The sequence below is a fragment of the Rutidosis leptorrhynchoides genome, chromosome 5 (assembly GCF_046630445.1).
Source record: "Rutidosis leptorrhynchoides isolate AG116_Rl617_1_P2 chromosome 5, CSIRO_AGI_Rlap_v1, whole genome shotgun sequence".
Lineage (NCBI taxonomy): Eukaryota > Viridiplantae > Streptophyta > Magnoliopsida > Asterales > Asteraceae > Rutidosis > Rutidosis leptorrhynchoides.
The window spans coordinates 155,620,471-155,692,559 of NC_092337.1; the positions used below are offsets into that span (position 1 = coordinate 155,620,471).

Genomic DNA, 72,089 nt, shown 5'->3' on the forward strand with positions numbered 1-72,089 from the left:
CTGAAGAAAAGAGCATCAATGATGTTCCCATTGCAAAAGAATTTCCTGATGTATTTTCGAAAGAATTACCGGGATTACCCCCACGTCGATTCGTTGAATTTCAAATAGATCTTGTACCAGGAGCTGCACCAATAGCTCGTGCTCCTTACAGACTCGCACCCAGCGAGATGAAAGAACTGCAAAGCCAATTACAAGAACTTTTAGAGCGTGGTTTCATTCGACCAAGCACATCACCATGAGGAGCTCCTGTTTTGTTTGTCAAGAAGAAAGATGGTACATTCAGGTTGTGTATCGACTACCGAGAGTTGAACAAACTTACCATCAACAACCGTTACCCACTACCGAGAATCGACGACTTATTTGATCAACTACAAGGCTCGTCTGTTTATTCAAAGATTGACTTACGTTCCGGGTATCATCAAATGCGGGTGAAAGAAGATGATATTCCAAAGACTGCTTTCAGAACACGTTACCGTCATTACGAGTTTATGGTCATGCTGTTTGGTTTAACTAATGTACCAGCTGTGTTCATGGACCTTATGAACCGAGTGTGTGGACTATACCTTGACAAGTTTGTCATTGTTTTCATTGATGACATACTTATTTACTCAAAGAATGACCAAGAACACGGTGAACATTTGAGAAAGGTGTTAGAAGTATTGAGGAAGGAAGAATTGTATGCTAAGTTTTCAAAGTGTGCATTTTGGTTGGAAGAAGTTCAATTCCTCGGTCACATAGTGAACAAAGAAGGTATTAAGGTGGATACGGCAAAGATAGAAACTGTTGAAAAGTGGGAAACCCCGAAAACTCCGAAACACATACGCCAGTTTTTAGGACTAGCTGGTTACTACAGAAGGTTCATCCAAGAGTTTTCCAGAATAGCAAAACCCTTGACTGCATTAACGCATAAAGGGAAGAAATTTGAATGGAATGATGAACAAGAGAAAGCGTTTCAGTTATTGAAGAAAAAGCTAACTACGGCACCTATATTGTCATTGCCTGAAGGGAATGATGATTTTGTGATTTATTGTGACGCATCAAAGCAAGGTCTCGGTTGTGTATCAATGCAACAAACGAAGGTGATTGCTTATGCGTCTAGACAATTGAAGATTCACGAACAAAATTATACGACGCATGATTTGGAATTAGGCGCGGTTGTTTTTGCATTAAAGACTTGGAGGCACTACTTATCTGGGGTCAAAATTATTATATATACCGACCACAAAAGTCTTCAACACATATTTAATCAGAAACAACTGAATATGAGGCAGCGTAGGTGGATTGAATTATTGAATGATTACGACTTTGAGATTCGTTACCACCCGGGGAAGGCAAATGTGGTAGCCGATGCCTTGAGCAGGAAGGACAGAGAACCCATTCGAGTAAAATCTATGAATATAATGATTCATAATAACCTTACTACTCAAATAAAGGAGGCGCAATAAGGAGTTTTAAAAGAGGGAAATTTAAAGGATGAAATACCCAAAGGATCGAAGAAGCATCTTAATATTCGGGAAGACGGAATCCGGTATAGGGCTGAAAGGATTTGGGTACCAAAATTTGGAGATATAAGAGAAATGGTACTTAGAGAAGCTCATAAAACCAGATACTCAATACATCCTGGAACGGGGAAGATGTACAAGGATCTCAAGAAATATTTTTGGTGGCCGGGTATGAAAGCCGATGTTGCTAAATACGTAGGAGAATGTTTGACGTGTTCTAAGGTCAAAGCTGAGCATCAGAAACCATCAGGTCTACTTCAACAACCCGAAATCCCGGAATGGAAATGGGAAAACATTACCATGGATTTCATCACTAAATTGCCAAGGACTGCAAGTGGTTTTGATACTATTTGGGTAATAGTTGATCGTCTTACCAAATCAGCACACTTCTTGCCAATAAGAGAAGATGACAAGATGGAGAAGTTAGCACGACTGTATTTGAAGGAAGTTGTCTCCAGACATGGAATACAAATCTCTATTATCTCTGATAGGGATGGCAGATTTATTTCAAGATTCTGGCAGACATTACAGCAAGCATTAGGAACTCGTCTAGACATGAGTACTTCCTATCATCCATAAACTGATGGGCAGAGCGAAAGGATGATACAAACGCTTGAAGACATGCTACGAGCATGTGTTATTGATTTCGGAAATAGTTGGGATCGACATCTACCGTTAGCAGAATTTTCCTACAACAACAACTACCATTCAAGCATTGAGATGGTGCCGTTTGAAGCACTTTATGGTAGAAAGTGCAGGTCTCCGATTTGTTGGAGTGAAGTGGGGGAGAGACAGATTACGGGTCCGGAGATTATACAAGAAACTACCGAGAAGATCATCCAAATTCAACAACGATTGAAAACCGCCCAAAGTCGACAAAAGAGCTACGCTGACATTAAAAGAAAAGATATAGAATTTGAAATTGGAGAGAAGGTCATGCTTAAAGTTGCACCTTGGAAAGGCGTTGTTCGATTTGGTAAACGAGGGAAATTAAATCCAAGGTATATTGGACCATTCAAGATTATTGATCGTGTTGGACCAGTAGCTTACCGACTTGAGTTACCTCAACAACTCGCGGCTGTACATAACACTTTCCACGTCTCGAATTTGAAGAAATGTTTTGCTAAAGAAGATCTCACTATTCCGTTAGATGAAATCCAAATCAACGAAAAACTTCAATTCATCGAAGAACCCGTCGAAATAATGGATCGTGAGGTTAAAAGACTTAAGCAAAACAAGATACCAATTGTTAAGGTTCGATGGAATGCTCATAGAGGACCCGAGTTCACCTGGGAGCGTGAAGATCAGATGAAGAAGAAATACCCGCATCTATTTCCAAAAGATTCATCAACACCTTCAACAGCTTAAAATTTCGGGACGAAATTTATTTAACGGGTAGGTACTGTAGTGACCCGAACTTTTCCATGTTTATATATATTAATTGAGATTGATATTTACATGATTAAATGTTTCCAACATGTTAAGCAATCAAACTTGTTAAGACTTGATTAATTAAAATATGTTTCATATAGACAATTGACCACCCAAGTTGACCGGTGATTCACGAACATTAAAACTTGTAAAAACTATATGATGACATATATATGGATATACATATATATATATATATATATATATATATATATATATAGTTAACATGATACTATGATAAGTAAACATATCATTAAGTATATTAACAATGAACTACATATGTAAAAACAAGACTACTAACTTAATGATTTTTAAACGAGACATATATGTAACGATTATCGTTTTAAAGACATTTAATGTATATATATCATATTAAGAGATATTCATACATGATAATATCATGATAATATAATAATTTAAAATCTCATTTGATATTATAAACATTGGGTTAACAACATATAACAAGATCGTTAACCTAAAGGTTTCAAAACAACACTTACATGTAACGACTAACGATGACTTAACGACTCAGTTAAAATGTATATACATGTAGTGTTTTAATATGTATTTATACAATTTTGAAAGACTTCAATACACTTATCAAAATACTTCTACTTAACAAAAATGCTTACAATTACATCCTCGTTCAATTTCATCAACAATTCTACTCGTATGCACCCGTATTCGTACTCGTACAATACACAGCTTTTAGATGTATGTACTATTGGTATATACACTCCAATGATCAGCTCTTAGCAGCCCATGTGAGTCACCTAACACATGTGGAAACCATTATTTGGCAACTAGCATGAAATATCTCATAAAATTACAAAAATATGAGTAATCATTCATGACTTATTTACATGAAAACAAAATTACATATCCTTTATATCTAATCCATACACCAACGACAAAAAAAACCTACAAACACTTTAATTCTTCAATTTTATTCATCTAATTGATCTCTCTCAAGTTCTATCTTCAAGTTCTAAGTGTTCTTCATATATTCTACAAATTCTAGTTACATAAAATCAAGAATACTTTCAAGTTTGCTAGCTCACTTCTAATCTTGTAAGGTGATCATCCAACCTCAAGAAATCTTTGTTTCTTACAGTAGGTTATCATTCTAATACAAGGTAATAATCATATTCAAACTTTGGTTCAATTTCTATAACTATAACAATCTTATTTCAAGTGATGATCTTACTTGAACTTGTTTTCGTGTCATGATTCTGCTTCAAGAACTTCGAGCCATCCAAGGATCCGTTGAAGCTAGATCCATTTTTCTCTTTTCCAGTAGGTTTATCCAAGGAACTTAAGGTAGTAATGATGTTCATAACATCATTCGATTCATACATATAAAGCTATCTTATTCGAAGGTTTAAACTTGTAATCACTAGAACATAGTTTAGTTAATTCTAAACTTGTTCGCAAACAAAAGTTAATCCTTCTAACTTGACTTTTAAAATTAACTAAACACATGTTCTATATCTATATGATATGCTAACTTAATGATTTAAAACCTGGAAACATGAAAAACACCGTAAAACCGGATTTACGCCGTCGTAGTAACACCGCGGGCTGTTTTGGGTTAGTCAATTAAAAACTATGATAAAATTTGATTTAAAAGTTGTTATTCTGAGAAAATGATTTTTATTATGAACATGAAACTATATCTAAAAATTATGGTTAAACTCAAAGTGGAAGTATGCTTTCTAAAATGGTCATCTAGACGTCGTTCTTTCGACTGAAATGACTACCTTTACAAAAATGACTTGTAACTTATTTTTCTGACTATAAACCTATCCTTTTTCTGTTTAGATTCATAAAATAGAGTTCAATATGAAACCATAGCAATTTGATTCACTCAAAACGGATTTAAAATGAAGAAGTTATGGGTAAAACAAGATTGGATAATTTTTCTCATTTTAGCTACGTGAAAATTGGTAACAAATCTATTCCAACCATAACTTAATCAACTTGTATTGTATATTATGTAATCTTGAGATACCATAGACACGTATACAATGTTTCGACCTATCATGTCGACACATCTATATATATTTCAGAACAACCATAGACACTCTATATGTGAATGTTGGAGTTAGCTATACAGGGTTGAGGTTGATTCCAAAATATATATAGTTTGAGTTGTGATCAATACTGAGATACGTATACACTGGGTCGTGGATTGATTCAAGATAATATTTATCGATTTATTTCTGTACATCTAACTGTGGACAACTAGTTGTAGGTTACTAACGAGGACAGCTGACTTAATAAACTTAAAACATCAAAATATATTAAAAGTGTTGTAAATATATTTTGAACATACTTTGATATATATGTATATATTGTTATAGGTTCGTGAATCAACCAGTGGCCAAGTCTTACTTCCCGACGAAGTAAAAATCTGTGAAAGTGAGTTATAGTCCCACTTTTAAAATCTAATATTTTTGGGATGAGAATACATGCAGGTTTTATAAATGATTTACAAAATAGACACAAGTACGTGAAACTACATTCTATGGTTGAATTATCGAAATCGAATATGCCCCTTTTTATTAAGTCTGGTAATCTAAGAATTAGGGAACAGACTCCCTAATAGACGCGAATCCTAAAGATAGATCTATTGGGCCTAACAAACCCCATCCAAAGTCCCGGATGCTTTAGTACTTCGAAATTTATATCATATCCGAAGGGTGTCCCGGAATGATGGGGATATTCTTATATATGCATCTTGTTAATGTCGGTTACCAGGTGTTCACCATATGAATGATTTTTATCTCTATGTATGGGATGTGTATTGAAATATGAAATCTTGTGGTCTATTATTATGATTTGATATATATAGGTTAAACCTATAACTCACCAACATTTTTGTTGACGTTTTAAGCATGTTTATTCTCAGGTGATTATTAAGAGCTTCCGCTGTCGCATACTTAAATAAGGACGAGATTTGGAGTCCATGCTTGTATGATATTGTGTAAAAACTGCATTCAAGAAACTTATTTTGTTGTAACATATTTGTATTGTAAACCATTATGTAATGGTCATGTGTAAACAGGATATTTTAGATTATCATTATTTGATAATCTACGTAAAGCTTTTTAAACCTTTATTGATGAAATAAAGGTTATGGTTTGTTTTAAAATGAATGCAGTCTTTGAAAAACGTCTCATATAGAGGTCAAAACCTCGCAACGAAATCAATTAATATGGAACGTTTTTAATCAATAAGAACGGGACATTTCATAGATGAGGTCGTTCCAGATTTTAGCTCCTGGCATGGATGGATCGAGTGGCTAGAAGAGTGGGATAAACCAGTTGTTGCAAAGGAAAAGATATACGTGATCATGGCTGCGTTTCTTTGGATTATGTGGAGATACAGGAATAGTGTTACATTCGATTCCTGTCCTATGAAGAAATGTAATCTTTTTAATTCTATATGTAATTTTTCTTTTATGTGGATTAGATATAGAGGTAAATGTAATATGTCGTGGAACTCGTGGCTCTTGAAACCATTGTAATTTGGTTCTCGTTTTGGTCTCCTCTAGTTGCTTGCTAGAGTGATTGTTAGTTATAAAATTTTGCCGTTCAAAAAAAAATGCTACTCCAATGTTAACTCTTTCTTATATGAACAATTTCTTTGAAGCCTCGCAAATATATCAAGAATATTAGACTTTTACCCTAATCAAAATGAAAAAAAAAAAAAATCTAGCAAACTTTACTTGTAGAAGAGGCACAACACTATTCTTTATTCTTGTAAACGGTGGCGGATCTAGGATTCGTAATCAGTGGTGTCATTAGTTAAAAGCTCAAAAAAATTTACACTATCCAGTGGTGTCACACAAAGAAATTTACATTATCCAGTGATATCACTAATTAAAAGTCCAAAAAAATTTCTACTACATCGCATATTTCAGTGGTAGCCCGTGCCACCACTAGAATTAATATAGGTCCGCCCTTGCTCGTAAACAGGTAAGCCCGACGTTTTGTGACATTATTGATTGAAATCCTGGCTTCTCACAGGGCGTGTTATTTTACAGCGCTCGAGAAATGCATAAGTATATTTCATGTAATTAGTTGTTTTTCTAAATTATTCAATTTTATACTGTTTATATGGGTACGTAGTATGGTTGTTATCAGTGGCGAGTTTATGTATTAGCCCGTGGGGTCACGGGACACCGCTAGCTTAAAAATTTTACATTGAAAGTACTCATTAAATTGTATAGGACACCACTAAATAAAAATACATGACCCCATATATTTATCGAATTTATAATTTTTCCTTTGAATTGTATAGAATATCACTAAATTTAACTGCCCGGATCACATATATTTATCGATTTTAAAGTTTTATAAAGGTAAACAACCACTAAAATATATTCAAATATAATTAGTACTGAAAAAAAATTTCAAAACCCCATTAAATTTTAATCTCGAAATCGCCAGTGGTTGTTATGCTAACACTAACTTGAGTTTTGGTTCATCAGGTTCTATTAATTGGACGCTCATTGTTAATAGGATTAAGTAATGGGCTGGGTTACTCACATGTAACAGATATTGAGGCCTGTTACAAATTAAAACACAGAAAGAAAAAGAATTGAATTACTTGATTACTCAATGAGAACTACATATACATGTGAAATAATTAAACCCTAAATCAGACAACATTTATACCCCAAAGTTACAAACGGCTAGAATAAAAAAATAACAAAATGTAACCAGACGTTACAGTTTCACCTCCTGACATTGACGGACTTTAAACAATAGCCCCTATACTTTATCTAACTTTACACGATATTTACATTTTGATTATTAATCTATAGGAGTTCATCAATGTGCCATTGGTAATAATATTGACAATCTTTTGATGTTTACGATACAATAATATATGGATGTTAACATGAAATGAATGTGTTGCTAATTTTGCCATATATACCTAAATTGCTATATTTCCCTATTTACATGCTTAAACGTTGCTTTAGTAATAAGTCAGGACCACCAACAGGTTGTATTTCCGATGATCATCTTTACCAGCTTATAAAATCCAGCTTGTAACTTTAGTTGTGGACAGTATGTTCACGTACATGAAGTCATCTTTTTGAAAATCAACATGATCAGTTTGTTAATTAATGGTGGTACCATTGTATTTCACTACTGGAAAAATGATTTTTCCGGATGATAAATCCGGACGACAAGTCGTCCCAGAAAGCCTTCCCGGACGGCACGTCGTCCGGGATGAGTCGTCTAGAAAGGTTCGCCCCGGAAAGTTTTTCGGGACGGCATGTTTTTTTCCCAGACGGAGGGTGGGGCCCACATTGACTCAACGCTAGCCTTCGTGGACGATATTTCCGGACGACTAGTGGAGACGATATGTCGTCCCGAAAGAGTTCGGATTAAAATAATATTACATTTTTATTAATAATTATTAATTGATAACAGAAAAATAAAATAATCCTGGACGACTCTTCCTGGACAACAAGTCGTCCGGAAAGGAATTTGCTATTCCCGGACGCATTCGTTTATGTTGTTTCCAGCCGTATTCGATACGGCACATTTTTAAATATCAAAACCTGCTACATAAATAAGATTATAGTTTCACAAAATACCATAATAACATTAAAAAATAAAGTATCCAAACGCAACAATAATTATCCAAACATTTTAAAATTCGGAAACACTACCAAATCAACTAATATCGTTTACAAAACATAAACTTAACATTAAACACACCCAACAAAAGCATAATTGTCTTCAAACACACCAAACAAATTATAAATCGTCAAATCCATCATCATACAAATCTTCATCATTGTTACGGCTCGGGCGCGAAGTATTGGAATTGGAAGTACCGGTAGTATACCCAAAATTTGGTTGAATATTGGGAGGGACTACAAGATTATTAAAAGCAAAGATTTGTTCAATTTGACTTGCGGTGTAGTATGGTTCCATTGGTGGTTGTCTACTCCGACCGGTAGAAGATGAAGATGCGGAATTACTTGCCGACTTTGGTAACTTCGGTCTCGTCTCTTCTCGGTTGTTCTTTTAGCAATTCCTTCATTCTTGTCTACAAGGTTACACAAAATCTATATATATATACCATTTGACTTATACTTATATTTATATTTATAAGTAGTACACCAAAATCTATGAAAATTTATTACTTACGTAGTGTTGTTTTGGTTTGAAATCCTTAGTCCACCCGGTTCCGTCCTTGGGTTTGTGCAAGAGCTTGTAATTTTTGATAGGACCGATTTTCGGACCGTGCCTTATCTTATTCTCGTTCTACAAACACACACAAAATAACTTAAATGTATATAAATCAAATAACATATTTTCTAACATTTTATCATTTATGTAAAACATTAAAAACAAGGAGGTTTACGTAATTTACCAAATGTTTAACTATCGATTTGCTTCCATGCAAACTGTGGTATTGGACTTTAGACCGGTTTTTTGCATTTTGCTCACAACGCTTTTGGTATTCTTCGTTAAGCATCAAGTCAACAAAAGGATTCCAGAGTTCGGCTTCAACGTCCGGTGGTAGGTGGGAACGAACAAAATCAATATCATTAGGATATTGGCTTCGGATGTTTTTGAAATAACCTTGTTGTTCACTTTTTATGTGTTTCCATCTATCCCCCGCTATCTTGTTAACAGCAGCTCGGACTAGATGTTCTTTATCCGATTCTAGCCAAGGTTCAATTTTAAAGAAATTCTACGATATAAAGTAATAGATATATTAGAAGATTGTATATAAGAAACGCATATATATATATATATATATATATATATATATATATATATATATATATATATATATATATATATATATATATATATATATATATATATATATATATATATATATATATATAGCGGGGGATAGATGGAAAAAATATGTATATGTATGTATATGTATATGTATAAGTACTAATTAATTAAACTTACGCGGATATCAATCCAAACTAATTCTTTTGAAGACCTTGGCACATCCGCCCAACACTCGTAATGTTTCGGGAACTTCGGGGACCTAACAACACTAGATATCAAACTAACAAACATTGAACTATTGGGGCCTATCGGATTAACGGTATTCCACGTAAAATCAAAGTCAATATCGAGTCGTCCTTGAGCATCGTACATTTTTCGTAAACCTATGTTTTTTGATTTTCCCCGTTTACCCCGTGTATTAGATTGGGGTTCGTTATCTTGGCCACCGGCCCCCGCACCGATTATTAGGAAAATGAGAGCAAAGAAATTTATGTGCATAAATACAAATAAAGTGAATAGAACAATGATATATAGATATACATTTATACATATACATATATATATACATATAATTATATATATATACATATATATATATATACATACATATATATATATATATATATATATATATATATATATATATATGTGTGTGTGTGTGTGTGTGTGTGTGTGTGTGTGTGTATGTGTACATATACATATATTTCATGCGGAAAATTTAAAAAGACATTCATAGAAATAACATTCACAAAAATATTAAACATTTGATTACAACAACAAGCGTTTTTTGATAAATGACAAGAATTACACATCAATAATCATCATCATCACTAGAGTAAGCTTCATTTTGAGGAATTTTGGGATTTAGCTCATCGTCAGCCACCACATCATCATCATCATCACATATGTCATGAGGAAGGGAAAAAGGTTCTAAATCACAAATGTCTTCATCATCATCATCATCATTAACTTCATGTGTTGGTGGATTAACTTCATGTGTTGGTGGATTAAACTGAATTGGTATTGATTCTTCGGGTACACTCATACTTGTATAAGTCATATTATCTAAATCATCATTAAGGCTAAGATTGGATGAATTAGTTTCGTGTACAACATCCCGTATGGTGTCTTCGATAATGTCTCTATCCCAGAGTTTTCGATGATGTACCTCATGAACGACCTTCCAGCTGCTAGAGGTTTTGGAAGGATCGTCGATGTAAAAGACTTTTTTAGCTTGTATTGCAAAAATGTGTTGATCATCTTGGTACCACTCATCTTTCGTGTCAATACTAGTTATGTTATTCACTTTAACTTTACGTTTACGGTTCCGGGCGTTCTTAGTATTGAACCACCGGCATCTGAATAACACAACACTAAATGCACCACCATAATGCAACTCAACAATATCTTTCAACCGACCATAATACTTAGAGACAGGAGCATTGGCATCTGCGAGTGTTGCAATTCCATTATTTTGTGTTATGCGTCGATCATCGTGATTGCTAACCACAAACCTGACACCATTCAGATTGCAGGCAATGTAATGGTTTGAGGTACCCACCGGTCCTTCAGCTAGATAGATTAATTCATCTCTATAATTCAATCCATCAACTGACCGTAGTTCACGTATCTATTAAAAAATAAAAATATATATATAAAGTTTGAATAAAAACAGTTATCTAATGTAAATTATATATATATATATATATATATATATATATATATATATATATATATATATATATATATATATATATATTGTTGGTTGAATGTTGGTTAATGAACTAAACGACAAACTTAAGTATAATGATTAACCAAAGAATATGTTTTGATGATGACACACACATATGCATAAGTGATGACTGACATCTTAACATAAAACACGCAAGGTCACTAATCCATACTTTATCTTGCAAATGACCAAGTCAAACATAGGCTAAATAATGAAATTAAAAGTTGAGCTAAACACACGGTCGAGGTATGGTCGACCGCATAGTCAACCGTGAAACTCCAAAGTAAATTGCAACGCAGTTTTATGAAAACAAGTTGCACGATCGCCACCACGGTCAACCGCAGTGCGACCGCAGTTTTCTCTGTTACCATTTTCGACCAAATAGATTTTGACTAGTTCCCGACATCTATAATTCATGAAACCTTTCTTAACATGCTTAGAATAGATGTCTTCTCCATACTCAATTGAGTTTTGGTCATAAAAATGTGACGACCCGGAAATTTTCGACCAAATTTAAACTTTATTCTTATATGATTTCGACACGATAAGCAAAGTCTGTAAAGTTGAGTCTCAAAATTTTTGAACTGTTTCTATATATTCATTGGACCTCCGACTGTTCCTGACGATCCATGAACAACTATTTTTAAATAGATATGTATATATATATATATATATATATATATATATATATATATATATATATATATAATAAATGTTATTAATCATTTGTATGAAATTATTGTTATAAATAAATACATAGAATAGTTAAGTTGTTATTAGAATAAATATATATATATGTATGACTTTTATAATATATGTATATTGTATTATAAATATTAAATATTCAAAAATATTATTATATAACATAAATATTACATAATTAATAATCTGTAAGGTTAATATATGAAATCTTATTACAAGTTAAAATATAGTTGTTATAATAATATTATTATTACTTTCATTATTATAATTAATACTAATATTAATATCAATATCAGTATTAGTTATATTATTATTTTCAATAGATAATATATAGACATGAAATTTAGTACATTTAACTTATTATTTTTACTAATCTTATTATTATTACTTTCATTATTATTATTAAAATAAATATTAAATATTAATGTTAGTATTATATATAATACACAAATATGAAATTTGATATATGTAATTACTAATATTATGGTTATCATTATTAGTAGTAATACATATATATAAATACAGATATATATATATATATATACACACACACACATATATATACAGATATATTATAGGAATCAGTATTATTGTATTAATAATATAATTATCAATTTAGATTAATTAAATAAGGATTACAATATCAACTTCAATTACAAAATCAAAATCTGTTTCATCAAACTGTATAGAATCCTTGTTCCTGTCTGCAATTGATACCAGGCGAATTCACAATACAACAAAATCAGTTGAGTGTCCAATCTACTTTTATTTTCTTCCTCTTCTTCCTGATTGAAGAATCTGTTGCTTTCATTTTCTTTTCTTTTACCTCTGTCTTCTACTTCCTGATTGAGAATCCTGTCTGATTGTTGCAAAACGTCGAATTCAATCATAGATACAAAACAAAATCAATTTGAAATAAATATCAAATAAGTGTACGAATTTGTTACAGGTCATAATCTGACTTATTCCTTTTCTTGTTTTCTTCTTCTTGTTTGAAGAACCCTTCAAATCTTGTACTGCATAATCCTGTCTGAATCTTGTTACATGTCTAAATCCATTTTAACTACAAACCAAATCGATCATACATTGGAATACTATTATAATCATTCACATATAGCTATAAAATCACTACTTCTATTAGAGAGTTAAAGGGAGAGGGGGAGAGAAACAAAACCACTTATTTTCTGTCTTGCTGTTAGAGAAAGATCACCAACAAACAACCACTTCAAACTATTGAAAAACGCTGCCATTTTCTTTCTTGTGTTTGCAACCCACCATCCCATTCATCGTTAGACAAACCACTCTAGGCTACCAGCTGTTGCTAATCGTCTGTTTCCACTTCTATCTTCGATCAAACATTAGAACTATACACCTTAACCATCGATTATCATCAACCACTTTCTTTTCTTTCTTTTTGTATTTCATGATTACAAATATAATGGTTGTGCTACTACTGCTTCTTATATTCCGTTTCAAACCCAAACTCGTCAACCAGACCCATAAACAACCACGACATCTTTTGAGCCACCTCTTTAAACTGTTCGAAACCCACCCATAATATCACCTAAATATATAATAACTGCAGCTGTGGTTGTTTTCCTATTTAAATAACCACAAAACCACTTCTGATTGCTCGATATTAAACTATTCAGCCCATCACCTGCAAACGTACGACCACTCTCCTCTTCCATTTTTTGTTTCAACTTTCGACCCATTTAATCACCACCACTCGCCACATATGCATACTACAACATTATTTATATCAATTTTTTTTTATCATTGTTGCATGCGTACTTCCCTTTAATTGGAAACTAAACGCGAGAAAGAAAAGATAATTTTTGTGAGTCGATATGATCACAATTATAGCTTTGTCAATATGATTATTAATACACCAAATCCCTTGAGACAAATTGCATTTGTGGGACTAAGTATAATCAAGTGGCCGACATTTTACTAGCCCTACTCCTCCACTTGTGATTTGATAAAGATATAATAAAAAGGTAAAGTTGAGTGAATAATGATCAACCTCTTTTTTCTTTCGATATTTTCTTTTTTCATCGACCAGAATACGCAAACCAATCAAAAATAAAACGTGATATTATACTAGTTTGGTGGGCTTATAAATTGCTATATGGGGCTGCTATTCGATCAAAACACAACTGGAAGGAGTCATGATTTATTTTTATAGCTCAATTCCACTGTCCCCTTTCAATCATTAAATCGAGTTATTATTTTTTGTTAATGGGTTTATAGATCAATTTCAGTTGGGCCGTATACTTCTTTGGTGCCATTGGGCCGTGACCCAGTTTGTAGTGGGCTGTATATTGATAATAATGTACGTTTATGATAATGACATGATGACAATCATGTTATGATTATGGTGATGATATTACATGAACGATGATGATAGTGATGAATGAAGGTGCTAACGAATAGCGTAGATGATGAGTAACGATGATGCCAGACGAGTCTCATGGTCGAGTAGATGCTATTAGGATGCATTAAGATCCATACGCATGTATTTGTTTTGAGAAAGATTGAACTGAGTTTCGCATGAATTAAACCGGTCGGGTTTCGTATAGTTTTTTTTAGTTTGCATTGCAAAAGCTTAATGGCGGATAAAGAGAAGGAAGATGATTATTACTTGATTGAAGATAAGGATGATCTATTGATTTTGGAACTCGGCTAGACCATCACACAAACCGTCACCCATGTTTCTATTCCATCGTTTTTTTTTAATAAATAGAAGAAGAAACAAATCCCTTCGTAATGTTAATGGACCACTGGTGGATTTAATTAACCACATAATTGGACTTGTAAATATTTGGGTTATGAAAGTTCTGTTGGGCCAAAGATAAGCTGGGCCAAAGAGATTAAGAATAAGGAAATGGAAACGAAATATAACGGGTTACATAAAATTAAGTATGGTTATAATCAAAAATAGTTGTTGCAGAGTAGCGGTTAAGGGAGTGGTCTTTGAACGAGAGGTCTTGGGTTCGATCCCGGGCGGAGGCAGTTTATTCTCTTTTTGGAGCTTTTTCTTCAAAGGTATTATTATTATTATTATTATTATTATTATTATTATTATTATTATTATTATTATTATTATTATTATTATTATTATTATTATTATTATTATTATTATTATTATTATTATTATTATCATTAGTATTTTTTTCATAACAACTAAATATTTTGTATATAAAAGTATACTTATATTAATACTATATATAATTATATATTGAACATATTTGTATAACAAATTGTTGATTTTTGATAAAATATTAATTATATATAAATATAAATATATAATCATATGTATAAATATTATTTACTTTAAATATATATACAAAATAAATATAGATAACATATAATCTAAGATATAAAGTATACATAAAATATTGGTATTAATTAGGATTTATAATAAATTTCATATAACTACAACACTTAATATATAAATATTATAAGATTAATAAATGAAACTATTTGATTACTATTATATGTGTTAATATACATAATTGATATAGGTTCGTGAATCTGAGGTCAATCGTGCATTGTTCAGTATCGTCGTATGCATATTTTTACTACAAAATATCGTATGGTGAGTTCATTTGATTCCCTTTTACTCTTTACATTTTTAGGACTGAGAATACATGCGCTATTTTTACAACTGCTTTATTAAATGCTTTTGAAATATGTTTTGAACTGCGAATACATGAAATGTTTTTATAAATGTTTGACGAGATAGACACAAGCAAAACATTCCTCGAATGAATTATTATGTAGACAGAAGTTCTGCGGATTATTATTGAATTATGTGGACATGATAATTGCCACTGTTGAATTATGTGGACTTGATAATTGCCACCGTTGAATTATGTGGACATGATAATTGCCATCGTTGAATTATGTGGACATGATAATTGCCACCGTTGAATTATGTGGACATGATAATTGCCACCGTTGAATTATGTGGACATGATAATTGCCACCGTTGAATTATGTGGACATGATAATTGCCACCAATTGATATGAATGTTATGTATCGAGAGAATGATTTTTATACACAGGTTATGTGTATTAGTTTTTGTGCACGAGATATGTGTACGATTACTAAGATTTATGAAAAATGGTTTTGTACACGAGATAGGTGTACTGTATTTAAATCTTGTGGTCTATCAAAATGATGAATTTTATTATTTATGATAAACCTATGAACTCACCAACCTTTTGGTTGACACTTTAAAGCATGTTTATTCTCAGGTATGAAAGAAACATTTCGCTGTGCATTTGCTCAATTTAAAGACACTACTTGGAGTCATTCATGGCATATAGAGGTCAGAACCTCGCAATGGGATCATCTGATGAAGACTTCATCCAAGTGGATTACGACGGGTCTCTACAGGTGGTATCAGAACTGGTATAACCGCGTCCATGTGTGGCGGGTTAGTCGTAAAGGAGGTTCTCACAGTGTGACCTGTGACGAAGCATTGGCTCTTACTCCTTGCGATCCCTTACGTAGGTTGGCAGTAGCCGAGAGGCAGGCCCTAAAATCAGTATCTGAGGTACACTCAGTGGTCGCCGGATAGTTAAGGCACTGGGTGGGATGGTGGTTGTCCCCAACTGTATTTCAGGTGGTATCAGAGCGGTGGTCTTAGCGAACCAGGTCTTGCATTAGTGTGTCTAATTGATAGTTGTTTAGATGCATTAGTGAGTCTGGACTTCGACCGTGTCTGCATGTCAAAAGTTTTGCTTATCATTTCGTGTCGAAAATTACCTGATTATCATTCTTAGGGAATCACTTGCTTATCATTCTTAGTCTAGACACATCTTACTGCATTGATTGCATGAAAAGTGTATAGACAAAATTCATATCTTAGCGTATATGCTAATTCATATCTTAGCGTATCTGTTACTGTAAACTTTGCCTGACATATTCCGTAAATTCCTCCGTAATCTACGAAATCTTTTGTTCTATATATATATATATAGATATTCTATATAATTAGGATACCACCCGATAGCCGGAAATCATTTCATATTAAAAAAAAAACCTTTTACTCAATCGTACAAAATGGAACTCGCCACTAGTTCAAGTTCTTCGGAATCCGACAGCTATTTTGACATGGTTGTTCACCTAAGCTCCAAAGCAGCGTCACCGGAATGAATCAACCAATCAGTCATCATCTATTCTGGATGAATTGGGGATGGGTTCGTAATCGACTTAATCAATGAAGAATAGACGAAGGCGATCCTTTCCACCAACTGAATTCACCTCTTGGTGAAGAACCTGAAGCACATGCAGGCGAACCTGTTCGAGACAACATTTTCAGCCTCATTTACAGGGTAGCTCGTCACAATTATATTCTATCTACAATTCTAAACCTTATTCACCCGCTAGTTCTGACCGACAATCATCCCGGAATAATGAAAAAAGTCAACGAGCTTCGCGCTTGAATAATCAATTTGGAGAATATGGAGCAAAATTTACCAGCTTCAGCAATATCACCAGCACCAACAACCTAAGTTTCAACATCACATGTCTCAATATCTCATTCTGTACCTCGAGCATAATCATCGTTCTACGTATCGTTCTATCTATTTTATCTTCGTTCTACATGGCGATTATGTAATCTCTAATGTTTTAGAGATTATATATTCTAGTTCTAATGGTAAATCAAATGAGTGTAATATTATATTGAGTCATTAAATCCATGATTACATCTGGAAAATATATATATATATATATATATATATATATATATATATATATATATATATATATATATATATACATATATATATATATATATATATATATATATATATATATATATACACATATATATATATCTATATACATATATATATGTATATACATATATATATGTATATACATATATATATATACATATATATATATATATATATATATATATATATATATATATATATATATATATATATCCGAGGAATATTTAGTTTTCACATTAAAAATTACACTGTACATTCTTCCATTCAGATTCAGCTGTCAATAGTAATATTGCCCAAATCTGCACATATACGTATCCGTTCACCAAAGAACAACTATTTCCATTCAAATTTAATTTCATATTCGGATTTTGACCGATCAAAATCCAAGTCAAGATTTAACAGAAGACATCACTTTTAGATTCCTACTTCTTTCAAAGCCATACTTTGAATTCAAAACTGTGACAGATCCATTGGCGTGTTATTACCGAAAATAACTTTACAATACCTTTCCAAAATTATTCAATTTTGTCACAGCTCCAGCAAATCAACTTCGACTTTCATTCTGATTAGCCTTATTATAACTTTGATATATAAGTTTGCCACTTGATTTCATCCTAAACAATCATTCGTATCTTGACGATTATCATCAGCGTTTAATCATCTAAAAATACAAATTCTTGAAACACCTCGGATTGATAGCCAATGATTTAGTTATGATAATTTTGGATGCTGATGAAGCAGTAAAACTATAGATGGTTTTAATGGCTAAAAGTTTGACGATAAAGAATGGAGTGTTAGAAACACTCAATAGAAGGAGGCTGTGGACAAATCACCAGGACTAAACCTGAACTAACTGAATTCAGATGATCCAGTATCTGCTGACATCTTTAGCAAATACCCTGTTTCTTACTCATGTTACATTCTTGCGAAAGAAAATTTCTTCATTATTCTTCGATCTTAGAAATCCCAAGATATTATCGTATCTTTCATTATAAACATCCTCAATATTTCTGAAGATACCTTCATAAATATTATCGTCCAAAATTATTTATCTCTTCGTACAATCCGTATTACATCATAAAGGAAACTATTTTAGTTTCTAAATTTCTTTAAAATTCGAGTTTAAATTATGAATGGGTTCTGGAGAAATGTTGGGAATTGAAGCATGTGTTAGTATAATATAATGAAGCCCGGCCAACGTTATTATATTACAGTAAGTCATGCTGAGTTTCTAATGGAATGTGATGATGGTTCACAGATCCTACCCTCATCATGTGCCATGTTACATAACTCCTTCATTCTACTTAATCTCTAAGCATATCACGGAAATATTTTCCTTGATATTTCTGTTCTTCCGTAATTCCGACAGTTTGCTAATAAATCTTGCGATTACATTTTCTTTCCGATTAGAAGATTTCTTTAAAGTCCTTAAATTCCAAAAATCAATCGTGACTACGTCAAAAGCTAACATGAATCTTTATTTTCTTATTTCACTATTTTGTGACAGCTTCACTCGTACGCTTCACATAATCGAATCGTTTTATATATATTATTTAATAATGATAAAACTCTAGTTATCAACTCATATTCGTCAGGAAAACATTATTATTGTTAGCCATGACGACCTCACTCAAATTTCGGGACGAAATTTCTTTAACGGGTAGGTACTGTGACGACCCGAAAATTTTCGACCAAATTTAAACTTTTTTCTTATATGATTTCGACACGATAAGCAAAGTCTATAAAGTTGAGTCTCAAAATTTTTGAACTATTTCTATACATTCATTGGACCTCCGTCTGTTCCCGACGATCCACGAACAACTATTTTTAAATAGATATGTATATATATATATATAAAAATATTTATATAATAAATGTTATTAATCATTTGTATGAAATTATTGTTATAAATAAATACATAGAATAGTTAAGTTGTTATTAGAATAAATATATATATGTATGACTTCTATAATATATGTATATTGTATTATAAATATTAAATATTCAAAAATATTATTATATAACATAAATATTACATAATTAATAATATGTAAGGTTAATATATGAAATCTTATTACAAGTTAAAATATAGTTGTTATAATAATATTATTATTACCTTCATTATTATAATTAATACTAATATTAATATCAATATCAGTATTAGTTATATTATTATTTTCAATAGATAATATATAGACATGAAATTTAGTACATTTAACTTATTATTTTTACTAATCTTATTATTATTACTTTCATTCTTATTATTAAAATAAATATTAAATATTAATATTAGTATTATATATAATACACAAATATAAAATTTGTTATATGTCATTACTAATATTATGGTTATCATTATTATTAGTAATACATATATATAAATACAGATATATACATAGATATATAAAAATAGATATATATATATATATATATATATATATATATATATATATATATATATATATATATATATATATATATATATATATATATATACATATGTATACACATATATATACAGATATATTATAGGAATCAATATTATTGATGTTCTGCGAGGTGTATATGAAATAGCTTTATATTTTACTAGGAAAAACTATTAAATATGATACAATTTTATACAAGATATTTATTTATTTATAGAATGGATATACCTAAACCTTGCTACAACACTTATAGGCAGTGTACCTAATCGTACAGTAGTGTAGTTTTTAGTAAGTCCGGTTCGTCCACAGGGAATCTTTTAAACAAAGCTTAACGCTATATTAGTTTTAATTTATAAAAATACAAATATATATATAAGTAATATTATTATTATAAAGGGGGGTTTTTACCGTTTAATGACCGGTTTGTCTATTTTTAAAACTTTAGTCGCAGTTAAAACCTAATATAAAATATTAAATAAATAAAAGACTTAATTTAAAGCGTAAAGTAAATAACGATAATGAAATTGCGATAAATAAAAGTGCGATAAAATAAAATTGCGATAATTAAAAATACGATAATTAAAAGTGCAATTAAATACAATGACAATAAATAAAAGTGCGATAATTAGAAGTGCAATTAAATATAAAATAAAGGAAATTAAATATGAAATAAAAGAATTATGCTTATTTAAACTTCCTTAATCATGATGTTTGACGTGTTGATTTTAGTTTTATGCCCATGGGTTAATTGTCCTTTGTCCTGGATTATTTAATATGTCCGTCTGGTTTTTGTCCATAACAGTCCATCAATCATAAATATAAAGTGCGAGTGTCCTCGTCAAATAATCCTTATACCCGAAGTCAAATATTCCAACTAATTGGGGACTTAAACTGTAACAAAGTTTTAATACTTTGTTTAATAATTACACCAGGTTATCGACTGCGTGTAACCCAAGGTTTTAATATTTTGTTATCAATTATGCCAAGTGTCCTTGTACATAATTTCACCCCTGTTTTAATAATTCCATAGACTATTAATCCATTCCCGTGTCCGGTTAAATGGACGATTATTCGTACATATAAATACCCCGCCCATCGTGTCCGATCGAGTGTATATGGTTATTTATAGGGACGTCCAATTGTAAATCTTTATATTAAATTTAACAAACTATCATTTAGTTAAACAAATATTAAGCCCATTAATAGCCCATAGTCTAATTTCCACAAGTGTCGTTCTTTTGTCCAAACTCCAATTATGGTACAAAGCCCAATTACCCAATTTTAGTAATTAGCCCAACATCATGATTACTTCGTTTTAAATAAGCATAATAATAACTTAGCTACGAGACATTAAATTAAAAAGGTTGAACATAACTTACAATGATTAAAAATAGCGTAGCGTTACACGGACAGAATTTCGACTTACACCCTTACAACATTCACTAACATACCCTTATTATTAGAAATTAAAATTAAAATATAAATATATATATATATATATATATATATATATATATATATATATATATATATACGTTGATAGAGAGATAGATAAAAGGATCGTTCAGAATGCGCGAGCTTTTATAGGCATTTTTGTCCAGGACAGCTCCGCGAGTTGCGGCATTTTTGCACTACAAACTCCGCGAGTCGCGGAGTTCGTAAATCCAGCTCACACAAGTTTGGATCCTAGTCTGCCGACGGTTTTAATATATAAATATAATATATATAATTTATATAATTAATTATATATTATATTATATTTATATACATAGTTAACTTGTAATTTTTAGTCCATTGCGTCGAGCGTTGAGAGTTGACTCTGGTCCCGGTTCCGGATTTTCGAACGTCCTTGCGTACAATTTAATATCTTGTACTTTGCATTTTGAATCTTGTACTCTTGTAATTCTAAGACGTTTCTTATCAATAATTGGAACCTCTTTGATTGTATTTTGTACTTTTGAGCTTTTTGGTCATTTGCGTCTTCAATTCGTCGAATCTGTCTTTTGTCTTCACCTTTTATTATTTAAACGAATATCACTTGTAAATAGAACAATTGCAACTAAAATCTTGTCTTTCTTGAGGAATAATGCTATGAAATATATGTTCGTTTTTAGCATTATCAATTATTGTATTAATAATATAATTATCAATTTAGATTAATTAAATAAGGATTACAAAATCAACTTCAATTACAAAATCAAAATCTATTTCATCAAACTGTATAGAATCATTGTTCCTGTCTGCAATTGATACTAGGCGAATTCACAATACAACAAAATCAGTTGAGTGTCCAATCTACTTTTATTTTCTTCCTCTTCTTCCTGATTGAAGAATCTGTTGCTTTCAATTTCTTTTCTTTTACCTCTGTCTTCTTCTTCTTGATTGAGAATCCTGTCTGATTCTTGCAAAACGTCGAATTCATCATAGATACAAAACAAAATCAATTTGAAATAAATATCAAATAAGTGTATGAATTAGTTACAGGTCATAATCTGACTTATTCTTTTTCTTGTTTTCTTCTTCTTGTTTGAAGAACCATGTCTGTGTTCTGTTACATGTCGACTTCACAATTGCCCTTCAAATCTTGTACTGCATAATCCTGTCTGAATCTTGTTACACGTCCAAATCCATTTTCACTACAAACCAAATCGATCGTACATTGGAATACTATTATAATCATTCACATACAGCTATAAAATCACTACTTCTATTAGAGAGTTAAAGGGAGAGGGGGAGAGAAACAAAACCACTTGTTTTCTATCTTAGTGTTAGAGAAAGATCACCAACAAACAACCACTTCAAACTATTGAAAAACGCTGCCATTTTCTTTCTTGTGTTTGCAACCCACCATCCCATTCATCGGTAGACAAACCACTATAGGCTACCAGCTGTTGCTAATCATCTGTTTCCACATCTATCTTCGATCAAACATTAGAACCATACACCTTAACCATCGATTATCATCAACCACTTTCTTTTCTTTCTTTTTGTAATTCACGATTACAAATATAATGGTTGTGCTGCTACTGCTTCTTATATTCCGTTTCAAACCCAAACTCGTCAACCAGACCCATAAACAACCACGACATCTTTTGAGCTACCTCTTTAAACTGTTCGAAACCCACCCATAATATCACCTAAATATATAATAACTGCAGCTGTGGTTGTTTTCCTATTTAAATAACCACAAAACCACTTCTGATTGCTCGATATTAAACTATTCAGCCCATCACCTGTAAACGTACGACCACTCTCATCTTCCATTTTCTGTTTCAACTTTTGACCCATTTAATCACCACCACTCGCCACATATGCATGCTACAACATTCTTTCTATCATTTTTTTTTATCATTGTTGCATGCGTACTTCCCTTTAATTGGAAACTAAATGCGAGAAATAAAAGATAATTTTTGTGAGTCGATATGATCACAATTATAGCTTTGTCAATATGATTATTAATACACCAAATCCCTTGAGACTAATTGCATTTGTGGGACTAAGTATAATCAAGTGGCCGACATTTTACTAGCCCTACTCCTCTACTTGTGATTTGATAAAGATATAATAAAAAGGTAAAGTTGAGTGAATAATGATCAACCTCTTCTTTCTTTCGTTATTTTCTTTTTTCATCGACTAGAATACGCAAACCAATCAAAAATAAAACGTGATATTATACTAGTTTGGTGGACTTATAAATTGCTATATGGGGCTGCTATTCGATCAAAACACAACTGGAAGGAGTCATGATTTCTTTTTACAGCTTAATTCCACTGTCCCCTTTCAATCATTAAACCGAGTTATTATTTTTTGTTAATGGGTTTATAGATCAATTTCAGTTGGGCCGTAGGCCGTGACCCAGTTTGTAAATCTTTATATTAAATTTAACAAACTATCATTTAGTTAAACAAATATTAAGCCCATTAATAGCCCATAGTCTAATTTCCACAAGTGTCGTTCTTTTGTCCAAACCCCAATTATGGTACAAAGCCCAATTACCCAATTTTAGTAATTAGCCCAACATCATGATTACTTCGTTTTAAATAAGCATAATAATAACTTAGCTACGAGACATTAAATTAAAAAGGTTGAACATAACTTACAATGATTAAAAATAGCGTAGCGTTACACGGACAGAATTCGACTTACACCCTTACAACATTCGCTAACATACCCTTATTATTAGAAATTAAAATTAAAATTAATATATATATATATATATATATATATATATATATATATATATATATATATATATATATACGTTGATAGAGAGATTGATAAAAGGATCGTTCAGAATGCGCGAGCTTTTATAGGCATTTTTGTCCTGGACAGCTCCGCGAGTCGCGGAGTTCGTAAATCCAGCTCACACAAGTTTGGATCCTAGTCTGCCGATGGTTTTAATATATAAATATAATATATATATTTTATATAATTAATTATATATTATATTATATTTATATACATAGTTAACTTGTAATTTTTAGTCCATTGCGTCGAGCGTTGAGCGTTGACTCTGGTCCCGGTTCCGGATTTTTGAACGTCCTTGCGTACAATTTAATATCTTGTACTTTGCGTTTTGAATCTTGTACTCTTGTAATTCTGAGACGTTTCTTATCAATAATTGGAACCTCTTTGATTGTATTTTGTACTTTTGAGCTTTTTGGTCGTTTGCGTCTTCAATTCGTCGAATCTGTCATTTTGTCTTCACCTTTTATTATTTAAACGAATATCACTTGTAAATAGAACAATTGCAACTAAAATCTTGTCTTTCTTGAGGAATAATGCTATGAAATATATATTCGTTTTTAGCATTATCAAATATTCCCACACTTGAGCATTACTTGTCCTCAAGCAATATAGTCTTGAAATACTAGAATCACTTCTTTATTCTTCACACTTTGTACATCAGTGATTTCTATACGGCGGTATAAATAATGGTAGTAACGATGTGGTTTACAGTCCCACATGACTATAAAAATTTAGATCCATTAAGGAAATTGGATCTTTATGAAAACATTTGATCTTTTGAAAATTAAATCTAGCTTTTACCCTAGATAAGTTTTCCGGAATAACCCTTCACCGGTATTTGCAAATTGTTTTTGTGGGTTTGGTGGGTTTCAGATTTGAAAATTTTAGCTCAAAACTTGTGGTTTTGTGTCACCCACTTGCTAACCTTGTATTAGGAAAGCAACACGTCCAGTATACTTGCTCCGTATATTACCTTTCGATAAACTACCGTCTGGTTGTAAAGGGAAGCGTTGAACAAGCAACTGTTAAGGCAATATCCCTTGACATGCTTTTAATTATGGTCTATAACGTGTCGGACACAATTGCTATCCTTTGTAGGAGCAATAGTAAAGCTCACCCTTATAATTTTTTGGTCTGGCACAAGGTCCTGTCTTTGACCATACTATGCAACCACCGTTCTTACGGTTGACACCCGATTTGGTTCAGGTGACCTAATGAATTCCAGGTGAATTCCTAGGATTTTACGTTCAATGGTAATGAACGCATTGAACATGGGTTTTTAGAAAACAAATCGGTTTGTAATTTTGATCAAAATATTTTCTCGTTCAAGCTCGAGTTTAGATATCATTGAATTCCATGAGTTTGGAATTCTCAATCTTTAAGGTCAATCTCTAGGATTGAGTAATATCAGTCTTAAAAGCTGATTTTTGATCTTTAAGGAGATTATCCTTTCTGGGGATCTGATTCATTAGTCTTATCCAGCTAATTTGCACGGCGTCCTCCCCATTTTACGAGACAGATCCTCTCATGGTTAGGATAAGTCTGACCACTTGGCGACCCTGTTTTATGCTGAGGTCCGTGGATTTCCTGCTGATTTTAGAGATGACTTTTCTAGATTTTTCGTCAACCTACAGCTGGTCTGGACGACAACTTCATGACCTAAATCAAGAAGCGCGTGTCTTTTTCGGAAGACTTTACTTCCTTTTAATGATGAAATTGATTCATCGTGTAGATCCATCTTCTTTCAAATATATTACATTAAATCGGGTAAAACTGATTATTTTCGTTCAAAACAAAAGTATCTTCAATTATTTGTATAAAAATATGTGATATATAATTTGAATAACTTGGTAAATTTTTCCCACACTTGGCTTTTATTTTCCTTTCTTTGCCTTTTTATTCTCCTCTATTCCATTCTTAAATGAATTCTAGCGTTTTGGGTTGTTTCTCAATTTATGTCCTTTCCTAGGTAACAATAATTTTGGTGTTAACACCTAGTTTTATCGTTCATAAATATGTATAAACATGATTTTGAATTCATTTAGTTGAAATTTTTTTTTAAATTTTTTTTACTAGAAGTGGGTAGTCAGTATATAAGACTAGGGCTGTTCTTTATTATCAGAGAGTACTAGATTCTAATACAACTACTGCGTTACTAGTATTTTTAATGGTAACCAAGTGTTTATATTAAAAAAATTTAAAATTCAGAAAGAATTTAACCCCTTCCCACACTTAAGATCTTGCAATGCCCTCATTTGCAAGAAATCAGTAACAATTTAAATTATTGAGGGTGATTAGCGTAGAAAAATGATTAAATTTTACCAAAGTTTCCAAACATATTGGATTTTTTTTTTTAGAAATCTTTAACTTATAAAACAAATTAATAAATTAATTTTAAAATTTCGTTTCCCTTGTTATTTAGGACGAGGTCGTTTCGGAACGTTGTCCTAGTCCGTCCCTCGACAAAATTTTAAAATTTGTCTTTTTGAAGCGTTGTTTTAAAAGCAAAGATTTTTGGGTTTTTTAATTTTTTTGGCATACTTTAAGTCAATAAGATTAAAAATAATGATAATAAAATTTCTCGTCCCTCCCTTGGGTAAAGCAATTTCGGTTCAACGACCTAGTCTTCAACTTACGACAAATTTTTAAAAATCATATTTTTAACTTAGCAAAATAAAGTAAATTTTTGTTTTTAAATTCACACCAAACTTAAATTTAAAATGCATAAAATTAAAAATTCATATTATTAAAATTAAAAATTCACACCAAACTTATATTATATATTTTTTACATACAAACTTAAAAATATCAATTTTTCAAATATTTACAATTTTAAATATATTAATTTAAAAAGTTTACAATATTATTTTAATATTAATTTATTAATTTTTTTAAAAATAAAATTAAAAATCTTTTTGGCATTTATCCCACTTTAATCAATCAAATATTATCAAAAATATACGCCCCTTTTTTCGGTAAAGTAATTTCGGTTCCATAACCTAATTTAACTCATGACGAATTTTTGAAATATTTTGAGTTGATTGATTAAAGATATTTATACCTTAAGAATAAACGGTAAATTTCGCAGTGATGTAATAAATTTTTGTATGATATCAATAATTTCGGTCGCAAGACCTAATTTTATTGAATACCAATTTAATACTCTATAGCGAATAAATTAGCATTTATTATCAAAAGGTTAAAAATAAAAATAAAAATAAAACTGTACAGACTTACCTGTGAGATAGTATTCTTAGTGATATGCTCTAGCCCACTCATAAGATAGTCGAACTAATTGGTTTTCCATGGCTACATAGGCGTAACCTCGAGCATTTAACATTTTTTCTTCTAAACATATGAACGGTCCATCTCTGCATAAAGTAACAAATTCGGTGTTTGAATAGGTTTGATTATTTGAACATTTACCTTCGTGTGACCATTTTCCGCATTTGTGACATCTTTCAAGGTGTCGTGCTCTTCTTTTTGCTGCGGATTTTGATTTTCCTTTACCAAATTGTAACTTATTATCTTCGCATCTGGATTCTTTTCTTACTCGGTCCAATTTTTCTCTGATTACTGATACTAGTTCACTCGAAAGTGTGTCATTATTACGTTTAGTGATCAAAGTGTGTAGCATTAGACCATGGTTTAGTTCACAGGAAGTCTTCATTTCGTAAAACCTAAAAAAATAAAAATTCAGAATGGGGGAAGAAGACTAGTTCTTTAGGGTCTGCTAGGGAAAGACCATTCGGGTTCCATTTTCGAGAATTACACGAAAACAGAAAATCTAACTCTAACAGAAATACATATTATCCTTTAAAAGACTTGATTTTCCCCACACTTAGTTAGCTGTGGTGTTGAAATTGTGATTAACATCATTGTCGACTTCCATCAGACTATCTATGTAGTGTTTAACTCTGTGACCATTAACTTTAAATTCAATCCCATTTGAATTTATTAATTCTATCGTTTCATATGGGAAAACTCTTTTGACTATGAATGGTCCAGACCATCGTGATTTCAATTTTCCAGGAAATAGCTTGAATCGTGAATTGAAAAGAAGAACTCTATCTCCTTCTTTAAATTCTTTTGAACTTCTGATTCTTTTATCATGCCATTTCTTCGTTCTTTCTTTATAGATTAACGAATTTTCATATGATTCATGTCTTAATTCTTCTAATTCGTTTAATTGACTTAATCGTAGACGTCCAGCTTCATGTAAACCAAGATTACATGTCTTCAAAGCCCAAAATGCTTTGTGTTCAATTTCTACTGGAAGATGACATGCTTTTCCGTAAACGAGTCTAAAAGGTGTGGTTCCAATTGGAGTTTTGTAGGCTGTTCTAAAAGCCCAGAGTGCATCCTCCAATTTTATGGACCATTCCTTCGGATTTGATCCTACGGTTTTCTCTAGAATACGTTTTAAGGCTCGGTTGGTATTTTCAACTTGTCCACTTGTTTGTGGATGATATGCGGTGGAGATTTTATGAGTTATTCCATATCTTTTGAGAACTTTCTCAAGTTGATTATTACAGAAATGAGTTCCCCGATCACTTATTAAAGCTTTCGGTGTTCCAAACCTTGCAAAAAGACGTTTTAAAAAGTTAACTACAACTCGTGCATCGTTAGTTGGGAGAGCTTGTGCTTCCGCCCATTTAGATACATAATCAATGGCTATGAGAATGTATAAATTATTATGAGATTTTGGAAATGGACCCATAAAGTCAATACCCCAAACGTCAAATACTTCACATACTTGAATGACATTTTGTGGCATTTCATCACGTTGACTTATTTTTTCAGCCCTTTGACAATCATCACAGGATTTGCAAAGAAGGTGTGCATCTTTGTAAATTGTAGGCCAATAGAATCCAACATCATAAACTTTTCTTGCTATGAGTTGAGGCCCATAATGCCCTCCTGTTGGTCCTGTGTGACAATGGTTTAAGATTTTACTAGCTTCATCTCCGAATACATATCGGCGTATTATTCCATCGGGACAACTTTTAAACAAATGTGGATCTTTCCAGAAATAGTGTTTTATATCACTAAAGAATTTCTTTCGTTTTTGGTACGACAATCCTTTTTCAAGGAATCCACATACTAAGTAGTTTGCATAGTCTGCAAACCATGGTATTTCATTATAATCTATTTTCAATAGATATTCATCAGGAAAGTTGTCTTGTATGGCCGATTCATTTAGAACTTCTAATTCAGGATTTTCAAGACGAGAAAGATGATCGGCTGCGAGATTTTCTGCTCCTCTTTTATCTCGGATTTCAATATCGAATTCTTGTAAGAGTAAGATCCAACGGATTAATCTTGGTTTGGCATCTTGTTTCGAAAATAGGTACCTAAGAGCAGAATGGTCGGTATAGACCACCATTTTAGCTAGAACGAGATATGAACGAAATTTGTCAAAAGCAAAGACAATAGCAAGGAGTTATTTTTCAGTAGTTGTGTAATTCGTTTGTGCTCCTTGTAACATCTTACTAGCATAATATATAGGTTGAAATCGTTTTTCAATCCTTTGTCCTAAAACGGCTCCCATTGCAAAATCACTTGCATCGCACATTAGTTCAAACGGTAGATTCCAATTTGGTGTTATCATGATCGGCGCATTAGTGAGTTTTTCTTTAAGAATATTAAAAGATTTGATGCATTCATCTGAAAAGATGAATGGAGCATCCTTTTCTAGGAGTTTATTCATAGGAGTGGCAATTTTAGAAAAATCTTTTATAAAGCGTCGGTAAAAACCGGCATGCCCTAGAAAACTCCTAACTCCTCTAACATTGGTGGGATGTGGAAGTTTAGCAATTACATCTACTTTAGCTCTATCCACTTCAATTCCTTCCTTTGAAATTTTATGACCAAGAACGATGCCTTCCTTAACCATGAAATGGCATTTCTCCCAATTAAGTACTAGATTTGATTATTCGCATCTAATAAGCATTCGTTCAAGATTAGCTAGACATGTTTCAAAAGTATCACCGAAGACTGAAAAGTCATCCATGAAAACTTCCATGCATTCTTCTATCATGTCGTGAAAAATCGCCATCATGCACCTTTGAAAGGTTGCAGGGGCGTTGCAAAGTCCAAATGGCATGCGTTTGTAAGCAAAAGTACCATAAAGCACGTGAATGTGGTTTTCTCTTGATCCTCGGGTGCTATTGGAATTTGAAAATATCCGAAAAACCATCAAGAAAACAATAGTAACTGTTTCCGGCTAATCTTTCCAACATTTGATCAATAAAAGGTAAGGGAAAGTGATCTTTTCTGGTGGCGTCATTTAATTTTCTATAATCAATACATACACGCCATCCTGTTACAGTCCTGGTAGGAATAAGCTCATTTTTCTCATTTGTGATGACAGTCATGCCACCCTTCTTAGGCACGCATTGAACTGGGCTTACCCATGGACTATCAGAAATTGGATAAATTAAACCTGCATCTAGCAGTTTAATAATTTCTTTCTTAACAACATCTTGCATATTAGGATTTAGTCTTCGTTGGCGTTGTACATACGTTTTATGACCTTCTTCCATAAGGATTTTATGTGTGCAATACGAAGGACTTATTCCTTTTATATCATGAATCTTCCATGCAATGGCTGGTTTATGAGCTTTCAACACAGAAATGAGTTGAGATTTTTCATTTTCAATAAGAGAAGACGATATTATTACAGGTAATTCAGATTCACCATGTAAATAAGCATATTCCAAATGGTTTGGAAGTGGCTTTAACTCTAATGTCGGTGGTTCTTCTATCGATGATTTGTATCGATATCTGTCTTCTTCTTTTAGCATTTGAATCTCTTATGTTGTTGGTTCATATCCATTAGCCATTAGTGTAGCTAATATTTCAGTTTCATCAATTGGTTCAGTTCCTTCTCCTAAAGAACATTCTCCTGTTCCTTGTAATTCTGGAAATTTTTCTAACAATTCTGCATGTGAATCTATAGTTTGAATATAATAACATGTATCATCTGAAGATTACGGTTTTTGCATTGCTCTATCAACTGAAAAGGTAACACTCTCGTCCTCTATACTTAGGGTCAGTTTCTTACCAAACACGTCTATCATTGCTTTAGCCGTGTTTAAGAATGGTCTTCCAAATATGAGAGGAACTTGAGAATCTTCTTTCATGTCCAGAACAACAAAATCTACTGGAAATACTAAAGTACCAACTTTAACTAGCATGTTCTCCATTATCCCTCTAGGATATTTTATTGATCGATCGGCTAGTTGTATACTTATTCTTGTTGGTTTCAATTCTCCAAGGTCTAGTTTAGCGTATAGTGAATACGGCATTAAATTTATACTAGCACCTAAGTCTGCCAATGCTTCTATTGAACTAAGACTACCCAGAAAACATGGAATTGTGAAACTTCCTGGATCAGATAATTTTTCTGGTATCTTATTCAACAACACTGCTGAACAATTAGCATTCATAGTAACAGCCGAGAGTTCTTCCATTTTCTTTCTATTTGAGATTAGATCTTTCAGAAATTTAGCATATATAGGCATTCCTGAAATCACATCAATGAAAGGAAGATTTACATTTATCTGTTTAAACATATCCAAGAATTTGGATTGCTCGGCTTCAAGTCTCTCTTTTTTCATTTTACTCGGGTAAGGAAGTGGTGGTTGGTATGGTTTAACATAAGGTTTAGCCTTAACTGTGTTATCTTCATTAACCTTTTCAACTACCGGTTCTTTTTCCTTATCTTGTTCAGGTTGTGGTTCTTGTGGAGTAGGAATAGCTTCATCAGAAGTTACAGGTATTTCAGGTGGTTTAAGTGTTGTACCACTTCTTGTGGTAATGGCTTTAGCTGTTTCATTCCGGGGGTTAGCATTTGTATCACTTGGTAAACTTCTCGGTTTTCTTTCACCTATTAACCTTGCTAGGTTACTTACATCTTGTTCCAAATTTTGAATAGAAGCTTGTTGATTTCTAAATGCTTGAGCATTTTGTTCATTGGTTTGTTTTTGAGATGTGAAAAACTGCGTTTGAGTTTCATCTAGCTTCGTCATCATATCTTCTAAATTCGGCTTTTTATCATCGGGTTGTGGTGGTTTGTTTTGAAAATTAGGTCTTTGCTGATTGTAAGTATTATTGGATACTTGTTAATTGCTAGGACCTTGTTGATTGTTGTATGGAATATTTCAGTTATAATTCTGGTTTTGATTGTAAATTGGTCTTGGCGGTTGATAATTATTTTGATAATTATTTCCAGGCCTTTGGTTTATGTATGAAACATTCTCTCTTTGTTCCATTGTTAGTTCAATACTGAGACAATCTTTTGTCAAATGTGGTCCTCCACACTGCTTACAACTAATTCGTATTGAGTGAATATCTTTAGTCATCTTTTCCATTCGTCTCTCGACAGCATCTATCTTTGCGGAAATGGAATCTAAGTCATGGCTAGAATCGGCTCTAGCTGCTTTAGATGATCTAACGATATCTTTTTCTTGGTGCCACTCATGTGAGTGGGAAGCAGTGTTATCAATAATTTTATAAGCATCAGTTTCGGTTTTCTTCATAATAGAACCACCAGCTGCTATATCGATGTATTTTCTTGTAGTGATATCGCATCCTTGGTAGAATATTTGTACTATTTGACAAGTGTCTAAACCATGTTGCGGACATCCTCTCAATAAATTTCCAAATCTTGTCCATGCCTCATATAGAGTTTCATTTGGTTTCTGTGTGAACGTAACAATTTCTCCTTGAAGTCTCACGGCTTTAGATGCCGGAAAGAATTGTTTAAGAAATTTTTCAACTAAAACGTCCCATGTATCAATCGCCCCTTCAGGTAACGATTCCAACCAATCTTTGGCTTCTCCCTTTAAAGTCCAGGGAAATAACATGAGATATATCTGTTCATCATCAACTTATCTTATTTTAAATAGTGTGCAGATCCTATTAAAGGTACGAAGATGTTCATTTGGATCTTCCTTCGGCGCACCACTAAATTGGCATTGATTAGTTACCATGTGTAGAATTTTTCCTTTGATTTCATAATCTGGCGCATTAATGTCTGGATGAGTAATTGCGTAACCTTGGCCAGTGCATTTAGCTCTCATTCGGTCTTCCATATTTAAAGGTTCCAGATTTTCCATGATTGAATTTGTTGAATCTGAATCACTAGAGGATTCTGATTTAATGGTTCGTTCCTCAAGAATCTCTGTTTGAATGATTGGTGGTTCCGGAGGAAAAATTAATGGTTCAGGATCTATGAATCGTCCCTGAATATTCTCCGGATTCTCAATTGTGAGGTCGGGTTCAAAAAATGGATTATCGGAAATTTGAATTGGAGTACTTGGTCGACTGGATGACGATTCTAAAGAAAAATCAATGACGACAATATTTGCTAGATGTCTTGATCTGGTTACAGGTGGTGAACGTACAAAAGGTGGTGAACGTTTTGCTCGGTGCATTCACTGAATATCCTATTAGTTTTTAAAAGGAAAGAAAAATTATATAAGTTATCCAATTAATAGACTTTTCTGATTTTGCCCACGTTTCGAATAGCCAAAAGATGCAGCAGAGGAGCAGGATTCGTTTGGTCTCAATATAATTGAGTACTGTTTGGCTCCAATAACCCGGTCCACGTACAAATCCAACTATTACTACGAACCAGAAAATTTTGATGTCTATCAATTTAACCACTTAAAATAAATTTTTGTAATTTTAAGAAATTTAGAGAAGAAATAGAATAAAAATCTATGTCCTAAAACTAGAATGTCGAGAAATAAGAAAGAAAAAGAGTGACTTATAAAACTTTAAAACACTCGACTAACCCAACCTTATTATTATCACTAACTTAAATTTAAAATTGCAAATTAAGATTACTAATTAGAGTGATAATTGATACATAGGTAAAAGGCGTCGAAAAATAAAAATAAGAAAGTAGCGCGTTAAAACTTAAAAAGGAACTAAAAACTAAAAAATTAAAAGTTACGTCTAAAAATATTAAAGCTTAAAAGAAATACCATATACCAAATGACAATATCTTAAAAAGGTACTAAAACTTATAAAGGCGTCGCAAAATTCTAAAGCACCTAAATCTTAGTCTAAAGAAAAAGTACTTAAGGGATTTTACGGCAAAACTTAAAAATCGAGAAGTGAAAAAATAAGCTACGGCAAAATACTAGAACTTAAAACTAAAAATGAGCGAAAAATACAAAAATTACGCTAAAAACGAATAAAAAGGGACAAAATATAAAAATAAACTAAAAGTTTTAAAAAGTACAATTTTTATAAAAATATTATTTTTATATTATTTATTTTATAAAACTATTAATTTTATAAACCAATTAAACTTAAAATACAAATTAAATAAATAAAACTAAATTAATTAATTATTTAAAATACTAACCCTAATTAGGGTTTTAATTAAATAATAATAATAATAATAATTACACCGTAATTAATGCAGAATAGGGTTTCTGTTCGTGTCAGGGTGGCTCCGCGAGTCGCGGTGCCACGTACCAGAAAAACTCCGCGAGTCGCGGGGTTTGAAAATTCAGATGAGGTGCAGGTATAAATTCGATAGTTTCAGTTTTTTTATATATTTTTTTCTTTTCTGTTTTTAATTTAATTAAAATATTTATATAAATTAAATAAAAGTTATATTTTAAAAACTAAAATAGAAATAAAATACTTTATAATTTTAAAAATCTTAAAAATAAATTTATATATTTATTTTTTTTATTCTATTTTTAATTTTTTATATTTTTTTAATATTTAAAAAGTATATATTTTACAAAAACTAATTAAAACTTAATAATTTTTTTTATAAATAAATACGAAATATTTAAATAAAACTTATATTTTTTTAACACTAAAATAAAAATAAAGAAACTTTATAAAACTTTTAACAAACTCTTAAAACTATATAAATTTTTGTTTTTGTTTTTATATTTTTGAATTTTTAAAACGTATTTTTACAAAAGCGTATTTTTTTATAAAAGTAAACTAAAAATAAAAATCTTTTTTTTATATAGCGTTGCGCTTCCGGCTTTTAAGCTAGATTGGTCCCCGGCAGCGGCGCCAAAAAATACTTGATGTTCTGCGAGGTGTATATGAAATAGCTTTATATTTTACTAGGAAAAACTATTAAATATGATACAATTTTACACAAGATATTTATTTATTTATAGAATGGATATACCTAAACCTTGCTACAACACTTATAGGCAGTGTACTTAATCGTACAGTAGTGTAGTTTTTAGTAAGTCCGGTTCGTCCACAGGGAATCTTTTAAACAAAGCTTAACGCTATATTAGTTTTAATTTATAAAAATACAAATATATATATAAGTAATATTATTATTATAAAGGGGGGTTTTTACCGTTTAATGACCGGTTTGTCGATTTTTAAAACTTTAGTCGCAGTTAAAACCTAATGTAAAATATTAAATAAATAAAAGACTTAATTTAAAGCGTAAAATAAATAACGATAATGAAATTGCGATAAATAAAAGTGCGATAAAATAAAATTGCGATAAATAAAAATACGATAATTAAAGGTGCAATTAAATACAATGACACTAAATAAAAGTGCGATAATTAGAAGTGCAATTAAATATAAAATAAAGGAAATTAAATATGAAATAAAAGAATTATGCTTATTTAAACTTCCGTAATCATGATGTTTGACGTGTTGATTTTAGTTTTATGCCCATGGGTTAATTGTCCTTTGTCCTAGATTATTTAATATGTCCGTCTGGTTTTTGTCCATAACAGACCATCAATCATAAATATAAAGTGCGAGTGTCCTCGTCAAATTATCCTTATACCCGAAGTCAAATATTCCAACTAATTGGGGACTTAAACTGTAACAAGGTTTTAATACTTTGTTTAATAATTACACCAGGTTATCGACTGCGTGTAACCCAAGGTTTTAATATTTTGTTATCAATTATGCCAAGTGTCCTTGTACATAATTTCACCCCTGTTTTAATAATTCCATAGACTATTAATCCATTCCCGTGTTCGGTTAAATGGACGATTATTCGTACATATAAATACCCCGCACATCGTGTCCGATCGAGTGTATATGGTTATTTATAGGGACGTCCAATTGTAAATCTTTATATTAAATTTAACAAACTATCATTTAGTTAAACAAATATTAAGCCCATTAATAGCCCATAGTCTAATTTCCACAAGTGTCGTTCTTTTGTCCAAACCCCAATTATGGTACAAAGCCCAATTACCCAATTTTAGTAATTAGCCCAACATCATGATTACTTCGTTTTAAATAAGCATAATAATAACTTAGCTACGAGACATTAAATTAAAAAGGTTGAACATAACTTACAATGATTAAAAATAGCGTAGCGTTACACGGACAGAATTTTGACTTACACCCTTACAACATTCACTAACATACACTTATTATTAGAAATTAAAATTAAAATATATATATATATATATATATATATATATATATATATATATATATATATATATATATATATATATATATATATATATATATACTTTGATAGAGAGATTGATAAAAGGATCGTTCAGAATGCGTGAGCTTTTATAGGCATTTTTGTCCAGGACAGCTCCGCGAGTTGCGGCATTTTTGCACTACAAACTCCGCGAGTCGCGGAGTTCGTAAATCCAGCTCACACAAGTTTGGATCCTAGTCTGCCGACGGTTTTAATATATAAATATAATATATATATATATAATTTATATAATTAATTATATATTATATTATATTTATATACATAGTTAACTTGTAATTTTTAGTCCGTTGCGTCGAGCGTTGAGAGTTGACTCTGGTCCCGGTTCCAGATTTTCGAACGTCCTTGCGTACAATTTAATATCTTGTACTTTGCGTTTTGAATCTTGTACTCTTGTAATTCTGAGACGTTTCTTATCAATAATTGGAACCTCTTTGATTGTATTTTGTACTTTTGAGCTTTTTGGTCGTTTGCGTCTTCAATTCGTCGAATCTGTCTTTTGTCTTCACCTTTTATTATTTAAACGAATATCACTTGTAAATAGAACAATTGCAACTAAAATCTTGTCTTTCTTGAGGAATAATGCTATGAAATATATGTTCGTTTTTAGCATTATCAATTATTGTATTAATAATATAATTATCAATTTAGATTAATTAAATAAGGATTACAATATCAACTTCAATTACAAAATCAAAATCTATTTCATCAAACTGTATAGAATCATTATTCCTGTCTGCAATTGATACCAGGCGAATTCACAATACAACAAAATCAGTTGAGTGTCCAATCTACTTTTATTTTCTTCCTCTTCTTCCTGATTGAAGAATCTGTTGCTTTCAATTTCTTTTCTTTTACCTCCGTCTTCTTCTTCTTGATTGAGAATCCTGTCTGATTCTTGCAAAACGTCGAATTCAATCATAGATACAAAACAAAATCAATTTGAAATAAATATCAAATAAGTGTACGAATTAGTTACAGGTCATAATCTGACTTATTCTTTTTCTTGTTTTCTTCTTCTTGTTTGAAGAACCCTGTCTGTGTTCTGTTACATGTCGACTTCACAATTGCCCTTCAAATCTTGTACTGCATAATCCTGTCTGAATCTTGTTACACGTCCAAATCCATTTTCACTACAAACCAAATCGATCGTACATTGGAATACTATTATAATCATTCACATACAGCTATAAAATCACTACTTCTATTAGAGAGTTAAAGGGAGAGGGGGAGAGAAACAAAACCACTTGTTTTCTATCTTGCTGTTAGAGAAAGATTACCAACAAACAACCACTTCAAACTATTGAAAAACGCTGCCATTTTCTTTCTTGTGTTTGCAACCCACCATCCCATTCATCGTTAGACAAACCACTATAGGCTACCAGCTGTTGCTAATCATCTGTTTCCACATCTTTCTTCGATCAAACATTAGAACCATACACCTTAACCATCGATTATCATCAACCACTTTCTTTTCTTTCTTTTTGTAATTCACGATTACAAATATAATGGTTGTACTACTACTGCTTCTTATATTCCGTTTCAAACCCAAACTCGTCAACCAGACCCATAAACAACCACGACATCTTTTGAGCTACCTCTTTAAACTGTTTGAAACCCACCCATAATATCACCTAAATATATAATAACTGCAGCTGTGGTTGTTTTCCTATTTAAATAACCACAAAACCACTTCTGATTGCTCGATATTAAACTATTCAGCCCATCACCTGTAAACGTACGACCACTCTCATCTTCCATTTTCTGTTTCAACTTTTGACCCATTTAATCACTACCACTCGCCACATATGCATGCTACAACATTCTTTCTATCATTTTTTTTTACCATTGTTGCATGCGTACTTCCCTTTAATTGGAAACTAAATGCGAGAAATAAAAGATAATTTTTGTGAGTCGATATGATCACAATTATAGCTTTGTCAATATGATTATTAATACACCAAATCCCTTGAGACTAATTGCATTTGTGGGACTAAGTATAATCAAGTGGCCGACATTTTACTAGCCCTACTCCTCCACTTGTGATTTGATAAAGATATAATAAAAAGGTAAAGTTGAGTGAATAATGATCAACCTCTTCTTTCTTTCGTTATTTTCTTTTTTCATCGACCAGAATACGCAAACCAATCAAAAATAAAACGTGATATTATACTAGTTTGGTAGACTTATAAATTGCTATATGGGGCTGCTATTCGATCAAAACACAACTGGAAGGAGTCATGATTTCTTTTTACAGCTTAATTCCACTGTCCCCTTTCAATCATTAAACCGAGTTATTATTTTTTGTTAATGGGTTTATAGATCAATTTTAGTTGGGCCGTAGGCCGTGACCTAGTTTGTAGTGGGCTGTATATTGATAATAATGTACGTTTATGATAATGACATGACGATAATCATGTTATGATTATGGTGATGATATTACATGAACGATGATGATAGTGATGAATGAAGGTACTGACGAATAGCGTAGATGATGAGTAACGATGATGCCAGACGCGTCTCATGGTCGAGTAAATGCTATTAGGATACATTAAGATCCAAACGCATGTATTTTTTTTGAGAAAGATTGAACTAAGTTTCGCATGAATTAAACCGGTCGGGTTTCGTATAGTTTTTTTTAGTTTGCATTGCAAAAGCTTAATGGCGGATAAAGAGAAGGAAGATGATTATTACTTGATTGAAGATAAGGATGATCGATTGATTTTGGAACTTGGCTAGACCATCACATAAACCGTCACCCATGTTTTCTATTCCATCATTTTTTTTAATAAATAGAAGAAGAAACAAATTCCTTCGTAATGTTAATGGACCACTGTTGGGCCAAAGATAAGCTGGGCCAAAGAGATTAAGAATAAGGAAATGGAAACGAAATATAACGGGCTACATAAAATTAAGTATGGTTATAATCAAAAATAGTTGTTGCAGAGTAGCGGTTAAGGGAGTGGTCTTTGAACGAGAGGTCTTGGGTTCGATCCTGGGCGGAGGCAGTTTATTCTCTTTTTGGAGCTTTTTCTTCAAAGGTAGTATTATTATTATTATTATTATTATTATTATTATTATTATTATTATTATTATTATTATTATTATTATTATTATTATTATTATTATTATTATTATTATTATTATTATTATTATTATTATTATTATAATTATTATTATTATTATTATCATTAGTATTATTTTCATAACAACTAAATATTTTGTATATAAAAGTATACTTATATTAATACTACATATAATTATATATTGAACATACTTGTATAACAAATTGTTGATTTTTGATAAAATACTAATTATATATATATATATATATATATATATATATATATATAATTATATGTACAAATATTATTTACTTTAAATATATATACAAAATAAATATAGATAACATATAATCTAAGATATAAAGTATACATAAAATATAGGTATTAATTAAGATTTATAATAAATTTCATATAACTACAACACTTAATATATAAATATTATAAGATTAATAAATGAAATTATTTGATTACTATTATATGTGTTAATATACATAATTGATATAGGTTCGTGAATCTGAGGTCAATCATGCATTGTTCAGTATCATCTTATGCATATTTTTACTACATAATTTCACCCCTGTTTTAATAATTCCATAGACTATTAATCCATTCCCGTGTTCGGTTAAATGGACGATTATTCGTACATATAAATACCCCGCACATCGTGTCCGATCGAGTGTATATGGTTATTTATAGGGACGTCCAATTGTAAATCTTTATATTAAATTTAACAAACTATCATTTAGTTAAACAAATATTAAGCCCATTAATAGCCCATAGTCTAATTTCCACAAGTGTCGTTCTTTTGTCCAAACCCCAATTATGGTACAAAGCCCAATTACCCAATTTTAGTAATTAGCCCAACATCATGATTACTTCGTTTTAAATAAGCATAATAATAACTTAGCTACGAGACATTAAATTAAAAAGGTTGAACATAACTTACAATGATTAAAAATAGCGTAGCGTTACACGGACAGAATTTTGACTTACACCCTTACAACATTCACTAACATACCCTTATTATTAGAAATTAAAATTAAAATATAATATATATATATATATATATATATATATATATATATATATATATATATATATATATATATATATATATATACTTTGATAGAGAGATTGATAAAAGGATCGTTCAGAATGCGCGAGCTTTTATAGGCATTTTTGTCCAGGACAGCTCCGCGAGTTGCGGCATTTTTGCACTACAAACTCCGCGAGTCGCGGAGTTCGTAAATCCAGCTCACACAAGTTTGGATCCTAGTCTGCCGACGGTTTTAATATATAAATATAATATATATATATATAATTTATATAATTAATTATATATTATATTATATTTATATACATAGTTAACTTGTAATTTTTAGTCCGTTGCGTCGAGCGTTGAGAGTTGACTCTGGTCCCGGTTCCAGATTTTCGAACGTCCTTGCGTACAATTTAATATCTTGTACTTTGCGTTTTGAATCTTGTACTCTTGTAATTCTGAGACGTTTCTTATCAATAATTGGAACCTCTTTGATTGTATTTTGTACTTTTGAGCTTTTTGGTCGTTTGCGTCTTCAATTCGTCGAATCTGTCTTTTGTCTTCACCTTTTATTATTTAAACGAATATCACTTGTAAATAGAACAATTGCAACTAAAATCTTGTCTTTCTTGAGGAATAATGCTATGAAATATATGTTCGTTTTTAGCATTATCAATTATTGTATTAATAATATAATTATCAATTTAGATTAATTAAATAAGGATTACAATATCAACTTCAATTACAAAATCAAAATCTATTTCATCAAACTGTATAGAATCATTGTTCCTGTCTGCAATTGATACCAGGCGAATTCACAATACAACAAAATCAGTTGAGTGTCCAATCTACTTTTATTTTCTTCCTCTTCTTCCTGATTGAAGAATCTGTTGCTTTCAATTTCTTTTCTTTTACCTCCGTCTTCTTCTTCTTGATTGAGAATCCTGTCTGATTCTTGCAAAACGTCGAATTCAATCATAGATACAAAACAAAATCAATTTGAAATAAATATCAAATAAGTGTACGAATTAGTTACAGGTCATAATCTGACTTATTCTTTTTCTTGTTTTCTTCTTCTTGTTTGAAGAACCCTGTCTGTGTTCTGTTACATGTCGACTTCACAATTGCCCTTCAAATCTTGTACTGCATAATCCTGTCTGAATCTTGTTACACGTCCAAATCCATTTTCACTACAAACCAAATCGATCGTACATTGGAATACTATTATAATCATTCACATACAGCTATAAAATCACTACTTCTATTAGAGAGTTAAAGGGAGAGGGGGAGAGAAACAAAACCACTTGTTTTCTATCTTGCTGTTAGAGAAAGATTACCAACAAACAACCACTTCAAACTATTGAAAAACGCTGCCATTTTCTTTCTTGTGTTTGCAACCCACCATCCCATTCATCGTTAGACAAACCACTATAGGCTACCAGCTGTTGCTAATCATCTGTTTCCACATCTTTCTTCGATCAAACATTAGAACCATACACCTTAACCATCGATTATCATCAACCACTTTCTTTTCTTTCTTTTTGTAATTCACGATTACAAATATAATGGTTGTACTGCTACTGCTTCTTATATTCCGTTTCAAACCCAAACTCGTCAACCAGACCCATAAACAACCACGACATCTTTTGAGCTACCTCTTTAAACTGTTCGAAACCCACCCATAATATCACCTAAATATATAATAACTGCAGCTGTGGTTGTTTTCCTATTTAAATAACCACAAAACCACTTCTGATTGCTCGATATTAAACTATTCAGCCCATCACCTGTAAACGTACGACCACTCTCATCTTCCATTTTCTGTTTCAACTTTTGACCCATTTAATCACTACCACTCGCCACATATGCATGCTACAACATTCTTTCTATCATTTTTTTTTACCATTGTTGCATGCGTACTTCCCTTTAATTGGAAACTAAATGCTAGAAATAAAAGATAATTTTTGTGAGTCGATATGATCACAATTATAGCTTTGTCAATATGATTATTAATACACCAAATCCCTTGAGACTAATTGCATTTGTGGGACTAAGTATAATCAAGTGGCCGACATTTTACTAGCCCTACTCCTCCACTTGTGATTTGATAAAGATATAATAAAAAGGTAAAGTTAGTGAATAATGATCAACCTCTTCTTTCTTTCGTTATTTTCTTTTTTCATCGACCAGAATATGCAAACCAATCAAAAATAAAACGTGATATTATACTAGTTTGGTAGACTTATAAATTGCTATATGGGGCTGCTATTCGATCAAAACACAACTGGAAGGAGTCATGATTTCTTTTTACAGCTTAATTCCACTGTCCCCTTTCAATCATTAAACCGAGTTATTATTTTTTGTTAATGGGTTTATAGATCAATTTTAGTTGGGCCGTAGGCCGTGACCTAGTTTGTAGTGGGCTGTATATTGATAATAATGTACGTTTATGATAATGACATGACGATAATCATGTTATGATTATGGTGATGATATTACATGAACGATGATGATAGTGATGAATGAAGGTACTGACGAATAGCGTAGATGATGAGTAACGATGATGCCAGACGCGTCTCATGGTCGAGTAAATGCTATTAGGATACATTAAGATCCAAACGCATGTATTTTTTTTGAGAAAGATTGAACTAAGTTTCGCATGAATTAAACCGGTCGGGTTTCGTATAGTTTTTTTTAGTTTGCATTGCAAAAGCTTAATGGCGGATAAAGAGAAGGAAGATGATTATTACTTGATTGAAGATAAGGATGATCGATTGATTTTGGAACTTGGCTAGACCATCACATAAACCGTCACCCATGTTTTCTATTCCATCATTTTTTTTAATAAATAGAAGAAGAAACAAATTCCTTCGTAATGTTAATGGACCACTGTTGGGCCAAAGATAAGCTGGGCCAAAGAGATTAAGAATAAGGAAATGGAAACGAAATATAACGGGCTACATAAAATTAAGTATGGTTATAATCAAAAATAGTTGTTGCAGAGTAGCGGTTAAGGGAGTGGTCTTTGAACGAGAGGTCTTGGGTTCGATCCTGGGCGGAGGCAGTTTATTCTCTTTTTGGAGCTTTTTCTTCAAGGTAGTATTATTATTATTATTATTATTATTATTATTATTATTATTATTATTATTATTATTATTATTATTATTATTATTATTATTATTATTATTATTATTATTATTATTATTATTATTATTATTATTATTATTATTATTATCATTAGTATTATTTTCATAACAACTAAATATTTTGTATATAAAAGTATACTTATATTAATACTACATATAATTATATATTGAACATACTTGTATAACAAATTGTTGATTTTTGATAAAATACTAATTATATATATATATATATATATATATATATATATATATATATATATATATATATATATATATATATATATATATATATATAAATATATAATTATATGTACAAATATTATTTACTTTAAATATATATACAAAATAAATATAGATAACATATAATCTAAGATATAAAGTATACATAAAATATAGGTATTAATTAAGATTTATAATAAATTTCATATAACTACAACACTTAATATATAAATATTATAAGATTAATAAATGAAATTATTTGATTACTATTATATGTGTTAATATACATAATTGATATAGGTTCGTGAATCTGAGGTCAATCATGCATTGTTCAGTATCATCTTATGCATATTTTTACTACAAAATATCGTATGGTGAGTTCATTTGATTCCCTTTTACTCTTTACATTTTTGAGACTGAGAATACATGCGCTGTTTTTACAACTGCTTTATTAAATGCTTTTGAAATATGTTTTGAATTGCGAATACATGAAATGTTTTTATAAATGTTTGACGAGATAGACACAAGCAAAACATTCCTCGAATGAATTATTATGCAGACAGAAGTTCTGCGGATTATTATTGAATTATGTTGACATGATAATTGCCACCATTGAATTATGTAGACATGATAATTGCCACCGTTGAATTATGTGGACATGATAATTGCCACTGTTGAATTATGTGGACATGATAATTGCCACCGATGAATTATGTGGACATGATAATTGCCACCGTTGAATTATGTGGACATGATAATTGCCACCGTTGAATTATGTGGACATGATAATTGCCACCAATTGATATGAATGTTATGTATCGAGAGAATGATTTTTATACACAGGTTATATGTATTAGGTTTTGTGCATGAGATATGTGTACGGTTACTAAGATTTATGAAAAATGGTTTTGTACACGAGATAGGTGTACTGTATTTAAATCTTGTGGTCTATCAAAATGATGAATTTTATTATTTATGATAAACCTATTAACTCACCAACCTTTTGGTTGACACTTTAAAGCATGTTTATTCTCAGGTATGAAAGAAACCTTCCGTTGTGCATTTGCTCAATTTAAAGATACTACTTAGAGTCATTCATGGCATATAGAGGTCAGAACCTCGCAATGGGACCATCTGATGAAGACTTCGTCCAAGTAGATTAGGACGGGTCTCTACAAAAAACACTAATTGTGATTAATTACGCCCAATGACACTTTAATGACAAATTAACCAAGATTAGGCATAATACATAAGTGTTAATCAACAACTTGTGATCTTAATTCTTATCTAGATATTCTTAGTATGATCATCAAGTACCAACACACTTAAGCCAATATCACTAGAACAATAATTGCTATTAGAAATGACTTAGTGATTAATTAAGGCTAAATGAGGAACAATGCTCTCAAGGTTAACTAGTAATGACTTGTAATCCTAAAACACACTTAGATACATTTAGGATGGTCACCAAGTCCCAACTAGAGATTACTCTTCCCTTTTGCATGTGTTGGATATTAATGTGTGCTTACACATTAATCAAGCAATATGTTATATTGCACTTAAACTTGTTAAAACTTGAATTATAAGTTGTGCAAGTATCTATATGATTGATTCTAGAATGACTATCTCTTTTTATGTGAGTATTACTTGCTATTTGCCAATATGATTAATACTCATAAACTTGTCAACTTGATTAATCTATTTGCTATGTGCTCACTAGTTAGGATTCAAGTAACTAACCTACTCTAATAGATTAAGTGTAAAATGATTCACAATGAAAGTATAGTCAATTGTCTATTTAGTCTAGTCTAAGTAACTAAGGGTGATTGCTTATGACTTAACTTTGATGTCTCTACATACTTCATGATTATCTTATAGAGACATTATTCAATTAATCTCTAACCAAACTCAAAAAGAACATGACTTGTGATTAATTGAAACTAGAAAGTTAATGACATAGTGACTAGTCTTTAGAATTGAACCAAGGGCATTAAAGTGACTAACTAAGTCTAGACCAAACTGAGATTTCTCAAAATATCAATTAAGACACTTCTCCAAGAATGTTGGGTTTGCCACTTTTGGAATGATTAGTAACTTTCATGCATTAAGACCAAATCTCACACACTTAATGCATATAGTACTTGTATAGGATGTTTGGTTTCTTTTGCAGGATCTAGAAGGAGTAAAGGTGCCAAAATGTGGTGTTCAAATTTGAGTGAAACGGCTATACAACGGATACCAATTTTGGACTGGAGCACGCACAGTCGCACCACGGTCGACCATGCAGGCAACCGTGTGTCAACGGCTACTTTTTGAATCCCACTATATAGGCAAACATTTAAGAGCATTTGAAGCTGACCCTCTTGCATATTTCAAAGGCTTATTTCCAGTGATCACAAGTGCATCAATTACTAATCAAATGTGATTAAGCAATAGAAGATTCTATGATCTTATAGATATAGAATTGGGTTGTTGTAAACTTACTAATTAAAATCATTTATCTTGTGAGTTTACTTAATGTAATGTATGTCCTATTATTGTCTTAGGATCATCATTGCAAAGTGTATAAGTATTGTAGCTTCAATTAGTAGAAGCATAGGCTAGCTTAGTGATCTACTTCCTTAAAGGGACTTAGGAAGTTGATTAATCTTATTTGGAGATTAATACTTGTCCAAGGTGAAGACAAGTTGATCTAGGTTGGAGTTGATCTTTCAAAGGGATAGAAAGATTAGGTTTGTTGTCTACCAAAGAAGTTGAAGGCTTGTAAATCGGATCTCCACTGGGTTTGGAGAAAAGTGCTTAGTGAAACAACAAATCCCGATTAGTATAATCGGGGAGTGGATTAAGGTGGATTAGTTAACATCCACCCGAACCACTATAAATTCTTGTGTCTATATTCTTTACATTACTTCATTTATCATTTTGAACATATACACTACACACATCAAGTTTAAGTTGAGTTGGTTGATCAAAGTTATATCGAATTTGGTGATCAATTGAAAAAGTGTTAAAAACGTATCAAGTAACTATTCACCTCCCCCCACCTCGTTACTTACAATTGGTATTAGAGCGGTTGCTCAAATCATTGCTCTACAAACATTTTTGAAAGTGTCAAAATTTGTTTTGTGCAAAAACTTGAGTCAACGATTCTCGGATCAACTCAAACTATGGGATACTTGGGAAGAATTGGTGAAAAAAGCACCAATCTTTGATAAGATGAATATTGATGTATGGAAATTAAGATTTGAATCTTATCTCAAACTCAAGGATTACTACTTGTGGAGAATAATCAAAGTAGGAGACTTTGTACCACAAGCTAGTTCAAGACTAGTGAAGTCAACATTTCTAAACAATGATGTTTTGAAACAATTTGATGCAATTTCACTACTTCATGGAATTCTTCCTAGTGAAGAAAGATTAAAGATAATCTCATGTGAAATTACAAAAGAATGTTGAGATTCACTATGTTCTCAAGAAGATTTAAACTCTAGGAGTTTAAAGGGTAAAGGAATAGAGAAGGATTTGGAAAAGGTTGGTAATTCTCAAGCAAAAGGGTTGAATGAAAATGAAGACTTTTGCCTCATGAGTTCTTGGAATGATTTGGATCAAGATGGTTAAAGTGAAGAAGAGGTTGAATCTCCATTCAAAGAAGATGATGTCTCAAGATTGCAATGAGGTAAATGTATTCTATCCTTCTAATTATGAAAAATTGTTAGATGATTACAAGACTATTAAATTTGTGTATGATAGTAGTCGTGACAAAGTAAAACTTTTGGAAAAAGAATTACACAAAGTTGGACAACTTAACAAAGTTTTAATTGATGAAAATAACACCTTGAAGAGAAAACTTGAAAGGATAACTATTTGTGATTCATCAAGAGGTAAATATGAAATGAATATATGTCACGACTCTAGCAAACACAAATCTTGTAATCAAAGTCCATTGTCTATTATTAGCAAAATTGAAAATATGGAAAAAATGGACCAAGCTAGCAATTCTATGGTAGGGATAAGTCAAGGTTTGGGTAACCTTAAAATCAATCAAAATCAATGATCAAAATGCTAATGAGAATAACCTTCTCAAAAAGACGTTGTATTAATGAAAGGTTTTTCTTACAAATGCAAAATTGTTTTTGAAAAGTGATTTTAAAAGATTGGTGTAGGAAGCTTACTTGCCTTAGGATTGTGTGTTTACGTGAAAATATGTATTGCATGCTAAATAATATATTGATGCGTTTTGTGTATATTATGTGAATGATTGAATATGAATATATATATATATATATATATATATATATATATATATATATATATATATATATATATAGTATATTACGTGTCATTGATGATTAAACTTCGGGAGGATGTAATCATTCAATGTCAGGTAAAGAAAACTTGTCCTCAAGTATTCTATAGAACCTAAGAATCGTTAAAACGCTATTGAAGAAAGAAGAAGTGAAGAAATAAGTGATCAGAAGGATCCACTGCAGCACCACGGCTGATCGTATACTCGACTGCAGATTCCTATCCTGTACGTGTACAAATTCCTACACGGCTAACACCACGGTCGATCGTGCTTCGACCGTGCGTGGTTTGATTCTGTTTTAAATTAAACTAAACCCTCACTTTTATTTCTTTTCAACCCACTTCAAAACACACACACACACACTTACACACGGCTGAGGAGATCGACCGCACAAAGAAGAACACTCATTCCTTCAATTTCAATTCCTACTTTCGGTATGATTAATCTTTTCTTTCCTAGCATTCAATTGTGCTTGTATGATGAATTAGGGTTATGAAGAAACCCTAACTAGAATAAGTCAAAACTTAAATTGATACAAACAATCAAAATTGTTCTTGAAGAACAACTTGGAAACGATTGTAGTAGTACCTATCTATGCATTAATTTAACAATGAATAATTCTAGGGTTCATTATACATCTAGGTTAGATTTTCCTAGAAGCATTGTTCATATGATATGAATGACATTGTTGCTAATTGAGTGTAATAATGTTGAACGTCAAAACGTGTGTTGATGATGATCTCAAAAGTCTAGAACACATATGAACTTTGTGAAAATCTTAATCTAGTTTCAAACTCATTGACACTAATGAAGAGTGAAAATGTGAAGAACATTAACATCAAAACATTCAAGTATTGATGATAATTAAAGTTTGCAAAACTCGTTGCCTACAATTGAATTATACACTTTGAATTAATTTGAAATATCATTGTGTAGAAAAATGGCAAGGACCAGGGACGCTCAATATAGAGGAGGAGAGAATAGGTATAATCCTCCAACTGATGCAAGACAACGTACAACATATAACAAGAAATGGCTCAAAGCAAGAGCAATAGCAGAAGGAAGAATCATAAGCCTTGAAGCATTCCCTGAAGTAATTGACAAGCTGTTTCAAAGTAATCTAGCTTCATTCGTACTAATCAATGGACCTATATATCCCGAGTTGATAAGAGAGTTCTATGCCAACTATAGCTTCAACACAGAAACTAAGATAGTAAGATTTCATCTTAACAAAAAATGATGGGAATTTCCTCTCAGTACCTTTGGTGAAATTCTGGGTGTTCCTACTGAAGGAATGGAGTTCTACAGTAGAAGACACAAGCTAGAACATCGTCCTAGATTTATTCAGGCTACTGATGCATTGACCTTGCTCTGCAAACCTAATGCCAATCACTCAAAAATCCTATCCAAGGGACAAACAGGAAAGGATCTCCGGTCAGATCTTGACATCCTGAACAAAATCATTGATCACAACATCTACTGTCGACTAGGAAACCATTCTCACATTCATGTCACCCAAATTTTTGTCATGTGGGCAATTGAATTAAATATGGAGATTAATGTGGCATTTTTGATGGCATCACGAATGAGCAATCTGATGACTGAATCAACTAGATCTCTTCCGTATGGAATGCATCTAAATAGTTTGTTCAGCTACCTCAAGGTAACACACCCTATTGTTCAACAACCTTCATTCGAGCCACTAGATAATTTAACTATCATTCGAAGTGGTCATCTAGCAGAATCCTCTCGTGGAAGAAGATCGAATCTTCAAGAGGATCTCGATGAAATTGAGACCTATCAACCAGAGGAAGAATCGGATGAAGAGGAAATAGAAGATAAGGAAGCAAACTTACGGGAACATCAAGAATTTGTGAATTCGAATTTCGAAACTAAGATCGACAGGATTCTGAAGCGAGAGGAAGAGATTAGTGAAAATCAGTCTAGGTTCAAGAAAGCTTTGAAAGGATTTGTCAAAACAATTTCGTGTAATAGGTCATAACTTGTGTGTTTGGGATAATAATCTTTATTTGTGTACTTTGTGAAGTGCTTAAATGTTGGCACTAAAACAATTATGTGTAAGATAACTAGTAATGTGGTGTTTATTATGTGCTTAAGTTGGTTTTGCTTGCAAAAATATAAATCTGTCACTGTACGGCTGCTCCCACGGTCGACCGTGGTTCCACCGCAGAACACCTGACAAAATTGATTTGTCCTAACACGCTTACACAAATTCAATGATCAATAGATTGCAAAAGGACAAATTGGTATCTCTGTCAAAGTACTCTCAATCTAGCTACCTACCCCATTAAAGTTTAATAGACAACATTCATCATTTGTCTATTAAAGCAAATACATTCAACAAATTCACTTCAACTACTCCAAACATCTCTTTGCAAAGCAAAAGTTTTTCACAATGAGGTCTATTGTTGAAGGGAGAGAAGTTCTTACACATCATCTTGCTACTTACTCTCTTGAAGGCTTCTCAAACATCAAGTGGGATGTCTTTCTTAATCTAAGAAGTTCACTCTATCCTCTTCACATCAATGAATTCTATGAGAATTTTCAATTCTCACAAAATAATGAGAAAATCACATTTTCTCTTTATGGAAGAAGTTATTCATTAACGCTTAAAGAATTTGGAAATATTATGGATGTTCCGAATGAAGGTCGAACATTCTTTCTAGAACCAAATTCGTTCAATGAATTTCCTGAATGGGTAAAGAAAGACAATGCACTAGATATTATGTGCAACGGAACTCTTAGACCCGAATTCATCAAAAAGTATGGATTCCTTTATCAACATCTTGCATCGACATATGATCTCTGGCAACAGATCATCACTGCAAATGTTTACAGAAAGGGGAAACTACTGGATCGACTGGATGCAAATGAAGTCACCTTCATATGGTGTCTTCTGAACTCCAAGAAAGTAAATGTTGCACACTTCATGGCATAAAGAATGCAACATGCAAGTCAACATTCCCAAGTGTCACTTCCGTATGGTCTCCATCTGACCAAGCTTTTTGCATATGTTGGAATGACATCTCCGTTTCACCATTCCATTCAAGTCTCTTCATATCCAGTATGCAAAGCTTCAACCAAGCATATTTAAGAACCTCCTCTTGAAAATCCACCCAACTTTTGTTCTCTCTCAACACAGGGACAAAACAGTGTAATTCATGGAAACATTCTAAAACTTGGTCGAAGATTATCACGACTTGAGGACAAGGACAAGGGTCACTCCTCTCATCATGAAAATTGAACTTATTTTGACTGTCATGTATTATCTAGGTATGAATTATCTGTGCTTAGTACGTGCTATGAATAAAATTTATGCTTGTTATGTTTTCATAAATGTTTTTCCAATGTGCACAATTTAAGGGGGAGTTTTGCTCTAAGGGCGAGCTTAGTTCTTGGGGGAGCTAACCTTTTTACTTCGACAAAAGGGTTAGAAAGATGGATACAAGTGATTGTTAACACTTGCTTATTTATAGCAAAATGTCCCTCATCACTTGTATGTTTGTCATCATCAAAAAGGGGGAGAATGTTGGTTGAATGTTAGTTAATGAACTAAACAACAAACTTAAGTATGATGATTAACCAAAGAATATGTTTTGATGATGACACACACATATGCATAAGTGAAGACTGACATCTTAACATAAAACACGCAAGGTCACTAATCCATACTTTATCTTGCAAATGACCAAGTCAAACATAGGCTAAAGAATGAAATTAAAAATTCAGCTAAACACACGGTCGAGGTACGGTCGACCGCATAGTCAAACATGAAACCCCAAACTGAATTGCAACGTAATTTTGTGAAAACAAGTTGCACGGTCGCCACCACGGTCAACCGCACTGCGACCGCAGTTTTCTCTGTTACCATTTTCGACCAAATAGAGTTTGACTAGTTCCCGATATCTATAATTCATGAAACCTTTCTCAACATGCTTAGAATAGATGCCTTCTCCATACTCAATTGAGTTTTGGTCATAAAAACACTAATTGTGATTAATTACGCCTAATGACACTTTAATGACAAATTAACCAAGATTAGGCATAACACATAAGTGTTAATCAACAACTTGTGATCTTAATTCTTATCTAGATATTCTTAGTATGATCATGAAGTACCAACACACTTAAGCCAATATCACTAGAACAATAATTGCTAATAGAAATGACTTAGTAATTAATTAAGGCTAAATGAGGAACAATGCTCTCAAGGTTAACTAGTAATGACTTGTAATCCTGAAACACACTTAGATACATTTAGGATGGTCACCAAGTCCCAGCTAGAGATTTCTCTTCCCTTGTGCATGTGTTGGACATTAGTATGTCCTTACACATTAATCAAGCAATATGTTATATTGCACTTAAACTTGTTAAAGCTTGAATTATAAGTTGTGCAAGTATCTATATGATTGTTTCTAGAATAGCTATCTCTTGCTATGTGAGTATTACTTGCTACTTGCCAATATGATTAATACTGATAATGCTAAAAACGAACATATATTTCATAGCATTATCCCTCAAGAAAGACAAGCTTTTAGTTGCAATTGTTCTATTTACAAGTGATATTCATTTAAATAATAAAAGGTGAAGACAAAAGACAGATTCGACGAATTGAAGACGCAAACGACCAAAAAGCTCAAAAGTACAAAGTACAATCAAAAAGGTTCCAATTATTGATAAGAAACGTCTCAAAATTACAAGAGTACAAGACGCGAAACGCAAAATACAAGATATTAAATTGTACGAAAGGACGTTCGAAAAACCGAAACCAGGACCAAAGTCAACTCTCAACGCTCGACGCAGCGGACTAAAAATTATGAGTCAACTATGCACAAGAATATAATATAATATTTAAATAATTATATAAATCATTTATATATTATATTATATATTATAAACGTCGACAACCAAGAAAACAAAGAATTTTGAGCTGATACCTACCACCATGCGATCGCATGGCCTAGAGGCACAAAAGCCATGCGATCGCATGGCCCTGAAATTCAGCCCACAGGCCTATAAATTCGCAGCTTTGGTTCATCATATATCAATCCATCTCTCTATCTACAAACGTAAATATATATATATATATATATATATATATATATATATATATATATATATATATATATATATATATATATATATATATATATATATATATATATATATATATATATATATTTATATTATAATTTTAATTTTAAATTCTAATAATAAGGGTATGTTAGCGAATGTTGTAAGGGTGTAAGTCAAAATTCTGTTCGTGTAATGCTACGCTATTTTTAATCACTGTAAGTTATGGTTAATGTTATTTTTAATTTAATGTCTCATAGCTAAATTATTATTATGCTTATTTAAGACGAAGTAATCATGATGTTGGACTAAATTATTAAGATTGGGTAATTGGACTTTGTACCATAATTGGGGTTTGGACAAAAGAACGACACTTGTGGAAATTAGACTATGGACTATTAATGGGCTTTATATTTGTTTAACTAAATGATAGTTTGTTAATTTAATATAAAGATTTATAATTGGACGTACCTATAAATAACCATATACACTCGATCGGACACGATGAGCGGGATATTTATATGTACGAATAATCGTTCATTTAACCGGACAAGGGAATGGATTAATAGTTAATAGATTTATTAAAACATGGGTGAAATTATGTACAAGGACACTTGGCGTAATTGTTAACAAAGTATTAAAACCTTGGGTTACACGTAGTCGATATCCTTTTGTAATTATTAAACAAAGTATTAAGACCTTGTTACAGTTTAAGTCCCCAATTAGTTGGAATATTTGACTTTGGATATAAGGATAATTTGACGAGGACACTCGCACTTTATATTTATGACTGATGGACTGTTATGGACAAAAACCAGACGAACATATTAAATAATCCAGGACAAAGGACAATTAACCCATGGGAATAAACTAAAAATCAACACGTCGAACATCATGATTACGGAAGTTTAAATAAGCATAATTCTTTTATTTCATATTTATTTGCACTTTTAATTTATCGCACTTTTATTTATTGTCATTGTATTTAATTGCACTTTTAATTATCGTACTCTTTAATTATCGCAATTTTATTTTATCGCACTTTTATCGCAATTTCATTATCGTTATTTACTTTACGCTTAAAATTAAGTTATATTTATATATTTTACATTAGATTTTAACTGCGACTAAAGTTTTAAAATCGAAAAACCGGTCATTAAACGTTAAAAACCCCCTTTTTATAATAATAATATTACTTATATATATATTTGTATTTTTATAAATTTAAAACTAATATAGCGTTAAGCTTATTTAATTTTCCCTGTGGAACGAACCGGACTTACTAAAAACTACACTACTGTACAATTAGGTACACTGCCTATAAGTGTTGTAGCAAGGTTTAGGTATATCCATTCTATAAATAAATAAATATCTTGTGTAAAATTGTATTGTATTTAATAGTATTTCATTGTAAAAATAATACTATTTCCTAGTACACCTCGCACACATCAAGTATTTTTGGCGCCGCTGCCGGGGACTTTCTTGCTTAAACGCCGGAAGCGCAACGCTATATATAAAAAAAAGAAAAAAAATAGTAAAACTACTCGGCCCGATCACTGTAGCAGCCCAATATCAGGCCCGAAATCCTACTCCATGCGATCGCATGGATTTTTAACGTGAGGACCATGCGATCGCATGGCCCTGTCTGACACGTCACAGTTTTACCCTAAATCTGCAATCATTACGTAATTATTATTATTATTATTTATTATAACCCTAATTAGGGTTTAGTTATTTAATTATTTAGTTTAGGTTTTATTTAATTTGTATTATTAAGTTTAATTAGTTTAATTAAATTACAAAATTAATACTTTTATAAAATAAATAATATAAAAATAATATTTTTATAAAAATTGTACTTTTTACAACTTTAAGTATATTTTTATATTTTGTACCTTTTTATTCGTTTTAGCGTAATATTTGTATTTTTCGCTCGTTTTTAGTTTCAAGTCATAGTTTTTGCCATAGTTATTTTTACTTCTAGATTTTTAGGCTTTGCCGTAAAATCCCTTAAGTGCTTTTTCTTTAGACTAAGATTTAAGTGCTTTAGAATTTTGCGACGCCGTTTTCATATTTTAGTACCTTTTTAAGTTATTGCCATTTGGGATATAGAATTTCTTTTAAGCTTTAATATTTTTAGACGCAACTTTTAATTTTTAGTTTTTAGTTCCTTTTTATGTTTCGACGCGCTACATTCTTATTTTTATTTTTTGACTTTTTATTTTTCGACGTTTTTCGACGCACTCTTTTTCTTTCTTATTTCTCGACATTCTAGTTTTTAGGACATAGAATTTTTCTATTTCTTCTCTCTAAATTTCTTTAAACTTTAACGAAAAATTATTTTAAGTGGTTAAATTGATAGACATCAAAATTTTCTGGTTCGTAGTAATAGTTGGATTTGTACGTGGACCGGGTTATTGGAGCCAAACAGTACTCAATTATATTAAGACCAAACGAATCCTGCCCCTCTGCTGCATCTTGGGCAAAATCAGAAAAGTCTATTAATTGGATAACTTATATAATTTTTCTTTCTTTTTAAAAACTAATAGGATATTCAGTGAATGCACCGAGCAAAACGTTCACCACCTTTTGTACGTTCACCACCTGTAACTCGATCAAGACATCTAGCAAATATTGTCGTCGTTGATTTTTCTTTAGAATCGTCATCCAGTCGACCAAGTACTCCAATTCAAATTTCCGATAATCCATTTTTTGAACCCGAACTCACAATTGAGAATCCGGAGAATATTCAGTGACAATTCATAGATCCTGAACCATTAATCTTTCCTCCGGAACCACCAATCATTCAAACAGAGATTGTTGAGGAACCTACCATTAAATCAGAATCCTATAGTGATTCAGATTCAACAAATTCAATCATGGAGAATCTGGAACCTCTAAGTATGGAAGACCGAATGAGAGCTAAACGCACTGGCCAAGGTCACGCAATTACTCAACCTGACATAAATGCGCCAGATTATGAAATCAAGGGACAAATTCTACACATGGTAACTAATCAATGCCAATTTAGTGGTGCGCCGAAGGAAGATCCAAATGAACATCTTCGTACCTTTAATAGGATCTGCACACTATTTAAAATAAGAGAAGTGGAAGATGAACAGATATATCTCATGTTATTTCCCTGGACTTTAAAGGGAGAAGCCAAAGATTGGTTGGAATCGTTACCTGAAGGGGCGATTGATACATGGGACGTTTTAGTTGAAAAATTTCTCAAAAAATTCTTTCCGGCATCTAAAGCCGTGAGACTTCAAGGAGAAATTGTTACGTTCACACAGAAGCCAAATTAAACTCTATATGAAGCATGGACAAGATTTGGAAAGTTATTAAGAGGATGTCCGCAACATGGTTTAGATACTTGTCAAATAGTACAAATATTCTACCAAGGATGCGACATCACTACAAGGAAAAACATCGATATAGTAGCTGGTGGTTCCATTATGAAGAAAACCGCAACTGATACTTATAAAATTATTGATAACACTGCTTCCCACTCATATGAGTGGCACCAAGAAAAAGATATCATTAGATCATCTAAAGCAGCTAGAGCCAATTCTAGCCATGACTTAGATTCCATTTCCGCAAAGATAGATGCTGTTGAGAGATAAATGGAAAAGATGACTAAAGATATTCACTCAATACGAATTAGTTGTGAGCAGTGTGGAGGACCACATTTGACAAAAGATTGTCTCAGTATTGAACTAACAATGGAACAAAGAGAGAATGTTTCATACATAAACCAAAGGCCTGGAAATAATTGTCAGAATAATTATCAACTGCCAAGACCAAACTACAATCAAAACCAGAATTATAACCGAAATGTTCCATACAACAACCAACAAGATCCAATCAATCAACAAGTATCTAACAATACTTACAATCAGCAAAGACCTATTTTTCAAAATAAACCACCACAAACCGATGATAAAAGGCCAAATTTAGAAGACATGATGTCGAAGCTAGTTGAATCTCAAACTCAATTTTTCACATCTCAGAAACAAACCAATGAACAAAATGCTCAAGCATTTAGAAATCAACAAGCTTCTATTCAAAATTTGGAACAAGAAGTGAGCAACCTAGCAAGGTTGATAGGTGAAAGAAAACCGAGAAGTCTACCTAGTGATACTAATGCTAACCCCAGGAATGAAACGGCTAAAGCCATTACCACAAGAAGTGGTATCACACTTAAACCACCTGAAATACCTGTAATTTCTGATGATGCTATTCCTACTCCACAAGAACCACAATCTGATCAAGATAAGGAAAAAGAACCGGTAGTTGAAAAGGTTAATGAAGATAACACAGCTAAGGCTAAACCTTATGTTAAACCATACCAACCACCACTTCCTTACCCAAGTAAAATGAGAAAAGAGAGACTTGAAGCCGAGCAATCCAAATTCTTGGATATGTTTAAACAGATAAATGTCAATCTTCCTTTCATTGATGTGATTTCAGGAATGCCTAGATATGCTAAATTTCTGAAAGATCTAACCACAAATAGAAAGAAAATGGAAGAACTCTCGGCTGTTACTATGAATGCTAATTGTTCTGCAGTGCTGTTGAATAAGATACCAGAAAAACTATCTGATCCAGGAAGTTTCACAATTCCATGTTTTCTGGGTAGTCTTAGTTCAATAGAAGCATTGGCAGACTTAGGTGCTAGTATAAATTTAATGCCGTATTCACTATACACTAAACTAGGCCTTGGAGAATTGAAACCAACACGAATAAGCATACAACTAGCCGATCGATCAGTAAAATATCCTAGAGGGATAATGGAGAACATGCTAGTTAAAGTTGGTACTTTAGTATTTCCAGTAGATTTTGTTATTCTGGACATGGAAGAAGATTCTCGAGTTCCTCTCATATTAGGAAGACCATTCTTAAACACGGCTAAGGCAATAATAGACGTGTTTAGTAAGAAACTGACCCTAAGTATAGAGGATGAGAGTGTTACCTTTTCTGTTGATAGAGCAATGCAACAATCGCAATCTGCAGATGATACATGTTATTATATTCAAACTATAGAATCACATGCAGAATTGTTAGAAGAATTTCTAGAACTACAAGGAACAGGAGAATGTTCTTTAGGAGAAAGTACTGAACCAATTGATGAAACTGAAATGTTAGCTACACTTATGGCTAATGGATATGAACCAACAACAGAAGAAATTCAAATGCTAAAAGAGGAAGACAGATATCGATACAAATCATCAATAGAAGAACCACCGACATTAGAGTTAAAGCCACTTCCAAACCATTTGGAATACGCTTATTTACATGGTGAATCTAAATTACCTCTAATAATATCGTATTCTCTTACTGAAAATGAAAAATCTCAACTCATTTCTGTGCTAAAAGCTCATAAACAAGCCATTGCATGGAAAATTCATGATATTAAAGGAATAAGTCCTTCGTATTGCACACATAAAATCCTTATGGAAGAAGGTCATAAAACGTATGTGCAACACCAAAGAAGACTAAATCCGAATATGCAAGATGTTGTTAAGAAAGAAATTATTAAACTGCTAGATGCAGGTTTAATTTATCCAATTTCTGATAGTCCATGGGTAAGCCCAGTTCAATGCGTGCCTAAGAAGGGTGGCATGACTGTCATCACAAATGAGAAAAATGAGCTTATTCCTACTAGGACTGTAACAGGATGGCGTGTTTGTATTGATTATAGAAAATTAAATGACGCCACCAGAAAAGATCACTTTCCCTTACCTTTCATTGATCAAATGTTGGAAAGATTAGCCGGAAATAGTTACTATTATTTTCTTGATGGTTTTTTCGAATATTTTCAAATTCCAATAGCACCCGAGGATCAAGAGAAAACCACATTCACGTGCCCTTATGGTACTTTTACTTACAAACGCATGCCATTTGGACTTTGCAACGCCCCTGCAACCTTTCAAAGGTGCATGATGGCGATTTTTCATGACATGATAGAAGAATGCATGGAAGTTTTCATGGATGACTTTTCAGTCTTCGGTGATACATTTGAATCATGTCTAGTCAATCTTGAACGAATGCTTATTAGATGCGAACAATCAAATCTAGTACTTAATTAGGAGAAATGCCATTTCATGGTTAAAGAAGGCATCGTTCTTGGTCATAAAATTTCAAAGGAAGAAATTGAAGTGGATAGAGCTAAAGTAGATATAATTGCTAAACTTCCACATCCCACCAATGTTAGAGGAGTTAGGAGTTTTCTAGGGCATGCCGGTTTTTACAGACGTTTCATAAAAGATTTTTCTAAAATTGCCACTCCTATGAATAAACTCCTAGAAAAGGATGCTCCATTCATCTTTTCAGATGAACGCATCAAATCTTTTAATATTCTTAAAGAAAAACTCACTAATGCGCCGATCATGATAACTCCAAATTGGAATCTACCATTTGAACTAATGTGCGATGCAAGTGATTTTGCAATGGGAGCCGTTTTAGGACAAAGGATTGAAAAACGATTTCAACCTATTTATTATGCTAGGAAGACGTTACAAGGAGCACAAACGAACTATACAACTACTGAAAAAGAACTCCTTGCTATTGTCTTTGCTTTTGACAAATTTCGTTCAAATCTCGTTCTAGCTAAAACGGTGGTCTATACCGACCATTCTGCTCTTAGATACCTATTTTCGAAACAAGATGCCAAACCACGATTAATCCGTTGGATCTTACTCTTACAAGAGTTCGATATTGAAATCCGAGACAAAAAAGGAGCAGAAAATCTCGCCGCTGATCATCTTTCTCGTCTTGAAAATCCCGAATTAGAAGTTCTAAATGAATCTGCCATACAAGACAGCTTTCCTGATGAATATCTATTGAAGATAGATTATAACGAAATTCCATGGTTTGCAGACTATGCAAACTACTTAGTATGTGGATTCCTTGAAAAAGGATTATCGTACCAAAAACGAAAGAAATTCTTTAGTGATATAAAACACTATTTCTGGGAAGATCCACATTTGTTTAAAAGTTGTCCCGATGGAATAATACGCCGATGTGTATTCGGAGATGAAGCTGGTCAAATCTTAAACCATTGTCACACAGGACCAACAGGAGGGCATTATGGGCCTTAACTCACATCAAGAAAAGTTTATGATGCTGGATTCTATTGGCCTATAATTTTCAAAGACGCACACCTTTTTTGCAAATCCTGTGATGCTTGTCAAAGAGCCGGAAAAATAAGTCAACGTGATGAAATGCCACAAAATGTCATTCAAGTATGTGAAGTATTTGACATTTGAGGTATTGACTTTATGGGTCCATTTCCAAAATCTCATAATAATCTCTACATTCTCGTTGCCATTGATTATGTATCTAAATGGGCGGAAGCACAAGCTCTCCCAACTAACGATGCACGAGTTGTAGTCAATTTTTTAAAACGTCTTTTTGCAAGGTTTGGAACACCGAAAGCTTTAATAAGTGATCGAGGTACTCATTTTTGTAATAATCAACTTGAGAAATTTCTTAAAAGATATGGAGTAACTCATAAAATCTCCACTGCTTATCATCCACAGACAAGTGGACAAGTTGAAAATACCAATCAAGCTTTAAAACGTATTCTAGAAAAAACCTTAGGATCAAATCTGAAGGAATGGTCCATTAAATTGGAGGATGCACTCTGGGCTTTTAGAACAGCCTACAAAACTCCAATTGGAACCACACCTTTTAAACTCGTTTACGAAAAAGCATGTCATCTTCCAGTAGAAATTGAACACAAAGCATTTTGGGCTTTGAAGACATGTAATCTTGATTTACATGAATCCGGACGTCTACGGTTAAGTCAATTAAACGAATTAGAAGAATTAAGACATGAAGCATACGAAAATTCGTTAATCTATAAGGAAAGAACGAAGAAATGGCATGATAAAAGAATCAGAAGTTCAAAAGAATTTAAAGAAGGAGGCAAAGTTCTTCTTTTCAATTCACGATTCAAGCTATTTCCTGGAAAATTGAAATCAAGATGGTCTGGACCATTCATAGTCAAAAGAGGTTTCCCGTACGGAACGGTAGAATTAATAAATTCAAATGGAATTGAATTTAAGGTTAATGGTCACAGAGTTAAACATTACATAGATAGTCCAGTGGAAGTTGACAACGAAGTTAATCACAATTTCGACACCACAGCTAACTAAGTGTGGGGAGAATCAAGTCTTTAAAGGATAATATGTATTTTTGTTAAAGTTAGATGTTCTACTTTTGTGTAGTTTCTGAGAATGGAACTCGAATGGTCTTTCCCTAGCAGACCCTAAAGAACTAGTCTTCTCCCCCCATTCTGAATTTTTATTTTTTTTTAGGTTTTACGAGATGAAGACTTCCTGTAAACTAAACCATGGTCTAATGCTACACGCTTTAATCACTAAACGTAATAATGACACCTTTCCAAGTGAAATAGTATCATTAATCAGAGGTAAATTGGACGGAGTAAGAAAAGAATCCAGAAACGAAAATAATAAGTTACAGTTTGGTAAAGGAAAATCAAAATCCTCAGTGAAAAGAAGAGCACGACACCTTGAAAGATGTCACAAATGCAAAAAATGGTCACACAAAGGAAAATGCTCGACGAATCAGACATATTCCAATACCGAATTCGTTACTTTATGCAGAGATGGACCGTTCATATGTTTCGAAGAAAAAACATTAAATGCTCGAGGTTACGCCTATGTAGCTATGGAAAACCAATTAGTCCGACTATCTTATGAGTGGGCTAAAGCAGGTCACTAAGAATTCTATTTCACAGGTAAGTTTGTACAGTTTTCAATTTTTATTTTTATTTTTAACCTTTTGATAATAAACGCTAAATCGTTCACTATAAAGTATTAAATTGGTACTCAATAAAATTAGGTTTTGCGACCGAAATTATTAATATCATACAAAAATTTATTACATCACTGCGACATTTACTGTTTATTCTTAAGGTATTAATATCTTTAATCAATCAACCCAAAATATTTCAAAAATTCGTCAGGAGTAAAACTAGGTAATATAGTCGAAACTACTTTACCAAAAAGAGGGGCGTATATTTTTGATAATATTTGATTGATTAAAGTGGGATAAAAGACCAAAAAGATTTTTATTTTTATTTTTACTTTGTTTTTAAAATTAATATTAAATTGATATTTTAAACCCTTTAAAAAATAAATATATTTAAGTTTGTAAATATTTGAAAAATTAATATTTTTAATATAAGTTTGTATGTATAAAAATAAAAATATAATTTAAGTTTGGTGTGAATTTTTAATTTTATGCATTTTATATTTAAGTTTGGTGTGAATTTAAAAACAAAAATTTACTTTATTTCGTTAAGTTAAAAATTTGATTTTTAAAATTCGTCGTGAGTTGAAGACTATGTCGTTTAACCGAAATTTCTCTACCCAAGGGAGGGACGAGAACTTTTATTATCATTATTTTTAATCTTATTGAACTAAAGTATGCCAAAAACATTTAAAAAACCCAAAAATCTTTACTTTTAAAACCGCGCTTTAAATTGACAAATTTTAAAATTTTGTCGAGGGACGGACTAGGACAACGATCCGGAACGCCCTCATCCTAAAAAGAAACAAAATTTTAATTTTTAATTAATTTTATGTTTTATTAAGTATAAGGTTATAAAAAAAACAGGGTAAAACAGCGCATTTTCAAAGACTGGCATTAAGTTCAGCAAAAGCTAGTACTTTTGACGACAAAACGAAAAAGAAATGTAATGTAACAACAAGACAGAATGAACAAATGATGTGCACCATTTATCATTCAACAAACAAACGCCAATATGTTTAGAAACTTTGGTAAAATTTAATCATTTTTCTACGCTAATTACCCTCAATAATTTAAATTGTTATTGATTTCTTGCAAATGAGGGCATTGCAAGATCTTAAGTGTGGGAATGGGTTAAATTCGATTTTTAAAATTTTAAACTTATACACTTGGTTACCATTAAAAATACTAGTAAAGCAGTAGTTGTATTAGAATCTAGTGCTCTCTGATAATAAAGAACGGTCCTAGTCTTATATACTGACTACCCAATTCTAGTAAAATTTTTCAAAATTTTCAATTAAATGAATTCAAAATCATGTTTATACATATTTATGAACGATAAAACTAGGTGTTAAACACCGAAATTATTGTTACCTCGGAAAGGACATTAATTGAGAAACAAACCAAAATGTTAGAATTCATTTAAAATGGAATAGAGGACAATAAAAAGGAAAATAAAAGCCAAGTGTGGAAAAATTTACCAAGTTATTTTGAACATATATCACATATTTCTGTAACAAATAACTGAAGATGCTTTTACTTTAGACTAAACTAATCAGTTTCACCCGATTTACTATAATATATTTGAAAGAATAGATGAGTCTACACGATGAATCAATTCCATTATTAAAAGGAAGTAAAGTCTTCCGAAAAAGAAACGCGCTTCTTGATTTAGGTCATGAAGTTGTCGTCCAGACCAGCTGTAGGTTGACGAAAAATCTAGAAAAGTCATCACTAAAATCAGCAGGAAATCCACGGACCTCAGTATCAAACAGGGTCGCCAAGTGGTCAGACTTATCCTAACCATGAGAGGATATGTCTTGTAAAATGAGGAGGACGCCGTGCAAATTAGCTTGATAAAACTAATGAATCAGACCCCCAGAAAGGATAATCTCCTTAAAGATTAAAAATCAGCTTTTAAGACTGATATTACTCAATCCTTGAGATTGACCTTAAAGATTGAGAATTACAAACTCATGGAATTCAATGATATCTAAACTCGAGCTTGAACGAGAAAATATTTTGATCAAAATTACAAACCGATTTGTTTTCTGAAAAACTCATTTTTAATGCGTTCATTACCATTGAACGTAAAATCCTAAGAATTCACCTGAAATTCATTAGGTCACCTGAACCAAATCGGGTGTCAACCGTAAGAACGGTGGTTGCATAGTATGATCGAAGACAGGATCTTGTGCCAAACCGAAAAATTATAGGGTGAGCTTTACTATTGCTCCTACCAAGGATAGTAATTGCATCCGACACGTTATAGACCATAATTAAAAGCATGTCAGGGGACATTGCCTTAACAGTTGCTTGTTCAATGCTTTCCTTTACAACCAGACGGTAGTTTACCGAAAGGTAATATACGGAGCAAGTATACTGGACGTGTTGCTTTCCCAATACAAGGATAGCAAGTGGGTGACACAAAACCACAAGTTTTGAGCTAAAATTTTCAAATCTGAAACCCACCAAATCCACAAAAACAATTTGCAAACACCGGTGAAGGGTTATTCCGGAAAACTTATCTAGGGTAAAAGCTAGATTTAATTTTCAAAAGATCAAATATTTTCATAAAGATCCAATTTCATTAATGGATCTAAATTTTCATAGTCATGTATGACTGTAAACCACATCGTTACTACCATTGTTTATACCGCCGTATAGAAATCACTGATGTACAAAGTGTGAAGAATAAAGAAGTGATTCTAGTATTTTTATTTCAAGACTATATTGCTTGAGGACAAGCAACGCTCAAGTGTGGGAATATTTTATAATGCTAAAAACGAACATATATTTCATAGCATTATCCCTCAAGAAAGACAAGCTTTTAGTTGCAATTGTTCTATTTACAAGTGATATTCGTTTAAATAATAAAAGGTGAAGACAAAAGACAGATTCGATGAATTGAAGACGCAAATGACCAAAAAGCTCAAAAGTACAAAGTACAATCAAAGAGGTTCCAATTATTGATAAGAAACATCTCAAAATTACAAGAGTACAAGACGTGAAACGCAAAATACAAGATATTAAATTGTACGCAAGGACGTTCGAAAAACCGGAACCGGGACCAAAGTCAACTCTCAACGCTCGACGCAACGGACTAAAAATTATGAGTCAACTATGCACAAGAATATAATATAATATTTAAATAATTATATAAATTATTTATATATTATATTATATATTATAAATGTCGACAAACAAGAAAACAAAGAATTTTGAGCTGATACCTACCACCATGCGATCGCATGGCCTGGAGGCACAAAAGCCATACGATCGCATGGCCCTGAAATCCAGCCCACAGGCCTATAAATTCGCAGCTTTGGTACATCATATATCAATCCATCTCTCTATCTACAAACGTATATTTTAATTTTAATTTTAATTTTAAATTCTAATAATAAGGGTATGTTAGCGAATGTTGTAAGGGTGTAAGTCGAAATTCTGTCCGTGTAACGCTACGCTATTTTTAATCACTGTAAGTTATGGTTAATGTTATTTTTAATTTAATGTCTCGTAGCTAAATTATAATTATGCTTATTTAAGACGAAGTAATCATGATGCTGGGCTAAATTATTAAGATTGGGTAATTGGGCTTTGTACCATAATTGGGGTTTGGACAAAAGAACGACACTTGTGGAAATTAGACTATGGACTATTAATGGGCTTTATATTTGTTTAACTAAATGATAGTTTGTTAATTTAATATAAAGATTTACAATTGGACGTACCTATAAATAACCATATACACCCGATCGGACACGATGGGCGGGATATTTATATGTACGAATAATCGTTCATTTAACCGGACACGGGAATGGATTAATAGTTAATAGATTTATTAAAACAGGGGTGAAATTATGTACAAGGACACTTGGCATAAATGTTAACAAAGTATTAAAACCTTGGGTTACACGTAGTCGATATCCTGGTGTAATTATTAAACAAAGTATTAAGATCTTGTTACAGTTTAAGTCCCCAATTAGTTGAAATATTTGACTTTGGATATAAGAATAATTTGACGAGGACACTCGCACTTTATATTTATGACTGATGGACTGTATGGACAAAAACCAGACGGACATATTAAATAATTCATGACAAAGGACAATTAACCCATGGGAATAAACTAAAAATCAACACGTCGAACATCATGATTACGGAAGTTTAAATAAGCATAATTCTTTTATTTCATATTTAATTGCACTTTTAATTTATCGCACTTTTATTTATTGTCATTGTATTTAATTGCACTTTTAATTATCGTACTCTTTAATTATCGCAATTTTATTTTATCGCACTTTTATCGCAATTTCATTATCGTTATTTACTTTACGCTTAAAATTAAGTTATATTTATATATTTTACATTAGATTTTAACTGCGACTAAAGTTTTAAAATCGACAAACCGGTCATTAAATGGTAAAAACCCCCTTTTTTATAATAATAATATTACGTATATATATATATTTGTATTTTTATAAATTTAAAACTAATATAGCGTTAAGCTTGTTTAATTTTCCCTGTGGAACGAACCGGACTTACTAAAAACTACACTACTGTACGATTAGGTACACTGCCTATAAGTGTTGTAGCAAGGTTTAGGTATATCCATTCTATAAATAAATAAATATCTTGTGTAAAATTGTATCGTATTTAATAGCATTTCATTGTAAAAATAATACTATTTCCTAGTACACCTCGCACACATCAAATACTCATAAACTTGTCAACTTGATTAATATGTTTGCTATGTGCTCACTAGTTAGGATTCAAGTAACTAACATACTCCAATAGATTAAGTGTAAAATGGTTCACAATAAAAGTATAGTCAATTGTCTATTTGGTCTAGTCTAAGTAACTAAGGGTGATTGCTTATGACTTAACTTTGATGTCTCTATATACTCCATGATTATCTTATAGAGTCATTATTCAATTATCTCTAACCAAACTCAAAAAGAACATGACTTATGATTAATTGAAACTAGGAAGTTAATGACATAGTGACTAGTCTTTAGAATTGAACCAAGGGCATTAAAGTGATTAACTAAGTCTTGACCAAACTGAGATTTCCCAAAATATCAATCGAGGCACTTCTCCAAGAATGTTGGGTTTGCCACTTTTGGAATGATTAGTCACTTTCATGCATTAAGACCAAATCTCACACACTTAATGCATATAGTACTTGTATAGGATGTTTGGTTTCTTTTGCAGGTGCTAGAAGGAGTAAAGGTGCCAAAATGTGGTGTTCAAATTTGAGTCAAACGGCTATACAACGGATACCAATTTTGGACAGGAGCACGCACGGTCGCACCACGGTCGACCGTGCCGGCAACCGTGTGTCAACGGCTACTTTTTGAATCCCACTATAAAAGGCAAACATTTAAGAGCATTTGAAGCTGACCCTCTTGCATATTTCAAAGGCTTATTTCCAGTGATCACAAGTGCATCAATTACTACTCAAATGTGATCAAGCAAGAGAAGATTCTATGATCTTATAGATATAGAATTAGGTTGTTGTAAACTTACTAATCAAAATTATTTTGTCTTGTGAGTTTACCTAATGTAATGTATGTCCTAGTATTGTCTTAGGATCATCATTGCAAAGTGTATAAGTCTTGTAACTTCAATTAGTAGAAGCATAGGCTAGCTTAGTGATCTACTTCCTTAAAAGGACTTAGGAAGTTGATTAATCTTATTTGGAGATTAATACTTGTCCAAGGTGAAGACAAGTTGATCTAGGTTGGAGTTGATCTTTCAAAAGGATAGAAAGATTAGGTTTGTTGTCTACTAATAATACTAAAAACGAACATATATTTCATAGCATTATCCCTCAAGAAAGACAAGCTTTTAGTTGCAAATGTTCTATTTACAAGTGATATTCGTTTAAATAATAAAAGGTGAAGACAAAAGATAGATTCGACGATTTGAAGACGCAAATGTCCAAAAAGCTAAAAAGTACAAAGTACAATCAAAGTGGTTCAAATTATTGATGAGAAACGTCTCAAAATTACAAGAGTACAAGACGCAAAACGTAAAGTACAAGATATCAAATTGTACGCAAGGACGTTCGAAAATCCAGAACCGGGACCAGAGTCAACTCTCAATGCTCGACGCAACGGACTAAAAATTATAAGTCAACTATGCACATGAATATAATATAATATATAATTAATTCTTAAAATTATTTATATATTATATTATTTAATAAAACCATCGGCAAGAAAGCAAACAAAAGTATGTGAGCTGGATTCCTATTCCATGCGATCGCATGGCCTGGAGGTGCAAAATCTATGTGATCGCATGGCCCCAAATTTTGGGTCAGGTCCTATAAATTTCGCAGTTTTGGTCGAACAAAACACATCTTTTCTCCATCTCTCTATTTCACGTATATATATATATATATATATATATATATATATATATATATATATATATATATATATATATTATAATTTTAATTTTAATTTTAATTTTAATAATAAGGGTATGATTAGCGAATGTTGTAAGGGTGTAAGTCGAAATTCTGTCCGTGTAACGCTACGCTATTATTAATCATTGTAAGTTATGTTTAACCTTTTTAAATTAATGTCTCGTAGCTAAGTTATTATTATGCTTATTTAAATCGAAGTAATCTTGATGTTGGGCTAAATATTAAAGACGGGGTAATTGGGCTTTGAACCATAATTGGGATTTGGACAAAAGAATGACACTTGTGGAAATTAGACTTTGGGCTATTAATGGGCTTTATATTTGTTTAATTAAATGATAGTTTGTTAATTTAATATAAAGATTTACAATTGGACGTACCTATAAATAACCATATACACTCGATCGGACACGATGGGCGGGATATTTATAAGTACTAATAATCGTTCATTTAACCAGATACGAGAATGGATTAATAGTTAATGGACTTATTAAAACAGGGGTAAATTACATACAAGGACACTTGGTTTAATTATAGTTTAAGTCCCCAATTAGTTGGAATATTTGACTTCGGATATAAGGATAATTTGACGAGGACACTCACACTTTATATTTATGACTGATGGACTGTTATGGACAAAAACCAGATGGACATATTGAATAATCCATGACAAAGGACAATTAACCCATGGTAATAAACTAAAATCAACACGTCAAACATCATGATTACGGAAGTTTAAATAAGCATAATTCCTTTATTTCATATTTAATTGCACTTTTAATTATCGCACTTTAATTTATTGTCATTTTAATTATCGTACTTTTTAATTATCGCAATTTTATTTATCGTCATTTTATTTATCGCACTTTTATTATTGTCATTTACTTTACACTTTAAATTGAGTCTTTTATATTTTTAATATTTTACATTAGGTTTTAACTGCGACTAAAGTTTTAAAATCGACAAACCGGTCATTAAACGGTAAAAACCCCCTTTTATAATAATAATATTACTTATATATATATTTATATTTATACAAATATAGTTTTAAAAATATAGCGTTAAACTTGGCTAGCTCCCTGTGGAACGAACCGGACTTACTAAAAACTACACTACTGTACGATTAGGTACACTGCCTATAAGTGTTGTAGCAAGGTTTAGGTATATCCACTCTATAAATAAATAAATAACTTGTGTAAAATTGTATCGTATTTAATATTATTTCGTAATAAAATATAAGCTATTTCGTATACACCTCTACGCACATCATCTACCAAAGAAGTTGAAGACTTGTAAATCTGATCTCCACCGGGTTTGGAGAAAAGTGTTTAGTGAAGCAACAAATCTCGATTAGTGTAATCGGGGAGTGGATTAAGGTGGATTACTTAACATCCACCCGAACCACTATAAATCCTTGTATCTATGTTCTTTACATTACTTCATTTATCATTTTGAACATATACACTACAGACATCAAGTTTGAGTTGAGTTTGTTGATCAAAGTTAAATCGAATTTGGTGATCAATCGAAAAAGTGTTAAAAACGTATCAAGTAACTATTCACCCCCTCTAGTTACTTATATATATATATATATATATATATATATATATATATATATATATATATATATATATATATATATATATATATATATATATATATATATATATATATATATATATACACACACACACACAATGAGTTTACCTTTTTGGTGAACCAACTAGGAAAATTTGTTTTCATGTCCATATTGGGGTTCTCTGCTTTAAACTGACTGTAAATGTTCAAAGAGAATTGTTAGTATGATAAACGTTTACACAGTTAAGTCATTATAAATTCATATTTTAGTATAATGACTTACTTTTTGTATTCTTCGATGTCAGAACAATTGTCGAGTACATACCAGTGAAGTTTATCCTGAATATCCGTAGCCAGAGATTTGAACACACCTTTACTGATAAATTTACATAACGATTTGAACATAAGAAACTCACATGACCGAATTGGCCCGTCCACATATCTGTCAGGATGATTAAATCTCATCTGTATACCTTCAAGAGACATTGAACATGCAGTTAATGCTTCATCAGCAACGTACCCCTCAGCTATACAACCTTCAGGCTTAGCTTTATTTCTAACATAATTTTTTAGTTTTTTCATGTATCTCTCAATTGGATACATCCACCTCATGTAAACAGGCACTCCATATATAGCCTCTTCCGGTAAATGCATCACCAAATGAATCACTATGTCAAAAAAAAAGTGGGAGGATAAATTAACTCGAGAGTACATAACAGTTTAATCAATTATTTTTAAGCTTTCAACATGTCTGCCACCATTAAATCTAGAGCACAAATTTGCTTAAAGAATGCGCATAGCTGCATTATTAGTGTAGAGATAGTTTCGTCCAAAAACGCGTTAACTTCGACCGGTAATAATCATTGCATCATGAAATGGCAATCATGAGATTTCATGTTCGTAATATTGGTATTATCCTTGTTCACTTTATCCCTGAAGTTTGATCCAAACCCATCTGAATGTGTTACTTCTTTAATGAATTTACAAAAACTTACCCTGTCTTCGGGTTTTAAAGAGTATTTGGGAAGAGGTTTAAAAAATTGCCCATCTTTTCACCTTTGGTTTTAGGTTTGAGCCACAAATCTTTTCGAATTCCCAATTTTTCCAAGTCAACTCATGCATTGTGAGTGTCTTTGGACTTGTCATTCATTAATAAGGTACCCAAAATAGCCTCCAACACATTTTTTTCAATAGCATGACATCCAAGTTGTGTTGTAGTGGAAGATATTTCCAATACTCAAGTTCCCGAAAAATAGAAATTTTAGTCCAGTTGTGACGACACTTAGGGGACGTTTTCTTTTTTCACCAACATTTGTATGATTTTTTCTGGGATTACCAACTGGCAACAAATCTGTAAGTTGGTTTTCGAT

The 72,089-nt window shown here is 31.9% G+C and overlaps 1 protein-coding gene and 1 non-coding gene across 2 annotated transcripts; one reads left to right on the forward strand and one right to left on the reverse strand.

Moving 5' to 3' along the window:
• Positions 1 to 8,933: 8,933 nt before the first annotated feature.
• LOC139849120 (uncharacterized) lies at positions 8,934 to 10,084 on the reverse strand. Its single transcript, XM_071838791.1, has 4 exons — positions 9,890 to 10,084; positions 9,333 to 9,656; positions 9,107 to 9,223; positions 8,934 to 9,005 (listed from the first exon to the last, which is right to left on the reverse strand). The coding sequence occupies exons 1-4, from the start codon at positions 10,082 to 10,084 to the stop codon at positions 8,934 to 8,936; spliced, it is 708 nt and encodes a 235-aa protein (XP_071694892.1).
• Positions 10,085 to 33,205: 23,121 nt separating this feature from the next.
• Positions 33,206 to 33,312, forward strand: LOC139850761 (small nucleolar RNA R71). The gene has a single exon (XR_011760142.1). It is a non-coding gene; the product is annotated as a small nucleolar RNA R71 (small nucleolar RNA).
• The last annotated feature ends 38,777 nt before the right edge of the window (positions 33,313 to 72,089 follow it).

What these genes read in the sequence shown, in the direction of transcription:
- LOC139849120 (XM_071838791.1), bottom strand. Translation starts at nt 10,084, where the DNA reads ATGTACGATGCTCAAGGACGACTCGATATTGACTTTGATTTTACGTGG. An exon ending in TAGTTTGGATTGATATCCGC is followed by an intron (nt 9,657 to 9,889) that starts GTAAGTTTAATT and finishes TTTATATCGTAG; the next exon opens with AATTTCTTTAAAATTGAACC. An exon ending in TCAAACCAAAACAACACTAC is followed by an intron (nt 9,006 to 9,106) that starts GTAAGTAATAAA and finishes GTAACCTTGTAG; the next exon opens with ACAAGAATGAAGGAATTGCT.